Source organism: Rhea americana, unplaced genomic scaffold (assembly GCF_003343005.1).
Source record: "Rhea americana isolate MKP2758 unplaced genomic scaffold, rheAme1 scaffold_33, whole genome shotgun sequence".
Taxonomy (NCBI): Eukaryota; Metazoa; Chordata; class Aves; order Rheiformes; family Rheidae; genus Rhea; species Rhea americana.
The window spans coordinates 1148129-1220217 of NW_028186457.1; the positions used below are offsets into that span (position 1 = coordinate 1148129).

Below are 72089 nucleotides of genomic sequence, written 5' to 3' on the forward strand. Positions count from 1 at the left end.
GATAGAAAAACAAAGCGGGGAGAGGGGGTTATAGCCTCTCATTTAGAGGAACTAGAGGAAATAAAATTGAGATTTTGTGTTCTTGCTGGTGTGTTTTTGTATTTGTAACTGAGGACAGTATGCACATAGGTAACTCTGTGTCCTGCTACTCCACACAAGCTTCTTCCTCTGTTCCCCTTTCATTTCATAATAATCCCATTTCTTCACCATCCATTTGACTTTCCTCCTAAACGGGCAGAAGCTAAAAAAGCTGTAGGGAAGACATCCATGTTGCAAAAATCACCTTCATAATTAATATTGATTTATTCACTTTCTGATAGCCTCAGAAGAGAGACCAATCACAGGAAATCATTGTTTTTTAAAAATGGCTCCTCCAAGGTAAGTTAAGGGCRTATTATATAGCAGCATTATGGAGCTTTTCCAGAGTTCTGCTAGATCAGAAGAGTTAAGGCTTTGACAAGGAGTTTGGCAAAAAGTAATAATGTTACTTGACCAASGGTGGAAAAAAAATCACAAATGCTACATTCAAGCAGATCTGTGAGAAAGTGCCTTCTCAGCTGTATTTACCCTGAATGTATTGGGTGCTCAGATGGTACACAAATACATCATATGTCTCTCCATTCTACAGAAACCACTTGGATGAACCACAACCCAGAAATTAACTCTTAGCACCAGAAACTGTTATTAACTCCAGGTGTATGAGATCATTCTGTCCTTTCACCTTCAAACCACTCCATCTCCTTGTTCTTTTCTGGCACTTGTTTGTTTCTAAACCAGCAACCAAGAGATTAGAAACAAATGGTATGCAAAAGGTGACCTTTGGAAAGGAGGGACCTTTACGAAATGAATACCTCCAGTTCTCCTTTGACAAGGCACCTTCTCTCCAACATGTTTACAGAAGCTGTTGTCATACTCTAGCACAGAGGTTGACAGCAGTGGCACAGACCAATCCTCGGGGTCATATGCTCTGCAATAGCAAATACGTCATGCCTGAAACAAACCCTAGAAAAAACCTACAGTCAATTCTTATACTTTCATTGCTACATCCTGGTGACTAGGAAGGAGAAGCAGGAATTTGGGAAAGGGCAGCCTGCTGAGGCTGCAGCACCCTCTGAGGGTGGATATGCTGCAGTCTCTGAACTCTGACAAAATCTATAAGGGACGAGTGCTTAGGCCCATTTCTTCTGAAGCTGCCAACAGGACATTATCAACTCTTTTTTACAGAATATTTGAGTAATCAGAGATCAGCCGGCTAATCTGTGAGAGAATGAGGTTGTCAGTGCGTCACTTTTTTTTTTCAGTAAATAAAATACCTTTACTCTACTTGTAATATTTTGTAAGCCGTGGCGATCCATTACCTCTTCAGTTCAGCTGGTAACTTTGACCATCTTGGTTCTATGAAAAACTGCAGAAGAATACCAAGCTAAATTTGTTTATTCTTTTTGCAAAGAAATTCACTGCTACATGATGTCTCTGTTCCTTCTCCCTGAGATAGTCAGAAAACACTTTGTAGTGGTCATAAATAAAATGTATTGCTTTTAGGGCCAAAGTTGTTCCTCCTCATTCTCTAYGGAGGATGAAGGAAATCAGATAAATCAATTGAATCTCTAATCTTTCCTTCACACTATTGAGAGAGAGGCAAAGATGTCTGAAAGAATGGTTTTTTTAACGTCAAGGATTTATTGGTCATGCAGACCCAGGACACACACTAAAATTTTGAAGTAAGCTTTGATAAAGCATAATTTAAAGGCAATACTTTTTTTACCCTCTTTCAAGCAATGTCAAAAAATGAAAACATATATTTTATGGTCGTTTTCTGTTGCAAAAAATGACAAGATCAGAGACATTTGATCCTCATGTTTTTTCTCTACAGTTGCTGGAGAGAAGACAGGTCTCCAAATTGAACATGAATAAAATGCTTTTAGGTATATGTTCTGAGAAAACCAAATGCTAATACAACCTCATCCCTCCCCAGTCCAGTTTTATGCTCAGGGAACCAAATAGCATGACATTTGGGAGTTTTTGAGATTTTTCAGTCAGAAGGAGGAACAGTTTTCTCTGAGAAAACAAAGGTGGTTTGTTTGGGCTTTTAAAATCTATTTGCTGATCAGGAAGAACAGGCCCTTCGGGTACAATATTTAGAAGGTGTAACTCAAAGTAGTCCTGTTGGCTTAAGGAGAGGTGGCCCCTCCTGCACTAAATTGGGATTGGATCCAAAGGATCTAAAAACTCCATATAGAGCCTTCAACATCCACTTCTAATTTAGCCTGGATTGGTAATGACACAAAGTTACCACTTGATGGCTCTTTATTAGTTTTCATATAGATGAAATGAGTTAATGGATCCTGATCCGTCCTAGCAGCACATGCAGAACTCATAAGCAGGCTCACCAGTAGCATTAGGACTGTGAGGCTGTGAGAACAGAAACACCCAAAAGACTGATTTCTGATTTCTCCTCTTCCTCACTGGAGCAGAGTACCATGATACAATCTGCCACCACTTTCATATCCAATATGGAATTCCCTTTCTAAAGATGACTGCCCTAACTCTTTAAGATTAAAAACAAATGCGAACCAAACAGCAACAACAACTTAAGTTTGATAGCTTCTTTGACTTTTGTACACCAAATTCCAGAGGTGGGGGAGGAGTGAGAGGGAAAAGAGCACTGGAAATAAATACCCCTATGAAGAAATTACAACATCAGAATGCAATTCTCTTGTTCATGTTTTTCTTAGAAAGCAGTTCAGTTCCATCTGGCTGTGGGCCTGCAGCCAACTCTTACTTCAGAAGAACCAAGACATTCAAATAATAATAAATAAATAAATAAATACAGGAATAATGTACCAAATGTCTCCTGCACCCATCTCTAGAACAGGCACAAGGCAGGGCTCTCAAAGCTCATATTGTTCTGAGTCAGCTTTTCACCCCCGTGCAAACATTAATCTTGTTTAGGCTGATGAGGTTTCGAATAGAGCCATGTTACATACGCGTTCAAGGGAGATTGAGGCAAAGGGAGATGACTGGTCAGATGACACAGAACAAGGAGGGTTTTGTTCTCATCCAAGGGTTACTGGAGCAGCACAGATAGGAGGACACATGSTTGTTTTGGTGATAATTATTTACTTATTTTTCTTACTAACCAGGTCAAAACAATGGTGTATTATTCCATTGTAGGCTAGGAAAATGCCAAGAGCCCCTGAGAAGAAGATATGTGTTATTGACAAATTTTCCAAATATTATTTTATCTTAAAAAGAAAAAGAAGAATAAGAAATTGGGGAAAGAAGGAGTTCATTTAATTTTAGTAGAAATTACAAAGTTCCAAGTTGTAGAAGGAACGTCAAGTTCATGCAGAGCCAGTCACTGCTTCTGCTTCCTACTAATGAGTTCTGTCCATGGTCATCAACAGTCCTTAGAGATTTTAAATGCCTGTAGTCRGTGGATCATGACAAGGAACTCCTTAAATTGTCTTGCTATGCATGCTATGCTGTGATGCAGATGTTCATTATGTGCTGGGAGGGAAAATACCAGTGCGGAAGCCACTGGAGCCATCAACTCAACAGAGCTTAGAATTTTGTCCTGAAGTTTTCTGAAAGATGAAGGAGATTGAAAACCGCCTCCTCACATTTGTGATTTCAGCCAAGCTGAGTGGGAACTTTTTGTGGTTGTAGGACCATGGTTGGAGGAGCCAACATGGAGATTAGTTGGGAAAGAGGCCATAGAGAGTAATAATTCCAGGGAATAATTCTGAGGATATCCATAGGGTAACACATGTAGAAAGAGATGAGATTAAAAAAGATGGTCTGATGGTAGTCTAGTGGTTAAAACATAACCTCAGTAAGACTGGATTATGCCCCCAGCTTCCTGTGTGGGCTAGGGTGAGTCCAATTGCTCATTTTATCTGGGTTTTTACCTGTGTGAGTCAGCTGTCACGTCCTTCTGTAGTCCAGAGTCTAAGGTTTCTGAACTGTTCTAAGATCACAAAGGTGAGGCTCTGTTACCACTATAAGGAAATAGTGAGTTTCAAGTTCTAGTGCAGTACCTATCAGCTTTCTTTTTGAGTAAAACATGAGATTTGCTGTTTCTGCATCTGATCCAGCTTATCCATGTAGCATGACACAGTAACGATGCAATAGTTAATTACTCCTACTTCCGAAGAGTTTCCTGTCTCCCTATCTCCCCTCATGATTGGAGGCTTAGTTAGAAAGTACTGAAACTTTTTCCTTGTTCATTACCCCCAAAAGAAGGCAGAAATGAGAAGACTGAGAAAATTATGAAAAAGAGAGATAGATTTTGCAAGGCAGCTATATTGTATACCACTCCTGCTGTCTGGTGCCCAAAACTGGTYTAGTGTCAGCTGGAACTGAGAGGAATTCATCTCATTCTTGCCTGGAACAAATCTAGATCAGAGATTAATTTTCAGTTTGAGTTGGGGATCAGGAGAAAAGATGATGTGGGAAATGAGAAAGAACTGATCTGATAAGACATTACTGGCTTATCTGTCCTTAATCTCTGGCCCAATTGCTTGGACAGCAAATGTTTCTTCTTGAAAGTACTGCATGCCGTCTAAAGTTAGTTCTTTTGCTTCAAGGACTTGGGGTAACAAACTGAGATTAGAACAGTGTAAGATTATGTCATAGGTTTTAAATAATCTATAAAGATATACAGAGAGGGTTATATAGCTAGATGTGTTTCTCATGTATCCCTGGGAGTTTAACTTAATGTCCTAGAGCCAGGGTAAATTGAAATTTTGAGCATTGTCTCTCTTGCTTCAGTAGATGAAAAACAACCTTATTTAACATCTTCCTCTTAACACTTGTAATGTGATATGTCAGCATTGGCTAATTAAGGGATTTGTAAATGCATGCTTCACCAGTTTTGTTTTTTGGGGTCAGCAAAGTAAGAGGAGATTTAGCACCACCCCAGCTCTTACTGCCAAACCCATAAAATATCTCCATCATCCCCTGCTAGATCTATCATTGATAAAGATAGTTTAAGGAGCCATTCTGAACACAGCCAGATAAGTGCAGAATCAACTGATGATAAGAAGGAAGGGTGGGATCCCGAACTGTCACTAGTTATCAGAGCAGCAAAACCAAGTAAGGCACCAACTTCCCAGCTGCCAAGTACAAACTACGTCAGACTGGCCTGTTCATTTGTTGCCTTTGAGCACGTCCCTGCTGACAGCAAACCTTTCTTGCACTTGTTGGGGAAGAAAGGGGAAAGACTACAGCCATACTGGCACAGACAGGGCTCTCTAAGCTATTGAGCTCTGACCTTCCCTCCTCTGAGTAAATTATTTAGTTTGTTTTTTGAAGGAAAAARAAATGATGGACTTTTTTATGTGAGAAACACGTCTTGGGGTTGGGATTTCTGTCAAATTTCCAAAAAGATAAAAACGTAACATTTTTTGACCATCTCTAGATGCAACCCATGATGAATATTCCTCAAGGGTGAAGGGGGAGGAAGAGAGAAGGGATAGTTAAAGAGAACCCATTATTTCCATCTGAAAATAATTTTAGGGGGATTTTTATCCCACTAAGTAGAGCAGGTCTTAACTAAAGCAATGTGCCTGGCCAGTGAGGTACTATGAACAGGCAATGTACACCCCTGCACTCCACGAGACAAAACAGCGTGGAAATGTTGGAAAGTGCTTCCACAGGCAATCCTTTAACTGTAACGTATGTACTTTCCCTGGGGAAAAAGAACTGCATGTTTTGATTTTGACCTATCTTTATGTTTTTGCCCCAAAGAGAAGATACAGCCTGGAGGTATGAAGGAAGAAATGGAATTGATTGGAAGCTGCCTGTACCATGGTCTTTGAAAAAATCATGCTTTATAATACTGTCATTTAACCTTTCTGAGAATTAGTYATTTTGGTGAGAATTTGCCCGCACCGAAAAGACAGGTTTTTCTCTGAGGAAAACTGGACTATTTGGGGTAAGACCAACAGCATCTTGACTGCTACAGAAACAATCCTTGACTGACTTTGTCAGGAAGGAGACAGACAACGTATATCATCAGGTTCCTTTTCTAAATTTTTTGTTGCTTCTCCAAGAAGGCTTAGAAAGGAAGCAGGGGTGATACCTCAGGTGGGTTGCCAAGAGTCCCCATTACATCACTGTTCCTCATCCGTTCTTCTCCTGCATTATGACATTATATGCTCTGTGGCCAGGGACCAGCTTTCTCAGCTATGTTTATACAGCACTGAGCATAAGGAGTTTAGAACTGAGACCTGTAGATGTCATCACAGTGAAAATTATGTAGCAAGACTTTCCCACGGAAATTCATCTGGGGTAAAAAGACATTTGCTATGACTTAGATTTTCCTAAGTATTGTCAGAAATAAAGTGCTCCCTTTCCAGTTAATCTAACTCCGGAATACCAATAGTTTCTTTGTATACAATGGATTTTTTTTTTTTTTTAAAAAAAGCTCCTGTAACTCAATGGATTTTACTTTGTCTTTTGTGGCTCACTGATGTACCTGTCTGGGATATCTCTGACTCCTTCCTCACTGTAATGGAAGACACAAAAATAAGGGATCATAGGCAGAGAATTCGGGAGGAAGTGTTGGAGAGGGTGGAGGTGGTTTGGGGCTTTTCTCCAGAATGAAACATTTGCTCCAGGAAGGGCAGGGCCATTTCTGAGTGTGAACAGCGGAGTCAACTCCATTGGAATGCAGACAAAGCTTGCAGTCCATTTACTCCTAAATCCCTAGATCCCAGAGAAAGAGGCAACATATATTTTATTTATTAAAAAGCCTGTTTTATCTTACTTTCTCTCTCCTCATTACAAATAAACTGCAGTGACTCTTTGATTTTAATAAAGAAACAGCCTATATTTTTTCATGCATTGACCTTGAGCACCTGATGAAACACTCTCTTCCAGTTGACACAGGAGAGTCCGCTAAGCAGTTAGAGCTGGTACACTTCATTTGGATGGAGGCTATGAGGCTTACAAGAGAGCACAAGTATTTCCCCCAGGTCATGCAAGAAAAAACTCCTTCCGCAAAAGATAGCAGTTTGCTCCGTCTTTTTGTACCAGCCACAAACCAACCAGAGCTCATATACCTGGCGTCTCAAGAGGTTATATTGCTCCTGGTTTAGAGCCAATCTGTAACTCCTACTCAAAGCCCAGCCAAATTGATCTTGTGTCTGTCTGCAAAGTACCATGTAGCCATACCCATGATAACAGGCTTTGGAAAATAAAATCTGAGTACTGCTYTGCAATACTTTGAAGAAATGGCTTTGAATGCCAGGACCACTCTWGCTTAACAGCTTTCAGCCTAATCTGATTTATTTATTGTTTAACCTACCATGTGCCTGCAAACCAGCTGGAAGTCCAGCTGGCTAATTACTGGGCCATGCCAGCATAGGCYGCCTTTGATTGCTTGAGACAAGAAGCCTGTAAGATGGACAAGATTTAAGGCACACAGTTATTATCTYTGACCCTCTTTTAGATCCTAATGAGCTCTGAGAAGCTGAGATGTTCTGTTCGAGAGGCAGCAGGAAACTGGCTGCATCAGGGCAAGGGCTGTATCTGGAAACGATTTCATCTTGGGGCTTCCCTGTCTCTTTCCTATTCTTTCTCTGATGCATCTGTGAGGTGGAATCTATCCTGCTAACCCCTCTACATCTTCTTCTCCCCTGTTTTCATCTTTGAGGGGGTACCTGTGCTAACATGTTCCCCATCTTTSTTCTAGACAAATGATAAATTACTGTCTTTCTCAAAGGCTGCACAGAATAGTGGAGATATTTGCTTACTCTCTGATCATGTCTACAAGCTAAAATTCCCCTTACAGAAAAAACTGTTAGCTTCAGGAAGCAGACTTACCCTGAACAGGGACAAAGAGTCTTGAGGATTATCCCAGTCCTCATATTTCCTGCTTAGCTTAGAAGTGACTAGCAAAGTGAAGTCACCCTTGATTTTACCCTGTTCATAGACTGATCCTTCCAAGTGCTGCACATTCCTTTTTGAGATAAGGAGGCAAGAGGAATACAATAACAAACAAAATCAACACCTGAATAAGCTAGAGGGGCGACTTGCTTATCAGCCAGTGTTTGAACTCCTGTCCTTAAGGAGAGCATTAAATATGCATTGTTTCAAGGGCTATTGGTGGCCTCAGACATTTAGAGTTCACTGGTTCTTGTTATACCTCCTCCACTGAGAAGAAGACAAAAGTCTGGGCCAGAAACTGGGAAAGTACTAAGTATCTGACCGCATTAAAAACAAAACAAAACAAAAAAGAACCACAAAAGAAAAGATGATCTCAATAATTTAAAGTCTTTTTATTGGTCTGGAAAGGGTGGAGGAAGAAAGAGGACTGGAAGGGCAGGAAGCAATCTCTTTACTCCACAAGGGTTCTGGGAATGTGGCTGCCTTTAGGAGACTGGGAGAAATGGGGGGGGGGATCATGCTCAAAATGCCAAAAATGATAGGAAATGGTTATCAGCTTGAAAAGTTCCTCCAAGGGTTATTAATAGCTAACAGTGAGGAAATCATGACTCACTGGACAGATAAGTATATTCCAGGCCCTGAAATGTGAATTGGTTCATAGTTTCTTAACCCTGACTATTCTASCCTTACACATACAGGAAAAGGCTATCAACAAAGTATCACCACATGTACATAAGYCCACCTCTATCTTGCAAAGCACTTAAACATGTGCATAAGCCCTGTTACTTTCCAYGAACCACAAGCACATAGAAGTGTTAAATCTGGCCAAAATTCAGCACTAGATTTTGCTTGCATTTCAAAAAAGAGTTGGGATGTTAGTCTTTTTCAGATATTTAGAGCCTTTTGCACTTAAGTGACTAATTCTGACAATTAGTCTTAAGTGACTAATTGTTCTGTCTTGGGACTTGAAAGAACAAATGTTCCTACAAACTCACCTCACCCCTTGAATCATCGTCATTCTTCTTTCTTGTCCTGCATAAGAAAACTGAGGCACAAAGACATTATAGGGCACTCTTTCAAACTTTGATTACAGAGATGTAGGTACCAGTATCTCCACACATACAGGGGATGTTGTTAGCCAAAGAAGCAGCAGCGTATTCCAAGCAACAAMAAAGAATTATCTGTTTAGGAGCACTAACTAACTATCTGTTTAGGAGTTTAACTATTGATAACTTGCTACCTGAGTAGCTGATTTTCAGCCTAACAGMCGTTCCTAGAAAAAATATCCAGGAAGCCTGGGGCTGTGACAGAGCTTGAATGTAAGAACGATCTAATGGAGAACTGTTTTCCAATGGGATATTTGATCAACCAGTCAACTAGAGCCCCATTGTGCCAGCTGCTGCGCATCAGCATTGTAAAGAAAATTTCCGCTGCTTGATAGTTGAGCTAAGTAAAGGCTGGGAGCAGTGACACATGGGATCTCTGTTTTAAAAATCAAACAAGTAAGCAAGCAAGGAGTGATCAAATGAGTGTACTGGGTCGAGATCTCCTGAATTTTGGCCGAGTATACGAGCCATAAAATTGTCTTTTCTCTCAGCCAGAGTGGTTTATCTCCTCTTACAGCCTGCGCCATTTCTGGGTCATGCCTGGCTACAGCAGAAACGATAACRTGCCTATCCTGAAACTATGGCTATGTAAATGACCTTTGGCTTATCAAGCCGCCTAAGATATTCTCCTGACATAGAAATCATTGAATTTTGATAATGACTTTGTCACTGAATGGACTGGAAGGAGAGGAGGCTTCAATGATATCTCAGCCTATTCCCCTTCATCAGTCCAGCTGACAGATGGTCTTCTAACCGGCGTGTGAAAACTCCAACAAAAGAGGTACCACAAATCCCCAGGCAGTCTCTTCAAGAGCTTTGATATCCTGACTCCTGTAAGTTTTCCTAATATCTAGCTTATACCTTGTCTGTGGCAACGTAAGCTCCTGATTTCTCTTATCCTCAGTGGACGCAGAGAACATGCTGCTTCTTTCCTCTGATACAGCTTTTTCTTATGTCTGGAGCTGGTTCTCCTTGCTCCCCTCATACTGTACAGCACTGCAAGCCTAACAACATCAGGAGTTTTTTCAGTGCTTGTGCAATGGGGAATCATCCTGATTGGGCTGCTAGGAAAGAGAAGAAAAGGAAGCTAATAAATCTTTTCTGCCTCTCAATCTTATGGTTTTCTATTTTTGCTTTGGAATGGAACATAATATTCTAAGCTCTTCAGCACAACAATGTATCAGGCAATTGGTAACAATACCTTAGGTTTTGGGGAGAGGGGTGCTCTTTTGTGGCATTTGTGTGAAGGATGATTTTCATGAAGCAGTTTTATGGCTTCAGTGAAACATTTGTAAAGTGGCTGCTGCAAGTGTGACTGATTGTCTAATTTCATTCTATTTTCTGTTTTCATTAAGTTGTGTAAATCACTGGGTATTATGTACACTCCACATTTGATCACTTCAAACCAGTAACTGAATATTTTGTGTGCCAGGTCAAATTCATGGTTTCTATGAARCTCTTGTTTGCTATAAATAAAAGCTCGTTTACCTATATGTCAATGAATAGGAACATAAAAGGTATTAGGAATAACCAAGTCTTTTCTCTTTCATGAATGTATACTTATTTATTATATTTGCTCAGTTCAAGCAAAGGGAGAATTTTTGGTGCATTTTTTCATTTGCCATGTATTTCATAAAATGTATTACACAGACATTTAGAATATATCAGACAATGTGGAACACATTACAGCACATAGCAGCTGTCATGATATTTCAAATATATTACATGGAATGACATAAAATATTTTCAACATATTCTTATAATTTTAACATATATATTGTGGTATCCCATATTTTAAGAAGTAGAACAATGGATCAGTTCTTTTTTTTCTTCTTCTTTTAAAAATTGCATTTTATATAWTGTCAGATATATTTTTACCATGTGTGCAATAAATTATATGAAACACATAACACACATATGGGAAAGGTATGACTTTTTTTGAGGGGGGGAGGTAGTGGATTGTTTAGCAAGGAACTTAAATCCTTTGTGCATTGTTTAAGCAACAGTCAGTATCTCTGGCCTCATCTACAGGCAGTAGGGTTTGTTAAAACAAGCATTTGTGATTTGCAGTGACTGAAGCTTTTCCTGGTGAATTTAAGATGGGAGGATAGAGTCAAACACAAAAACTTGCAGTCTGGAACAAACATCAGGAATGCTTTGTAGTAGAGCAATCAATTTTCTGGAGATCATGAGAAACTAGGGAACACAGCCCTCTTACTCACTAGGGCCTGGAAAGAAGATGCATTGTTAGCAGCAGCTAGGCAGAGCCAGGTGATTGCAATCTGCCRGGGCAGTGGTATATACTCAGCAAACAGCCCAGCTTCTGGGATGCTTTGAGCTGTTTTCATTGCCTTCTTCCTAAAGATGATGGCAAACTCATAGTAATTTAGTTAAGCAAACGGAGATTTAGAGAAGCCAATGTTTACAGAGTCCAGCAATCAGAGTTTCAGCTAGTCATGTTGATGCACTGGGAATTGTAGTGTGCAGAAATATTCCAAAAATAGATTTAAATTAACCATAAAGATGGTTTTCTGTCTACAGGAGTTCAGATGCCTGTCAGTCCTATTTTAAAGGAATATCTGAAAATCTGAGCTAGTCTGAAGGTGTTTTTTGTTGAAGTAGCTGTTCTGGTCTACTTTCACTGTCCTGTGCTCTCCTGCACTACTGTTGAAGCAGCCCCGCTCCTGGATGCTGGTTTTGGTGAGTGACGTTCCTCTCTCTCCACTCTGTAGCTGCTCAAGTCTGAACAAATCTCTAAACTCAAGCAAGATGTGATCCAAGCCTTACATCCTAACACAGATGGTACTTTTACCTATGACTTTTTTGGGGGGAGAAAGCTTTATGACATCTGTTGACACCCGTGGAGTACATTTGATTTCATGTGAATGAGCAGGTGGATTTTCAGGCTTGGAATTTCAAACTTAGCTTGGGTGAAGATCTCAACTTGCCTTGGATTTTCCCTCCAGGTCACTAAGGCAAGAGTACACCTTCTCTGTGYGCTACTGGACCATTACACCTTTTCTTAAACCCTGTGTATGGTGGACTGCAGTCTTTCTGCCTCATCACTAAAAATGAAGAATGCTCACAGTGTGCGTTACCAAGGGAGATTTTAGGCCAAAAGGAAATAATCCAATATAGTATTTCAGTAGTGAATCTGGATTTTATAAGTATAAACCAGTGCTCTGAAAGACTAACCCAAGCTATTTAATAGCTGCTTAATTCGCCCACTATGACTACATTTTTTATTTCCAATAAGCTTAGAAGAGCTAAGATTTTACTACTTGAGGCTGGTAGAAATTAAACCAGAGGAATTGTTCTTAGATTCTACACTGGAAAAATGACAGCCCTTCTCTATGAACACATCAGCTGTAGTAAGAGGGGCCTTAAGAGTCACCTTAACATTTGAGGAATGGCCAGCCTGAAGGTACACCATGATAATATAAGAACAGCTCAATACCAGTAGTTATTCTTGTCCTTTTATCCTTTATTGGGCCTTATTGACTAGATGATAACCAAATCCTCTTTGCTTCATGGTATTTTCCATGGCACAATCATGTTTGAGTGCTGGTCTGCAGTGCATTCCCTGCAGACCAGCTGAGTCTGTATTGCATGAGTCTGTATTGCATCTCCCCGAAAAGATGGCACATGTGCGGTTCAGCTGTGGATAGGAATTGTAGGGGAGGGGAGTGAAACATTCCATCAGCTGGTGGTGATGGCACATGAAAAGTGTGGTGATCCTAGAAAATGTGAGAGACCTGACCTCAGGGAGGTCTCCATGGAGATTTTATGGCATAAAATCTAAAATCTTGACAGAGCATTCACAAAGTCCTGTTTTTCTGTTAAAATAATGTAACCAATTTGGGCAGCTATTCACAGGTATAGCAAATGACACGCTTTGACAAAATAGCTGTCTCAGCCCCTATGTCTCAAATGCCTGATGAGCAGCATGGAAAGTCAGGCCTTTGAAAAGGGCAGTTGCCACTGTGTCCTTGACACATTGCAAATCAGTGCAATGAGTGCATGCATTTATTCCATTGAGCTCCTGCCTTGCAAATAGCTAAGCTGTTTTGGCCAACACATGCACATATGTATGTATAAATATACATTTATGTTTGCACATACACAGATACACATGTGAGTAGGTAATAAGCCTGAAGCAAGACTTCCACAGGGAATTTCAATACCAGTGATGAAAACTGGGCAGTGTTGCAAGTAGATTTCCACAGAAGGAAGTGCTGAACAATCTTCCTGATGTCCATGGTCCTCTTCGGGATCAGTGACACAGACAGATAGACAGTCCTCCCTCCCTCACCTTGACCACATTTTCTCCCCACAGAATTCCTGCCAAAATAGTGTTTACTCTCTCCAGTCTGTCTGATTTCCATGCTGGCACTGCTGGGACTGCAGCAGGGGAAGAACCAAGGTGTGTTTCTGAGATACTCTGTTAGCTCTCCCACATGAGAGGCATGCAACGGGGAGGCAGAATCTGCTGATCGAAGCAGGTATGTGTGTGTCTTTGTGTGGGGTGACACATTTGTACATCAAATAGTAAGATCAGGAGAAAGCCCCCTCCTTTGCACTTAAAAAAAAATGGGAGTGCCTATGCCCCTTAGGAAGCAACCTCATAGGCTGAACAGCTCCAGCAGAGATTGTTAGACAGATAAAAGTGTTGTAGGAGCAGGATAGGAGAGAGAGGCTCCATCTTGTCCCAATTTCCTGACAGGATTAAGAGAAAGAGGGGGGAAAAAAAGAATTTTTTTTTTCCTTCAAGTTAGAAATGTGATTTTCTTTTTCTTTTTATTTGGTTTCTGGCTTTTGAGCCTGCACCATGCACTTGGATCAGATAAAATAACAACTTTTTTTCCTTCCTTTCCATGTATTTAGAAATATTAAGCTTTGAGTTTCATGATATCATCCCTTTTCTGTCCCTAAGTTGTACTTTTGGGTGGACAGCTGGAAGCAGAAAAACCTTAGTTTATTTCTCCTCATCATAAGAATTTTCCATTCTGCTTTGTAAGTCACCTAGGGCCAAGAAGCAAAAAAAGTATAGAGTAAAAGATTTCCTAGTGAAAAGTACATTAAAGACCAGTTCAGCAGAGGGCTGTTTGGCCATTGCTTCTTTATCCAATTGCTCAGGAGCTGTGTGAACTAAGTCGTGATTCTTTTACACTCTTCCTCTTGTTCRTGGATTAGAAATACACCAGCCCTAAGACTTTGAGTGTAGCCACTGTGTAAGCAAATGAGAGTTATCTTGACCATGCTTTTGGAGTAATGAGAGATTGTTCTGTAAGTTCATGGGTGTAAAGAGATTTCTCATTTTTAYGGCCATGACAGGTTGCTGTTGTCCTTTCCCATTTAACAGGTTATTTTAATTTGACACATTCTAATTTAAGACATAATTCTAAATTGAACTAAATAATGTCACTTGTTGTGTGGGGGGAGTGTTCATTCCTGATTTAGCTGTTTCTATGGATGGAGATGACACCATAGTCTTTAGTCACTACATGTCAATGGCAGATCACTGTGAAAAATGCAAGCATTATATTAGACTGGATAGACAGGATTATTACCTTCAAAATGTGTGGAATAAAAATTCTGCTCTGCTCAGCAGCAATAAGGCCTCACATAGAGAACTGTGTCCCCTATGGGGCACCACACTTCCAAGAAGTAGAAAATGTTTAGAGTCCAGAGATGAGCGGTGAGGACTGTCAGGACTTCAAAAYTAAGATTTATGGGGAAAAGAGTGAGCAAATAGAAATCTTTAGTCTAAAGAAGAGAAGTCTGAGGGCACACTGGATAGCTGTCTTCAAGCCATGATTTCTTGTTTTGCCTCAGCAACAAAGAGCACAGATTATTCCTATCTACAGTGCAGTTTCTTTTTATGTATTAATATCTAACATGAGGAATATCGGTTAGACATTCTGGGATTTCTAATAATAGGGAYWATTCATCCCTGGAAGAGATTGCCTAAATATCAACAATTTGTGATGTCTCCAGAAATAAAGGTTTTTTAAGAGTAGATGAGATAACATATGTCAGAAGTTATATGGCTAACATTGATCCCTCTGCGGGTGAGGAACAGGTGAGGATGACGCTGAGGGATGGTGCCACCTCTTCTTTAGGATTCTGAGATTCTCTTGATRCACTAATCTTAATTATTTCCTTCAGAGGGATGTTTTTCAGTAAACTAATCAAGCAGCTCTGCTGTGAACCCTCTGCAAGTTATCAATGTGCTGCTTGAATTGCTAGCGCCAAACATGAATGCTGCATTTCAGCAGTAGTCACACCAATGACGAATACAGTTGTCTATTACCATTCCAGCTTCTTTTCAGTATATCTTGTTTATACTTCCAGAAATAGCATTCACCCTTCTTAACACTGTATCCACTGAGACCTTAAATCATCTCCAAAATTGCAGCTGTTGTGTTCCCTATCCCGTGAATAAGCCCCATTGCATTCTTTGTTCCTAGATGGATGACTTTACAGCTGGATGCATTAAAATGCATCATGTTTTCTTGCACTGAGCTTACTGGCTGACCCAAGCCAATCTGAATCAATGACCAGGCTTCATTATTTACTATCTTCTGTTTCCCCAGTCACTTCCTTTTCCTATTAAATCTGTATGTATTATGAAAAAATTGTACTGATGCTACAATTCCTTCCAGGTCACTGAGATCGTTAAAGAGCAACAGTACAGGAATGGATGTCAGCTGGACTTTCCAGAAATGCTTTCTCTTCACAGAAATTCTCTGTTTTCTCGTTCAATTTGAGTTCCACAAGTCAGCCATTTCTGAACTGCTGAGTGCAGGCCAAATGCATTTTGTGTCTTTCTAGTTTCTTAATTAAAACATCCTGCAGGGCAAAGTCAGCTGCCTTTCTGTAGAAGGACTTCTGCCTTACAGAAGTGTGTTACATCACTAGAATTATCCTTGGCCACCAAACTGGTAATTTTATCAAATAAAGATATCTAGTCATTTTGACAGGAACTGTTTTCCATAAAACTGCATTAACTGGCTTAACTTATATTTCCTAATGTAACTGTTTATAAGCTGAGCCCATGTCATGTTATCATTTTACTTGGAGTATGTGTCAGGCTTGCAAACTTACAGCTATAATGAAAATTAAAGAATCATAAAATTTAGATTGGAAGGGACCTCTGGAGGTCATCTTGTCCAACATCCCTAACTCAAAGGATGCCCAACTTCAAAGTCTGTTCACAGCCTTGTCCAGTCTAATCTTCAGTGTCTCCAGGGATGGAGATCCCACAGCTTCTCTGGGAACCTCTCCCAGTACTTTGACACTTTTGTTGTATGGATTTTGTTCTTGGTTTACAGTCAGAATTTACCAAGAGGCAGAGTGGACCCATCGCTTCTTGTCCTTTTGCTATGCCTCTTTGAGGAGTGTCTGGCTCTGTCTTCTCTGTGATACTCCATTAGACATCTGAAAACATCATTTTGATTCCCTTCCCCTCTCCAGGCCAAACAAACCCAGCTTGCTGTGCTTTGTCTTGTACTTCATGTGCTTCAGCTCCCAACAATCTTAGTGTTTTTCTCTCCAGTTTCTCAATATTTCTCATGCACTGTGGACCCCAAAACTGAAGACAATACTACATAGAGGTGGGTAATCACATCCCTTGACCTACTAGCGTTCCTTCCCATGCAACCCAGTAGGCGGTTAGCTTTCATTGCTCAAGRACACATTGCTAGCTCCTGTTCAACTGCTTGTCCACCTGGAGCCTCAGATCCTTTTCTGCAGAGCTGCTCTAGCTCGTCAGCACCCAGCACCATTGTTGCACAGGGCTATTCTATCCCAGATGCAAGATTCGACTTCTTTTATTCTTGAATATCATGAGGTTTCCTTCAGTTCACTGAGCCTTGTAGATTATTGGTAGAATGTCAGATTTCTTACAGCTGTTGGGAAATCTTTGGTTGTACTTCCTTCCAGAAGCTGGATATAGTCAATCAAATAGTCCTTCCAATTCGAGATACTTGAGACACTTGCGTTTCTCTGAAAGAGGCACACAGAGGGCTGGAGGGGGTCTGATGAGAAAGAATTTTCTATTCACATAAACTTTGATAGAGCTCAGTCCACATCATGAGACTTTGGACATAGGTCAAACCCATCCCAAACTACGGGCTTTTTTTTTCAACTTTTTTCCTCTCAGTAGAATCACAAGAAGGTTGCCAGATTTTCTTCTTTCCTCTTGCTGCCCTCTGTTTTTCTGCTTTTGCAGAGTATGGAGACAGTCACCAGCACTGTTCTCTGTCAGTAATGCGTGTTGGTTTCACTAGCACAAATGACTGTCCAGAAAATGGATCAGTTAGAGCTGGAATAAAACAACTCTTGCTCTTTCTAAAGCTCATTGATGCTTTCTAAGGATTTATACTGGGTCTCTTCTGTTTCAGAGATGTTCTTTTTCCATATCTCACATTGGCCTTTGTGGTTTTTACCAAGACCTGGGAACTGGGCCGGGAGACAAGGAGGATRAGGAAGAGGAGTTTGATACTCTTGRTGTTGTAAATTTGGTCATTAAAATCTTGAGAACAGATTAAGCTGAAAYTGCAGTTTAGGAAATGTAACCTGATAAAATAGCACAGACTTCATTCCCTGCTGTGGGAATCACAGCCAGCAGCTATTTCCAATACATTATGAGCTGAGATTTTCTCCCCCACCCCCAGGTTTTAATCTTCCTTTGCTGTATTGTAACTTTCATATTCATTGTATGCCTCAGCCTTTAAACCTCACCGCTGCTAAAAAGCAGTCTTTACTGCAATTAGGGAAGCTGGATAAAAATGAAAAGAAAAATACGTGCAATCCAAAAAAATGAGGAAACCGAGTGTCATTGGCTTCTCCGAGCCGAAACGTCCACTCTGATTTCGATGGCTGACAGCTGGGATTTAGGAAGCACTTTTGTTTGTTTATTTGTTTTCATTACAGATAAATGAAACACTTGTAGGAAATAACCAACAAGATGTTGGGAGGCCACATTTAGATGATATTTCTTCTTGGCCTTCATGCCTGCCTGCCTCTGCACAAGACGCTGAATGAGACCCGACAGTAGATTTCCTTGAGGCCTGCTTCAATCAGAGGAGAATAAAAATACATATTTTTCGTGTTTGGAGCCTAACCAGTGAGAATGAATTCCAGATCTGATCTGGCAAACATAACTACTCCTCTGCTAAAAAGGCACCTGAATAGCTTTGGTGACAAAATGGTGACCAACCTCCATTTACTTGCCTGCAGGAATTTACCTTTGAGGTGGGGTCTCGACCCTGCTGATATTCCCAAAGGGAAACCTCAAGGGCAGGCAGTGCATAGCACACCCACCTCTTTCCCATCACATCTACTCAGGGATGACAGGACTTGTTTTTTGTGTGCAAACTCCAACTAGACCATCTACATATGATGACATTTATCAGAAAAGATGACCAGATTCCTTCGTATCAAGGCCCATATTCCTTTCTATGAAAGGCTTTGCAGCATCTACCATAGGAGCAAGCAGCTTTTGTGGCCTGTCTAAGAGCAAATGACTTGCAAGAGATTGTCAAGATGCCTTTTAATGWAGGACTCCTAGGATCCAACCAGCAGCAGGAATGGCTGAGATCATGATCTCATCACTATGCTTGCCTAAACTTCAGAGTTGCCCAGGGGACTACTCTGAGCTCCTGCTCTYTGACTGTTCAGCCTGCCTCTATGCTGTGATTCACCAGGGTCATGGCATTATCATTTCATAGAAAAGGGACCCTGGAGGTAAACTTCCCTGGAAACTGAGCTGGGTTTGTAGAACTCCTTGTTAGATAACTGAGAGCAGGAATTTTGCTGTACCATACATGAAAAGCATACACGGAGAGTGYGTAACTTGCCTTTCCTTTAATCAGCTGTTTGTCTGCACAGTGACACAGGCTTGTAGAATAGGTATTTCTCCTGTGCCATGAAAGGAAGGATGAGGTAGCTGGTAATGCTGTTCCTGCTTGGGAATGCCTGGGAGGCATGAGATTATCATGCTGAGGGCGAACTCTATATTTGTTAGAGAGAGGGGGAGAGAAGAGACAGGACTGTCATGATAACTCTGCAGAGGATATTTTGCAAGTCTGCAGGATGCAAGTACAGACTGTGCGGGTTGGTCTGATTACGTTATCTAGTTATGATCACACTCACTTCCAGCTGCACCAGGCAGGGTTTCTGCATGCATCACAACAYAGAGTTTTCTTTCAAAAGAAACTAAACTTTTCTAGACTCCCAGACTTACTGTGGCTGAGTACAGACCTTGGGATCTGGGTCAGGTCTTGTTTTATCCTTGTGGATTTTACCTAATCCTCACTGAGCACTGCCAGAGTTTCTCTAGCCTCATTTTTCTCTTTGTATCTCTCTGATAATATCATTTACCAATGGTAGTTGTATAGATATCTTAAGATTTTTTTTCCTTAAAACAATGTGTATATGAGAGGAAAGATGCCAAATACAAACCACCCCCAGCCCTTCCTCCCCCCCCCAAAAAAAAAAAAAAAAAAAAAAAAAAGAGGCAGGGGGAAATGGGCTACGGAATATTAAGAGGAACTCCTGCCTTTGATGGGTACATTTTCCAAAGAAAATAGAAGAAAATATAACAGACACCAAGAATAACATCCGATTTTCTGCTGCCAGCTCTTTTTAGGCCTTTAAAAACCAGTCAGTTTTATTCGACATACTTTCTGGGAAGGAAAAAAAAAGGGGGGGGAAGTGAAGAGCCACACACTTCTAATCACATTCAAGTAGGCACTGTACAAAACCTGCTGGAAGCCAGCAATGGTGATGACTGGCTCATTACCATTATATAAATAGTATTTAAAGTGCAGCTGGGCCCTCACATGAGCAGAGATCTAATTGATGCTGAAATATGTTCATTTCAAGTCCTGTGACTTCACGTGGAAAATATTACGCTGGCTAATTAATGGCAATGAGAAGAGATGATGCATTGCCTTATAAAACAAGCGACTGAGATGTAGAGCCTCTGTCCAAAAGGAAAATAGGAGTAGGGGAAGAGTTCTGGAAGTTTAAAGAGAAAAAAACCCAGCAAAATAAAATGCATGCTCACAAACTCACAGTGACACACACACATAAGCAAGAAATAGAGATATTCAGGAGGAAATGGCTTGCTATTTATCTAATGTCTCTCAAGCCAAATCTGAGTTTATTGCACGTCCTTGACAGAAAGACAGCACAAAGCCCAGCGTTTATATACAAGAGCTCAGGAAAATATTAATGCCCTGATTCTGGCGATTCTGAACACTACCTACCTAATAGCCTTTTCAGGCACTTTGCAAGGCTGCATCTACTATGTATTTATTTAACGCATAAAAATATGRGTTGGCTCAAACAGGGAATACAGGCTAAGATTAATGGGGGAAATGATTTGGCCTCTGTTCTGCAGTACAACAGACATGATTATCATGATGTCCTCTAGCCACAAATCATAYGAATGCATGAATTGAAACTTTGATGAGAGCTTTCAGTCTAGTATGTTGTTAGCCATACTAGAAGGTACAGTCAACCAGGTCAGAGGTGTGGCTAAAAAGGTTAATATTGTGGACAAGCCGTTGTTAGGTAAGGCCAATAGGAACTAGATTCATCACAGTGGGGGAGACGGCTGTGTGCGAATAGCTAGTTGTCCTTAGCAAGATACGGCCCTTCCTTACTGCAGAATGGAGTGAGAAGGAAAGATCTTCTGCAAGTTGTTCAAAGAAACAGACAGAGGCTGCCCCATACAGATAAGAAGTCACAGAAGTTAAAGATACAACACTGGGTATCTGTCAGCTTCTTTGCTCTTAGAGGACTATTTGGTGTGTTGATATGTGTCTCAGGATGGGGTCTGGCAGCCCCAAATGCTASGTTTCCCAGTACTCTATTAAAAGAATTCACAATAGTGCCACAGATCTTACTGTCAGGAAAAACTTGGCTCCAAATTTCTCCTTTGCTTATGTTTCCTTACATCATTCATAGCAAATCACTTCCAATTTTCTGCACTTTGGGTGTTTTATCTCTCTTCTCTGGTTACCCACAGACTTTTTTCTGTCTTTTCCATGGTTTTATCATACATTCGAGCTCTTTCATCATTTAAAGACTTTTTTCTGAATTCTGTGATCCTGCCCCTATCTTTCTTTCACAGACTTGATCACTTTTAACAGTCAGCCCATCATTCCCAGTGACCGATCTTGTTGCTAAATCATACCGTAAACCAACATTTTCCACCAGCCCTYGGCTGTTTTCCCTTTATCTGATTTCTAAATCTAAATGGGAAGCAAATCCCATCGATTCTTCATGTTACTTCCCTTTTGTATGGGTACCAATTAACAGAATTAGACTGCATCCTTCCTTTATACCATTTACTCAAAAATTATACTCCCCAAATTGCCTTTCTTCTACCTTTCTGTCATGGTTGTTTTGGGGACTCCTCCCAAATTATTGCTGTTTATACATTTAATCAAGTGCCTGCTTATTTCCATTTCCAGAGATTAACGAAGATGTTAAATGAGACTCTTGCGGCATCCAAGTAGGCGCATCTGTCTCCATGAGACAATGTTTATAGCTAAGCCAATAGCAATGATTTTTGGAGTAGAATCTCAGGAAATCATTTCTCAAAAGCCAAAAATGTATCATCTGCTGATAGTCATTTCTCAGTGATACTGCAAACACAGTCATCATGGAGTGTCAAAGGCCATACAAAACTAACGCTGTTTTTCCTTCCCCTGCTCCAGTCTTCTGTAAAACAAACGGGTGTTACTTGGATTTTGGATAGCTTCGGGTACCACTTATGGCCAGGACATCAMAGGAGGCATGTAGCCCTACTAGAGAATAGTCTGAATTAGGAGATCTCTTTAGAGATAGTTATTTGAGCTTTGCCTATCCACCTATTAATCATGATGAACATTGCTTGTGACATTCCCTTTTCAAACAACCAATGTACTCATCTCTCTCCCAAAAACAAAGACCCCCCCCCCAAAAAAAAAAAAAAACAAAGAAAAACAAAACCACTCAGACAAAACTTTGCACCATATGCACTAGGGGAAGGGATAAAGCACAAACATCAGAGAGATTCTAGTTATATTATATTATGCCCTATTGGCAAAGACTCAAAAACAATGGCAGTGAGAATGCATCAGACCCGGGACAGAAAMAAATAAAACAGTTTCTCATAATTTGGTTTTCAACATTTCAGTGTTTCATTTCAACAAATCAGAATGTCATCCTAGTAGCCATAGTGGTAGAAATTCCAAATACCTATTTTTGAAACAAGCCCCCTAAAAGACTTTTTTATAATCATTTATACATGTCTATTGTACACATATTTGCTATCTTTACTCCTGCACAAATCAGGACTAATACAGGACACCTGAGAGTGATGGGGGAGAGTGACCTTTATCCATAATTTCTTAAAATGATTTTAAAACTCCCCTACATTTTTTGCCATGCAGTCACACTTCCCAAATTCATGCCAACAGTTCCTTTAATCACACCCCCACATGTATTTGTTTGTTTATTAAGTGCCAACTGCATTGCCTGGGGCAGGCAAAGCAACTGAGACTTGCCACATTTCAGACTCACACCTGCATCCAGGATACAAGTGTGATCTTCCAAGAGTAGCATGTTTCAGTTAGTGGCTGTTAAAGGAGTGTTAATGGAGCGAAGGTGGCAGTGTTCAGATCACCTCATATAGGTGTTTATCTGAAGCACTACACTGGCCTGTGCCAGGTGACTGTGTAGAGATCTTGTCCATCAGTCCTGAACTCCAATTTCTGCTGCTCTGTTCTATACAAATACCATTTGTATCTACCCAGTCCTGCCATAATCACAGTGACGTAGAGCCTGGATGTTGTCCAAAGTGTTTTGCCTGAGGTTGCAAGGAAGATCRCCGAAGAAAGTTCTGATTTGAACCATTATCTCCCAAATCCTAATTAATTTCCCTGCTGGCAGGGACCTCTCTCCCTCCTCTTGTGGTTTAATTTGCACACCTGAAATAATGAATGAAAACAGAACAGGAGTGAGAAGCACAGAGGCTGCTGGGCTGGTTGAGGGCTTTGAACACACCCTCCAGAGGGGAGTTCGAGTGGGGAGGCTGGCTTGCTTGCTGCCACTGAGCTGTCTTTTGCAAATCCAGCTCCACCTGGAAGCCCAGGGTCTGAGATGTCCTTGAGGGATCTCTTCCCCTGACTCACCAAAGAGATGCCTCCATTTTGTGCCCTGTAAATCTGGACTCTATGCTTGTAGCTGTGCATTTACATCTATCGTGGACACACAAGAAACATACACCTATAGAAAATGTGTCAGTGAAGTCTTGCACAGGAGTGATGCCTGAGGACTTCAAAATTGGTCCTCTGACTGAAAGCCCTTTAATAGCACAGGAAGTTAACGAAATTTTGTGATGATGCAGCCTCAGGGAACTGACTAATTTCCCTGCAGGACAGAGGCTAGTATGAATAAATCCTTCTTCCTGTCTCTTGCTTCTCATGACATTGATGCCTTCTAAGTTTTGTCTTTCACTGTCATCAAAGCTGTTCTCCAAAGTTTGCTGGTTTCACATTGTCTTTTAATGTAATACCAACTATTAATTCAGCTGAAACAGCACATGAGCTTTCTCCCYGATGATCTATTGTTTTGTAAACTGGGCAAAAAATACCTACTTTAGCAGAAGTCAAACAGACAGGAGGCAAACTGCAGCTCAGTGCGAGCTTTTACACACCCGTCTACTGATTTTTGTCTGTGCTTTATTATAAATGGCTTGAATAAATATATTTTTTTAATTATTGCTAAGCGCAGGTGTTTCAGAGCTGTACTGTATCCTCCAAACAGCTTCAAACTAGTGATCTCAGAGAGGAARAAAAAAAAAAGTGGCTGAAACCACCAGCAATCTCCAGCTGCATCTACAGCTTTGGACAAGTTTGATCTGAACCCAAACGCTAACAGATCAGGACCTGTGCTCTGCAGTTTTTCATTTGAAACTCCCAGCTTTGATTTTTGAGGAGGGGAAAAGAAGGGATGGGTAGGGGATCAAAGGCACCAGCTACTTCCACACCCTCATGTTAAATCCAAACCTACTTGCTTTAGGATGTTAAAGAAGACATAGCAGGAAAAATAGAAGAAACAATGTTTGCAGAGAAAGAGGGAAAAAAAAGAGAGGATCTGAAGCTATATTCTACTTAAAGTTCAGCTGTGCAAATGTAAACTTTACACACAAACACTCATTGTTCTGCTTCAGTTTTAGCATATATATCTCCTCCTTGCCTGTCAGACCACCRTCCAGAATACAACAGCAAGGTCAATTGCCACTCTGCCAGAGTTGTAATGGATCATTTGACGATCAGCATGAGGCCCTCCCAGCTGGCAAAGAACAGAGGTATAATGGAGGAGGATCATAAGATGCCACTGGAAGAAGTGGAGTTGCATCAATACTTTCTCCAGGGAGCCTARGCCAAGGAGTGGGTTGAGCACTGGTGCTGTCTTCTGATCCACGTCTAGATATCCATGCTTTCATTGATAGATAGCCTATGACTGCAGAAGTGTAGCCTAAGCTCATATAGCCCAGAAATCCCATCTGCCTTTGGGGTACATGATCTCAGGCCACCTCTAGAGTGGATTCTGGGGTGGGCTTGTTTGTCCAACATCAGTTGCCAAAAGAGTAGTGAGAAATGCAGAGGCAGCTGGGCTGGGCATAGTGAATGTCCTTAAAGACTGATGTAGTGGCTGTAGACAGGAATTCAGACTGGAGGGATTTCTGGTCATTTGGTTGGCATCAGGCTGGGTGCCTGACCTGGAGGGCATGGCTTGAATTAGTGCCATGAGAACAGGCCCAAATAAGCCTGTACCCCAAAGTATGGGACTGAATGAGGGAGAAGGTCTAGAGTAGAGCTTATGGAGCTTGATGAGTGGCCATATCTAGACCAGCAGACTAACTTCGTCAAATAGAATTAATTACCTGTCCAGCAACCACTCCCATGGCATAAGGAACTCTTCATGGGGACCAAAAGCCTTCACGAGGTTGGGACAGTTTGGAATAGCCATTGGATTCAACAATATTTTATATATGTGAACACTAGGATCACAGACCACTCTGAAACAGTTAAGGGTGAGTATGTGCCTGCTGTTAAGGGCCTTGATCCACTCCTCACACTAACCTAGCGTTCAGACTCTGTCCAACTACTTCTTCTTTGCAGCACACTCTGGTTTCCTCTAACTAGCCAACTTGCTTCTCACTGGATTGTCCCCCTCAGAGTGAAAGATACCTCAGCATGAATTCACCCTTCCCATCAGCTGAAGCTACAAAAGAAAAAATGGGCCAAACTCCTTCCCTGGTGTACTGTCAATAGGGTTATACGTCAAATGAACTTGATCTAGTATGCCACTTTCCTTTGACACTTCTTTTCTACTGCTAAATTAGGTAGGTTATAGTCAGTCGTTTCTGGCAGAACCTTCATCAAGAAATTCTCCCCATGGGCAGATGGGAAGATGGATAGCCTTTTATCCATCTTAGTATCAGTATTTGTACAGATATGGGGCTTAGAGGCCTCTGTTATTCCTCACAGCAAGAACAGCAACAGTACTCAGTAAAACACACGCAGAGTCACTTAAATTTGTACTTATGCCTTGGTCTGAAGGGTCTAGTTCATTCTGATGGCATTGTTCATGCTTCACTCTCACTGAGGCACCAATTCTAAAGCCACTGAAAAACGCTTATCTGATTACATTTATTCATAACCGAGGCTGGATTTGAATGATTCATCAAGGAGGGAATGCAGCACACTGCAAAATCCAAGCACTAAGATATGCAACCCCTACTTTCATGAGGCAAAATATTCCAATGGATAAGAAAGAAACAGCATGAGGAAGGGAGAAATGAACTTAGAAACAATAAACTAGCTGATGTGTAGCATCCAAGCATGACTGATAAGAGAGACGCAGCTGCTAAACTACCAGCCAGTGCACACGTGAGAATGGCATAACTCCTATTGAGCCATGAGACACACTGCTCAGAGGATGGCCTGGAACACAGACGTGACTGCCTGGCATTGAGGTAATGGCACAGAGCCACTGGGCGTAAAGACCATGCGAGTTGCCCAGATGGCTTCTGCCCTATAACTAGTACAGTCATAAACAGCATGTGCTATTTCCTCACCATCTATCACAGAAGCTTCCCTTGGCCAAAGAGAGCAAAAGATTGATTATTCTTGGCTGATCTTTTCTTACTGGACAGAAGCTTCCTGGTTCATATTCAGATTTAGGAGAATTGGTCTTGTCGTTCTCAGATTACTAATTCAGCTGCTCCATTAGGGGAACTTCCAGGAATGGAGAAGAAGGGGAGTGGTTCCAAAACTCGAGACTGGAAAGTCTGAGACATGTGCGTTTCTCTGTTTCTCTGTCAATATGAGTTTGTACCATACTTAATGCAATGTCAGCTTTATGAGGTCATTGGCTCCAAAGYCTAGCTCCCAAACTGAAGGTTCCTCTGGTAACATTCATTGCATCTCCTGTTTCCTTTGCTGTTTCCATTTGCAAAAAAAAGGCAGTAGGTCAGAGAAAAGCACAATAAAATCATGATGCACATCCAGTCATGGAAAACACTGAACTGTCCCCTCAGTTGTCACCATTAAAAATCTGTGAGGCTTCCAAAGCCAAAAGCTCACCTCTAGCTTGCTAATTACATCAACAGCAGGGAAGCACCTCCAGCAATAAGGGAGATCACGTTCTTGATTGCTGGAATTCTAATTATTTGTTTTTAATTTTGTAGGTATTTAAGTAGATAAGAAGAAACAAAGATTCTTTGCTGAATCGTTGCCGTGGAACAACTATTCATCTTTCTCAGTTTTCCTGAGGCTAACAAGTTTCTTTCTTCACCTCTGTCTAGGTGGTATCTCTAGAGACTGAGATCTTGAACTAGCATGAGTGAGCAAAAGAACTTAATTCAAAGCATCATGCAGGCAAGGAAAATCTTTGCATAGATTTCCWGATTTCCTGGATTAGACCATAAGCAAGAAGAATTTTGCAGTTCCAACAGTGCTGACCRCCTTTCTCTGCAAAAGCATGAACCTGAAACATCCTGCAAGCTGGATGTGCGGCTTTAGATAGATATACATGTTCCCCAAGCATCCTTGTGACTGTGACTGCAAAACATATTCTACTGCACTGGTTCATTATTAATTCTTTTAATAGTAACAGATAGATTAGGTCAAAGACAGTTTTAAAAAATGGCCAGGATAAGCAAGGGAACCAGATTTTGAATGGTCATTTCACACCTAGCTTTCAGCACACAAAACAGAAGTGGACAATATAGCATCTTACATTCATTCTAGCTGTATGATCACAGGACTTTTACAATTGCATAGATTAGAAATAAAAACAATAACTTGTGTATTTAAAATTAGGGTAAATTTATTTTCATTACAYATTTCCAACTAGCTAGTACCTTCCAGAATGAGTGCTGGATAGGAAACATCAACTTAAAATTAAAGTGAGCTGTAAGCAAAAGTGGGTTTTAATTGAAAGCATTTCCATATCATACCATTTCCACATCTTCCACTGCTGACTAGCCACCATATTAACTCTAAGAGCCCACTTTCTGAAGCAAACTTCCTTTTGGATGCAAAATATAACTCCAAGAGGTCTCTGTTACACTATCAACAATTCTGGTTTCTGACAAAACGTAAAGCTAACTAATGGCAAGTTGATGAACTAAAAAAAAAAAAAAAAAAAAGAGAGAGAGAGAGTTTTTTTTCTTGGATAAGTAAATAATGCAAATGATGTGGGTCATGTGCATTAATACTTTTGTTCTGACATAACTTTGCATAGGCCTTGTGTTCTTGCCAAGGTGCCACCTGGAACCAACAGCATACATTTAACACAAAACAGAACAACCATCGTATAAAATCAAATCAGAGGACCACATCTAGCCCAGTACCCTGTGTCTGGCAATGGAATACAGGGGATGCCTGAGAAAGGAGTATAGRAGACAAAGTAGGTATAGGGTGTTCTTTCTTTTAGTGTCTTCTCACRGCCTACCTTGTGATTTACAGTTGTTCTGGACTAGAATTTATTCCCCAAGTTCTTGTACTTTACAGACACTAAAAGACATATCACTAATGGACTAATCACATTTTGAGCCGCTGTATAATTTTAGTTTCCACAATACTCCATGGCAATGACTTTTTATTTAAATATGGACTGTGCAAAAGGGTACTTTTGTGTTCAATTTTAATATTCTGCCTGTTAACTTCACTGGGGGTTCTGCTAACTTTATTATGAGAAGTAATTACTGTATGTTTCCTATTCACCTGCTTTGCATCATTCATAATCCTGTAGGGCTCTATCACATTTCCCTCAATTGTCTCTTTTTCAAGTCAAAGCTTTCTAGTATATTCAATGCCTCCTGGCAAAACTGTAGTACCATGGCTTTACCAGCTTTACAGTATCTTTTTTTTAGTCGGGTGGGACCAGAACTTCAGTTGATTTTCAAGAGGTGGGCACACCCTYATTTTATACTATGGTGAAACTACTTTCTCTGGTCTGTTGTCAGATGCATTCCTAATAATTAATGATGTTCTRCTGATCTCTCTTACTACCACTGAGCAATGAGCTGACATATGTAGAGAACCATCYGTCATGGTTCCAAGATCTCTTTGTGAGTGGAAATAGGTAAATTATAGCTCATCTGGATAGTAATTTCCCCCCCTATATGCATTATTTTGCATTTATCAAAACTGGATATATTAAAATCCCTGATCACTCAGTTTYATTAAAATCTCAACAGCACATAAGTTTTGAGCTCATCTGGTAATGGTGAACAATGCTAAACATAGCCAGGATTGCTGTCACCTACACTGATTTGTGGTCAACAGTTCACTGATACAGCAATGCACAGCTGTGTTTTTTACTCAGTGGAAGAAGCCCTGGCAATCCCCACAGTCTTCTCAAATAGGTGAAAGATTTGTGGCCAGCAGGATGCATCTTCTGGCCTTTTTCTTGGCAGTGGTACATTCCTTGGGCCCTTCAAGATTTATAAAATTTATCAGGTTTTCTAATTTGTTAATACATGGATGGAAGTCTTCGTTCTACCATTTCACAGTGTCTTCAAATCCTTTCTGCCTCCTTTTCTCTCCAGCCTCTTCAATTTTCTGATGGTTTCTGTGGYTGATGACTCAACCACATTCATGGTATCATCGTATCTTCTAAACTTTCTGATGAAGATATGGATCACTGTATGGTTGCATAACATTTCTCTGTATGACTGGGTATTAAATGGCATACAGATACATCTAATATACCCTTCATTGTATTACTTCCTTATTCTGAAATAATTTCTGCAGCATTTCTGGATCAGGGACTGCCTTGTCTGTTGTTGGTTTGCACAGAGCCTAGCACAACAGTACCTGATTCTAAAGTAAGAGAAAGAGGCGCTTTACCAGACAGCTTTATAGCTGTCATGTGCCCATGCCATTACGTTTCCTATCAATTTCTCAACCTTTCCCCACAAACTGTTTATAGTAACAACGGATTCATTTTCTGCTAATCTTGCCCCCCGCTCAGTAATTTTCCTATATTTCTGTTAGTCAGGGTTAGAAGTGGCAAACGTGACACTGTGTCCTGGCTCAGATGTGCCTTCAGACTTCAAAGATTATCGTTTTATTCCTATCTCTGCCACCAGGCTGGTGAGACTGTGCCAAGATGTTTCCTCCTCTGGAAAAAACAGTGTAATTATTTTGGAAGCTCCTTTGCAAGCCTGTTTTGTGATCTGCTGACACAACACACTGTATAAGAGCGGGACAATATTATGATTATTGTTGTTGCTATTCCTTCCAAAGTTTCAGAGTTGATTTGCAGTCCCTCCTCCTTCTCCTTTTTCTTTTAATGGAGGAAGCTACAAAGCAGGAATTGGCAGCTGATGGGATCTGCAAGATTTATTTTTTATTACTGACCTTTTCCAAAGCCTCAGCAATTGTCTCTCCCTTTCCAAAACACACATGCAGCTCTAAGGACAAGTCAAAAGCTGAAGTGCTATTTTTGAGTGGTTTTGAAGGATTATTTTTATTTTATTCTTTCTCTCCCTTTGTACCCTCCTCCTGATCAAAGACAGAAATGAATGGAATTCTATTTTGGAAAGGCATGAGAAACAGATGCAAACATACATGCATTGGGTAAGGCATTCTCTGAAACCTTGTCAACTGCAAGAGCAGACATTTGATGTTGGCAGTCTTTTGAATTGCTATCAACAAGCAAGGCAGGACAGCCGGCCATCTAACTATTTAAACAAACAAGTAAACATCATGTAAAATTAAATATGTAAATAAAAATATGTGTATATGTTCCTTGAAATGGAACTAGGTACTACAATGCTAGAACTAGGAAAAGCAGTCTGTATAGGTCCTTTTTTTCCATTTCTGATTATTTTGCTTCATACTATTTACAGAGATTTTTTTCAAAATAGTTTTTTGGTCCCAGCACCTCCTCTCTCTGCTCTTTCATAGAGTCCCAGTCCAGACTTAGATAAGGATGTCATAGGATGCTAGTTAAGCCTGGTGCAGGGCTCCTGAGATGGGTGAGGTCCCTGGAGGGTTTTCATCCTCTCAGGTTTCCAAATGTTAGCACGCAACCCACAATGACCCTGCCTAACCCCATAGTGTTCCAGCTTCTGGAAGCAGCTCCCTTTTTTACCTGAGGGATGCTAGAGCAAGGATGACTGTGGAAGCAGCAGATCTCCTTTACATGTGCACAAAAGGGCTGGCTAGAGCTTTGTGCGTTTTGTTGTTARGCACAGCACATTTGGTCTCTTGTGGAACTTACTCCCAAATCCTGCAGATTTTGCTGATTTTATTTGCAGAGCAAAACAATGGGAACTTTCTGCRTGTTTCAGGCTGAAAGCTGGGGAAATCAGCTTCCTTGGCCTGACAGTCTGCAGGCCATTTGAGGTAATGAATATCTGTCCTCTCAGAACTAGGCTGTGATTTCAGTTCATTTTCATTTTGGCTAGGAGAAGTTTGACTCACTCTGGCCTGGAGAAGAGCTGAACTGGTGGCCTAGCAGTGAACAGTACATTCAGAGGATCCAGGCAGCAGAGCTGTGACTGCATGAAGGATTATAAGTGCAATATTGTAGAGGGRCCCCTCTGGAGACCCTTCTAAATTTTCATACCAAGGGGGAAGTTGTTGAGATGGTGGGCCTCATAAGCACTCCAGTTTCTGATGTTTTATACACAGCCCKGTTGAATGGCAATTGTCCCTAGCAAAGAGAAGTTGTTTCTATGAGTGTCTCCTCTTTATTTGTTGTTAGCACATTGCTAGTTTACTGCAATGCAATAAGAGATTATGACATTGCAGTCAAACTCCATGCCCACTTTTGTAAATGCAGCTCTATGTGGCCCAATTTTTTAGGCTGTTACTCACCTCTTCCTTTGCTCATAGGAGATACCAACTTGCCAGTCTTCAGGCATTTCACCTSTGTGAGGACTTGGCTTACCAATAGAGGAAGGTTTGGCCTTGACAGTATCAGGGACTCCTATGGAGACTGGTACCACGAGATGCAGAAAAAAGCCAGATTAAGAGGTAACATAAAATAGCAGAGCTCTTTTCACTCTCTTTGGACATCCTGTGCCAAAAAGACACCATAGGGTTCAAGACTCAAGGCTGGGAAGGAAATAGGTCTTTTCTAGGTGTGCCAATAAAACACAGAGTTAGATCAGCAAAGAGCAAAATGACAATGTTTAGAAGAAAGTTTCTTCTTCACAGCTCAAGTCCATCATCTCTGAGGAGAGGCAACCAGGACTCATCTCCTGTAAGGCTCTTCCACCTCTGGTGAAAGGTGGACTGGCAGCAGGCTACAGTGGTCCTGGCAGGGTGGCCAGCCATCCGTTATCTTCATGAACTTTCCCAGCCTTGTGATATTTTGCCAGCTTCAAATTGAGCCCATCACCTTCTAGCTGATTTGGGGTGAGGAGAAACTCTTGGAAAGGCTTTCGTCACCTGCTGCTCAGCTTCTGCCCRTGCTTGTACAAGCTGTGAGGTGCTGGAAAGACAGTCCTTTTCTCTGTCTCATTTCCCTCACCCATAAAATGGCTACCTTTTAATTCTCCTATCAGTAGTCTACTAAAGACCCAGTATATTTTAATGATACTATAGTGATCACTCTGTAATGATGTGATTGTCTCCATTACTATAAAAGTTCACGTTACTGCTGGAGTCTATTTACAAAGCTCCAAGGAGCTTTGGTGTGGCATGTGTTTTCTTGCTTTGCCTAGATGATCATGTGCAGGAACACATTGGAAAAAGTTTGATTCTGAAACAGGAAGATGGTGTAGATTTTRTATTTAAACCTAGTTTTCAGTTATACTTCGGAAACATGTTATATATTTCAAGAGACAGCATTGCAATCTTCAGTCCTAACCCTAGATTCTTTTTTCCTGCCCAAAATTATCTTTAAATGTTACTGGCTAGCAATAACCACCAGGCGACGCTAAAGTAATCTGAGATTCYGGGGCATATGAGAGACCTGATCACACCCTCCGTGTCCTAGTCCTGCTCGCTATTCTAGCTGCAGGCTGGCAAGGACGTCAGMAAGGGGCAATCCTGTGCCATGGAGAGGTGGTGTGGTCATCTCTCCTCCAGCGATGTTGTTTCAATRTACTAGTCTGCACAACACAACCCCCTCAGCCCTCCCAGCCTAAGCACAGGGCCAGAGTGTAGGTGACAATGGTTTTACTGACATTCTTTTGCCTGTGTGGGCTTTACGGTTGGAAGGCTGTGAAAAGGAGAAGGAGCATGTGTCTGGCATGTTGAGCAAAGGAGGGAGCTCCAGGCACGGGTGTGATGACAGTAGATGGTGAATTCATTAGCCCAGGATTATAGCAAGAGATGGAGCCTGAAATACAAGAGCAGAATCTGTTTTCAGAGCTTGGGGGTGGTGGGGTTGGGCTTGGGCCCATCTAGAATTCAAACTTCAGTGCAGAACTCAGCAGAAAGACACACCAGGCCCAAGGGAGAAAAAGTAAGTTATTCACACACGCAGATCAGCAATAACAGTGAAGGGGATGCAGAGAAATACCTGCCAAGTACATTTTTTAAATATTAATGTTCTCTCTTTTTTCTTTACTTTTTTTTTTTCCAGTGGGAAAGCCCCTCCCCACTTAATATTAGATCTGGCGCCTTGATTTCCTTCTCACTGAGACATTCTATCCATCTCCAGCACAATGACTAACACTGCTTTGCTGCACAATAAACACGGTGACCCAGCTCTCTGGATTGTTCGCTTGGAGGACAAACGTTCAGCCCACCTTGGAAAGGACAAACTGCCTGTCAAGGCAAAGGAAGTAACAGGATGATTCAGAGCCAGGACACCCAGATCAAGCCACCTTTGCAAAAAAGTAAAAATAAAGGTCATCTTTAGATTTCARTCAAGATTAGAATTTCCCAGGTTTGGGCTTGTTTTAATAGGGGGGCTGAACCAGAATGCTAAACTGAAACTTCCTGGCCCACTGGGGATATTTTAGCTTTGGAGTAAAATCTTGTTTCAAGTTCTGCAGGTTCAGAGCCCTTTCTTGTAATAACTCCATATCACACTTGAATAAACTGATAGTGAATGTTAGCATTGTAGCTGGGTCTATGCTTTATAACAGTGTCATCTGCAATGTTTAGGGACGAGGATTTGGTCTGAAAGACTACTACTGTGAACACTACTGTCGCTCTGTCAAAGCATGAAAAAACCCTCTGCTCTGCCTTGCCTCATTTGTTCAAAATTAAGTTTTCTTTTTTCATTCTTCTAACCTAGAGTGCTTCTTGTTTTATGCCTTTACAATGATTGTTCAGGCAGAACTATCTAAAGAAAAAAAAGAGGTAGTAAACATTGTGCTCTGGAAACCGTTTCTGGAACATTCATGCTTGTACGCTTTAATGCATTTAACCATCCGCCTGAACAGAAGTTCACCCTCCTGCAGACAAAGGTCTGTGCCAGACAAGCTTTTCTCCTAGGTCACTGACGTGCAGCAGAAGCACTGCAGGGATGTTACTGCTACAGCTACTTCCACCTCCATCTTTGTCTGCTGGGTGRAAATTGATTAGAGGATTTGTGTTGTGCAGGGTTGGAATTGCTGCTGTTGATGTTTGGAGACAGGATCTGTCGTTCCAGTGAACACGTCGTGAACAGAAGAGCAATCATAGCCGCTCAGGCCAAACAACTTCTCAGAAAAACGACTGTCCCATCCACAGTAGGTCTACTCTAAGACTGGACATCAGAGGATGACTAGAGAAGAGTATGAGGAGAAGGCAACCCATTCCTCACTCTTTCCTCAGATGGATGACTTTGTATTTAATGGTTTTCCACAGTTCTTTTTTTTTCTCATAGACTGATCCAGTCACCTTTTCCTGAGACAAGGAGTCCCATAGCTAAATTACCTGCTATGAGAGGAACCACTTCTTTTTGTTTTGAATCAGTCTTCTATCAGTTTAATTTGATACCTGTCCAGTTTCCTGTTTCCCAGTATGAGCTACACACTTAAAAAAACAACACTGCTTGGGAACGGGGTCAATTAGACAGATGATCTCCYTTCATGAACTCGAGCGGAAAGTCTTCCTCAAAGTGCTCCTGAGCTGTGAAGCACTGACTTTACAGTCRTGTGGGCTTGGATGGGAGAGATGGCTCCACACAGAGGTTGACATATGCATTAATACAYGCACTGGGCATGGCTGGCACGGGAACATGGCTACTCACACTGCTTTCTGATAAATCTATTTTGAACTTGACCTCCAGGGCATTGGTTTGTATTCTCACCAGGAAGAACCATTTGTTGTTGTTTTTACTTTTCTAATAAATAAATCAAATTAGCCAAGATTTTGACCATTCACAAAGTTAAAATGTAAACAAAAAGCCAGAGAACCTAGAAGGGATGGAAGATGTGGGAAGACATCTTTGCAAAGTATGAAGGTGCTCATTTTCCAGCTGAACGAGCAAGCTTTCAGGTTTTGTGGGCTATATGACAGCACTAATTGGCAAGTGCTAATTGGCAAATTTAGAAACTAATCCAGCAATGCAGGAGTAAAATAGCCATTCAGTAATAATCCCTCTTGGAACAAAGACAGGAAATTCAATATCTTTGCAAAGTCTAAAGTTAGACTGAGGCCATGGGTTTAGTGAACAGCTTCTCCAGGGACTGCATTTGTAAACATAAACAGATTAAGAAAACCCACTCCTGCAAAACAGCCTCATCCTGCTGTCTTTTTCCCTTACTTAAAACCAATCTGCACTTGTGCTGTAAAATCTCCAAGAATCATGGCAGGAAGGAATCTTCTTGCAATGTAATGTTTTACTCTTTCATTGCAATCAAGCAAAGAAGGAAGAGAAAAAATAAAAGGGGAAAACAGGGAGAGATAGGTCACAATGTTTGATTTTGTTTTTTCCCAGGAGGCCTCTCAAGTGTTTCCTTGTCTCTGGGAGCTGTGGATTGTTTGTGCATTCATCTTCACTGTCAGAGATCCTTCCCCTATCATGCTGTTAGAAAATACAAGTGTATTGGATGTAAAGAAAAATGTTCCAGTGATAGGTTAGAAACCTGGATGAAGTAGAGAAAAGAAGAAGGAAGTACCTGTAGCTACATATGTTGCTTGGAATCAGTCACAGTAGCCAGGTGAATGGCATGTGAAGCTAAAAGGATCTTTCATGCACGGGTAGCATATGGCACTGTTACAAACATACTCCTTCCCCTGATATTTTGTCCATGAAGTTCAAAAACACAAGGATCTGACCTTCATAAATATGGTTCATGAAGGGGAAAGGTAAAAGCTGGGGAAGATTGTTGTACACCTGTTTTTCAGAAGGATGTCTGGATGGTAAGCCTACAACTGTAAGAAGAAAAAAGTTGACAGAACTGTGAAGGGTTGTCAGGCAAAGAGCCAAGATTGTATATGAAGGTTTACATAAAGAATTAGAAGAATTATACATATTATAGATAGAAGAAAAATGCTTTAATGTAAACCAAAAAACTAATCCTTACAGCGTGGCAGGAAGCTATGCAGAATGTTTCTCAACAATCAGCTCTTGAGAACACCCCTCTGCCCACAGAGCTGCTTTGGTCACAAAAAAACAGACTGAGGGCTGACTCGTAAGAATGTTTAAATGTTGTTGTTTTCAGTGGAATGGAGGAAACACTTTGTTAAAGAAATAATGYCTCTCTACTTCTGATGAAGATCGAAGAACTTAATGCTACCTAAGAGGTGGGAAAAATCAAGGAAGGTCGGATTTGATCTGGTTTTGTGTTTATGAAGTGATTTTCACCATCAAAAGGAAGCAAAAAGACAAAAAAAAGACAATAAAAAAAGAGAAAATTCCTTTGCCAGATCACTTTTTAGTTGCCCTGAAGGTCATTTTGTCTTAATGCAATGCCTTCTTATGTGGACACCTGTTCAGTGGGAACTGTGCTGAGCTCACTAATTCATTTCACAGTATCACTGGTGGTAGCTATGTTTAATGAAGTCCAGGCTATGTGAATGCACACTCCGAGTTCATCACTGACACAGCACTTGAGGGCTGTTCAGGTTCAAACATACAGAGCTGCTTTTCTTTATTTTGCTAAAAGCAGTTGCCACAGCAAAAGCACATGACTGATAGACTTCCTGATTTAGTCAGCAGAGGTATAGAGAATCATAGAAATGGTGACTCAGATTTTTGGAGATATTCAGCTGTATAAGTTGTTTTATTTTCAGAGAAAGTGAGACACACTGAAATATCCAAGCATTTTGCCATTTTTTCATCATATCTTAGCACATTCTCATTCTTCATGTGCTCACGTGGCTAACATCTTCACAGTATCCTTCCTGGATCCTCACTTTTGAGATTACTCATTATACTCTAACTCTGTGTTATATCTTGCCTTTCACTCAGGCTTATTGCTTTGTTATATCCCTGTGGCATCATCCTGCCATGTCCGCTGGAATTTTGTTCTCAACTCAGTATTAGTAACTCGCTTCTGATCCTGTCTTGTTTCTGAACTCTTCTTTCTGATGTGGTTCTATGACCTGAACGCAAGGAACTGCCTGCCTTCTTTTTCTTTTAAAGGCTAGCAGTCTTTCTGTTGACCTTTTTAAAGGGTCCCTCTCTTTGGCATGTAAGTAGGAAACATATAGGCATGGAAGTGCTGTTATACTCATTTGGGGAAACTGAGGCAGAGAGAGAATGAATGAGAGASAGAGCAACTGTCTATATGAAGAGAACAAGAAATTAACTCCAATCTCTAAAGTCATAAGAGACCCTAAACTTAACCACTGGCTCTTCCTTTTTTGCAGCATCATGAATGACAAATTTCTGGTATTACTAAAGCTTGATTTCATAGTTGAGGACTTCCTACGTTGTTCTACCCTTTCTTTCTCTGCTAATTTTTCAGGTGACATTAAATAATTGTTTGAGGGGAAACATGATGTTGAGACCTATTCACACACATAAATGTCTTGTATATTCCTAGCTCCGTTCATCCGAGTTTTGCTTCAAATATCAAATCAACCTTTTGAAAATGGAGCAACCAGTTAGTTGTGAATAAGCTCTAATCGTGGCATGTTGAAGGAGGACACAACAGCCACAGGTATCAGGGTGTTTCTCTCCTGGGTACAGCTCAAAGGATACAAGTTGCTAATGGTAAAACAAGGTCAGCGTCAACATTAGACACTCTCTGATCACCCTTGAATCCTTTGAGCTTCACAGCACCCTTGAGTCTTTCCACTGAACCATGCAGGCGAAGGAAAACTGCTGCAAGAAATTRTATTGCATTTTTTTTCCATTCATCGCAATACATTGCTTTAATGTCATTCCTCAAATGCATCTGAAGTAGAAAGAAATTTTTCCTGTGCATTTTTTTTGGAGTAGGCTTAACAGAAAGAGAGTAAAACAAAATCAGTAGTAAGCAGTTCTCAAATAAAATGGGTAATAGATTCCCTTTACCTTTAAAAATGAGTAGTTAGAAGCACAGAGGATTCAGTGATCTTCTCTGGGTAACACTGGGTTTCCCAGTCCCCAGATTTTGCTAGTAAAAGTGATCCTGAGAATCACTAGGACAGACTTGATCCACTGAGAATTGCATCCTGTCTGCCTGACATCATAAACTGGTCAAAAGTCTCTTAAAATTTGTCCAAAGCTCACCTGAAACATGAACTGAACTCATATGAAGCTGGCACCAGGCTCCCTAGAGGACATTCTGTTCATATTCCCTAGTATTAGGCATCTCTGAGGCTACTAAAACTTCATAGTCTCTGCCTGCAGTGATCCAGGAGGCCAGATATCACTTACGTTAAAAAGCAATGACACCCGTAGAAGATAGTCTGAATTCCTGCTCCCACTTCTCCTCTCTCCTCTCATGTACCTGCAAGTACTTCTGAAATGGAAATCTTTGGATATATCCCATGGGAGTCTGTGGGGAAAACATTGTCTCATGTGAGATTCAGGCGCCAACTCTTTGGGATGTTCAGATCGTATGTCTAGACAAGATAACATCCTTCTCCAAACCCAGGAGATAACCCCAGGGGGACCCATTATTCATGTATAAAACACCAAGAGAAACTTACACAGCATACAGCTTCCTTTTTCTTTCCCTCTCCCTGTGAGAATTCACTTTGTTTAACCCTTCCATCTCTATGAAGCACTTGTTTCCCTGCTCAAAACTGGCTGTTTACCCTTCCACCCTTCAGGGCTCCATACTCTGCACCTGCAAAAACAGTGCAGCTGGCTGAACAAAGCCAGGTGAGCCTTCAGCATCAGCTTTAATGTGAAGTCCAAACCCAGAGAGACYGCCTCCTTTCCCCATGGAGAATAACCAGCTTTTGGATGAGATCTTTAGCCCTGCCTATAGTGCTCAGACCGCACAAAACACCTGGCAGTTTGCCCTAAGAAAGCACCTGGAGTTTCTCCTGAGTTGGAGGAATCTCCAGAGACCATAAAGTAATAATAAGGATAGGCAAGGTCACAGGAGGAGTAAGAGATACTTTATTCTGATCTCCTTTCACTAACATCATGTCCTTCAAAAGTCTCATGAGCTAGTGAACTTCAAGAAGTTTAAGAAACAGCTTGCATACTAGGTGGTGGTAATTGAGGGCAGAACATCTCCCAATACTGGGAAAAGTGTAAAACCAATGAGTGTCATCCAGACAGGTATTTCTCCCATCCTAGACTAGTCAAAGTGCTACACTTCCCTATTTCTCATTTTCTACATCCATTGCCATGCACAAGCCATGTCCAGCCTGGACATATGGTAGTGATGTGATATGAGCTAGTCTGATTTTGCAAATTACTTAGCAAAACCCTTTTAGCTTTGTTTCATGACTATTTTTCACTTAAATCTCAACTTTGTATTATGATACCCACCAGGTTCTTGTCCTTAATGGCAAGGTCCTAAATGTGTGGAGTCCAGTTTAGTGTCTCTGCTTTCTTTTTCTCCTCAGCATATTGTCCGTTTTGCCTAAAGCCTAAGTTTGGCTCATAATGTTCATTGTAGGAAAACACAAGTCATCACAGAACAATATTCTTGAGAAGACCTGTTYTGCAGATCTTGCAACATGGAAAGAGCCATTCATCTGCAAAAATACTTGCATGAACAGTTCTGTCATTGAAAGATAGGAGGGATTTGCATTTCTTTATGAGGTCAGTTTGACTGAAGAGATGAAAATTTTAGCCCTTTCAGTAAATGTTATACCCACAAACAATCTGGAACTTGGGTATCAGTGGGAGTGCRTATCTATTAATGAGATGCAATTATAGACAACAATAGCCCAGTACTTCTCCACGTCACTGATCCCGGCTCTGATTTGAGGAAGTCACTTCTAAGCAAGTGGTGGTATGTTTAGACAGTATAGACAGTATGGACCCAATACCTTTCCATTTACAAATGCGCTTGAAGAAAATRCAGGAAGATGGGATCCAGCAGAAACAAATTATATTCAGTAATGAAAACAATTAACTTTTTTAAAAATTTTTCTTGTGCATTGAGAACTGCAGGGGTTTCACAACATCATAGCGCTGCCATCACAGAGATATAGGCCCATGACTAGATCAGAGTAAAATTTTTGCTAGCAACAGTGTAGAAAAAGCAAACATGTTTGATAAATATTTCTACATTTAGAAAGAAGTGGGATGTTGCACTCATATCACATGAGAATAATGAACTGAGTTCCCAGTCCATTAGTAACTAAGCATGATGTTAAACAACTTCAGTGAGGGATAAACATTTTGGATAGGTCTGGATAAGTTGTACCCGAGAGTCCTAAAAAGGTTGTTTGAAGAGATCTCTAGCCAACTCATGTTAGTTTCAAATAAATCTTGGCCTACCCAGGAAATTCCAGGAGATCAGAGGAGCTAATGTTGTGCCAGTATTCAGAAAGGGCAAGTAAAATGACCCAGTTAATGGTAGGTGGGTTAGTTTGACACCACACTGGGCAAAACAAAATAAAAGAAGCAGAACCAGCAGTCAAATAATTAAAAATTAGAGGAGGAAACCGATTTAATGTCAGTAAACATGGTTTAGCAGAAATGAGCCTTGCAGAACCAACACAATTGAGTTCGCTGATGAGATCGCAAATTTTGTTAGCAATTTGTTCATTGTTTGTTAGTAAATGCTACTGTGGAAAGATTGCAATTGCTTTTGTAATGACTTTAGCTTGTCCAACATGATCATTTCAAAAAAAAAAAATCTTCTATCTAATATGAATCAATTCAACACTAAATGAGAACTGATTAAACAGCTTTGTAAAGAACACTTACGAATTAGGATATTTTTACAAGTGAAGGATTTCTGGAAGAAGAAGAGGAAGGGGAGATGAAATCTTCTGGGAGGATCARATCTAATCCCAGTGTTATCCAGTATTTTCATCAGTGACCTGAAAGGGAAGATGAAACTTTCAGACAAAACTGCAAAGGACAATTATGATTTTGTTTTTCTTCAAGGAAAACAACCTTCCCACATACAAATATTCCTGTCATGCTAGAAAACAATGAAAAAGATGAAAAATAGCTGAAAATCTGAATCGTATCCTAATTTTAACTTGGTTGAGCATGAAAAACAGTATTCCAGCCCCTCRCAAGAAATTTGGTGGATATTTTTTCCCCTAAAAATGAAATCAGACTTTGATTTAAAAAGGTAGAGAAGTACTGATGGAGATGCTTGATAAACCGCAACTCTTAAAATAAAGCATGTTTTAATAAAAGACTATGTGGAAAAAACAAAAAATAGGGAGATACTCTCAGAGCAGAAGACTACTTTCTGGAAAATGGTGATTCTGAAAGTCAGAGTGGACAAGCAATTCAACATGTGAGAAAATTGTACTCAAAGAGCAGTTATCAATGGTTTACTGAGAAAATGGAAGGATATAGGAGTGAAGTTCTGTGGGTACCTGTTCCTGCTTCCTGTGCTGTTCAATGTTTTCATTAACGATTGGATGATGGAATACAGTTTATTTGTTAAGAGTGCAGATGACATTGAGCTGAGAGTATCTGTGAATGTTTGGGAAGGTAGAAGGGGAGTTTAAAATGATTTTGACAAGAGAAATGGTCTGGAAAAAAATAGGGTGCTATTCAGTAGGAATGAGTAAAATGATTAATTCCTTAGGCAGCAATGATCAGTTTCCCAAACATTAGGTAGGTAACGCTGGCAGGCTAGCAGGGATCTGGGATTGCAATGGAGCATAATATGAACATGAGTCAACAGTGTCATAATGTTGCAAAAAAAGGCGAACAGCATGGGGGATGTATAAAAACAAGCATTGCCTGTAAAATATGTGCAGTAATTCTTTCCCACAGCTCAACATTGATAAAGCCTCAGCTGGAGGCTTTTCCGCAGTCCTATGGGTTATTTTGGACATCCAATGCCAAACAAGATGTAGATCAACTTGAGGAAATTCAGAGACAAGAGATAASGTTAGAAGTCTAGAAAACATGACCATGGAGACAGAGGAGATGTTGTTTATCCTAGAGAAGAAAAGACTGAAGGTAAATAAAAGGATGATGCGGGAAGGAAGTGAATRATATGTTTCTCCATGTTCATGACAGACCAAAGTCATAGGCTTAAACAACAGGAGGAATGATCCCAGACAGCAGTGAGAAAAATCCTCTCTCGTCAGAAGGTAGCGAATCACTCGAGTGTATTGCTTGGGGTGGTGTTCTCCTTGGAGGATTGCTGAAGGTCTTAAAGAACAAATTAGAGAAACATCTGTAGGAATAAACCAGCTGGAATTGATCCTGAATTAGGCCAGGTAGATGGGGAGGAAAAAGATCTTAAAATCCTTGTCAGTCCTGTAATTTATTAACACTTTAATAAAAGAAACAATGCAATGAATGTTACAGTAGTACAGAGAGGAGTGGTGACGAAAAGTAAAGTGCTGACTATGCATAACAAAATGTGTACGCAAATGGCATCAACACTCTTGCTTTCTTCAGTAGAATGAGGTAAATTATGTAAGAAAAAAAAGGAAATTTCACTGAGACTTGAAGTTCACAGGGGAAATACAAGGTATCTTTGAACCTGAGTCCAATTTAGGTAATAGTGTCAGTCAAAGGAAGYGGTCATTTTTCAAATTTGATTAAAAAATGTGTTTTGACATCAGCAAATGAAAATATTTTATTTCTTATTTTGAAATAATATTTTATATTAAAGTCAACATGTAAAAAAAAGTTTAAAAGAAGATTTAGAAACTATTGGATCACTTCATAACAGAACCAAATATTTCTTATTGGTCTAAAATTTGTTTAGGGTTCCTCCCCTCTGCCAATTATTAGCTCAAACCGCCTAAAATATTTTTTCCAGCAATACTTTGTTTGGTGATGAAACAAAAAAAATCTGATTATTCCCCAGTTCTATTTGTCAAGCCTTGTGAGACCTGAGAGTGCCTTGATTTGCAGCAGCTGTGAACCAGTCCACTTCAAGTATCTCTTTCAGGGCAGCCCCCAGCCTTGATAAAAGTTATTCTTTCCACTTTGGACTACAGCTCTTTCTCTCTTGTCTATTAATTTGCAGGACCCAGCAGATACATTCCTCTCTGCCTTAAAGGCTACAATAGAGAGAGCCATAAGAAGTAATGAAAAATTAGCTAGGATGAAGACAAGGGTCTTGAAGGCTCCATAAATGAGCAAGCAGATGAAATGCGGTAGTCTCCCAATACCTAGGAAAGCRGAGCATTTGTTTCTTTTGGGCTTAAAACTAAATTAATCTATGATCTGTCAACATAGTGTTCCTTTTCTTTCCACATGGGWGTATTTAATAGCTCCTCTCAAGTGTACTTACTGTGTCTTGTGCTCCTCTAACCATTCACTGAGGAGCAAAATTGTTTCCTTTGCAGGTGTAGCTGCTTTGCCCATAAACAGGGCTATAAAAGCAGACTTACCCTGCCTCCTTCCATTTCATTCTTTGACCAGCTCTATCCTCACACTCCATAGCCTTGCTTCCTCTTCCTCTTCTCCCTTCCCCCCCCCCCCCAATCATCCTCTACCATATCCTTCTGCCTCACCTGTTTTTATTCAGCCCTCTCTCTCCCTCAGACTGACCTCTCAGGTCAAGCATTTCTATGAAGAGATATCAGTATTTTTCTTCTTCAGTAACTAGCTGCTGTTGTTCAGGTCAGAATCTCCTTTTGAAGTGAGAGTATCAGTATTTGTCCAACAGTTGCTGAGACTCTTGAAGGACACTTTCTGTYAAGAAGTCCTGTGGGATGTTGCCTCTGTATTTGGGGGCTTATTTTCTTTCTCCAATTGCTCAATTCTGCCTTAAACATGAGCCTTGAAGAGGGCTCCAGCTTGAGGCAACTTCTGTGTAGACAATTTATTTATTTTTATTTATTTTAATATTTTTTTTAAGTACAAGGTGCCTGTCTTCTCTCAGGCAACACATGTAAAGTCAAGTGTCTGAGTCACATCTTGCTTGTACGAGGACTTACTGACACCAGTTATGGAGCTCTAAGGATATTAAACTGAGGTAAACATGCTCAGAATCAGATGTTGTGCATTCCTAGGTATTTTATCAAGATGCAGAGAAAAAAGAACAAATTTGAAAGATTCCCTCCTTCCCAAACAAATACCCATGAAATTAGTAAAGCCTATGTTCCTCCTCCAATGTTTGTTGGACACAGCCTCTCTTATGTAAGCAACAGAAGTTAATTCAATGACTTGTCATTGAAGTACTTCACAATTGCTAGCTTGTTATGTAAGTCTGTGGCCTGRTAATTCAATGAACTCTGTTCCTATTAGCTGGTCCCAGCAAGTACTGGAGAGGGATATAGTTTTGAAGGTTTCTGGCAACAAGCCCATTTGGTGGTCCAGCCTCTGCAGTTTTCGCTAGCTGTAGTTTTTGAGCAATTCCTCCAGGTCCAAGGTGTAGAGGTACTCTGGTTTTGTGACCGATAGGGATCGGACTGCGCACTCCTCTCCAGGGGTCAGCAAGAACTTGCACTAGCAATGACTTGTGTTGTCATGTCTCTTCCCTAGACTCTACTCTTTCTTCCTACATCTGAGCACTCCTGCTCAGTTCCATCCCATGTAGAAGTTATGGAAGTGCTTGGCAGACACTTGTCTGCTCCTTACTGTCTGTTCTGCGTCCTTTCACCATGTACACCTGCTTATATCTCCTTATAGTGACTTTTGCTGTTAGAATTGTTTGGACTCCTGCTTAATATATTGGGCCCAGAAGCTTATATCTCTTCCAAACTGTATCCRTGCTAAGATAGGAGAACGAACAAATGCCTTTGAATGTCCAGAGCAGGAAAAACTAGTATTCGGCCATCAAGATTATTTCCTGCTATCAGTGTGTTCTTCCGGAAGACATGTCCCAGTCTTAGCCTTAAGAGAATATGCACTATCTTGGATGACAGAAGGGTCAGTGCTCCCACCTGTACTTCTACTTCTTGTTACATCCTCTAGGGACATTACAGACAAGCTGTGATAATGAAGTAAAATTCTGCTTGAGTAAAGTGGGGCATAAGTTCTCCTTCAGAATAGCTTCAAGAGAAAAGAACAAATTCACCCAGTACAGCAAAAGGATTCTAAACGATRTATCTAGCACTGCACAGTGTATATATGTTTCATTATAAAATCCATACAAATAAAATAGATGGCACTGAATGTGCTCCCCAACACAAATTGTATTTCCTATGGCATTGCATGTGCTCCTATTTCTCTCTGAATTAAAAAAGTAAGTAACTCAACCCACCCGAGAGCAAAAGCAAGATGCAAGGAATCTGTCTTTAAACAGTATGAGCAAGTGCTACTGAAAACCAAGAGCCCAGTGCGTGTGTGTTACAAAGAAAAACTTTGCCTCTGAAAAAGGTTTTATGTTTCCCTGAAGCCRGGAGTAGCTACACTTATATCAGTTCCACAGTCTGTCTGATACCGATATGTCCAAGCCTTCTTTGAAAGCCTGGCTCTTTCTTCTGATAGATAAATATAAACCCAGATGAATTTCACCCATCTGCAAGAGAAATCATTATGAAATTAACCAGTGATCAGCCAAATCACATGGGAAGCTCAGAAGGTTTTTTTAGGCTTTTTCAAATGGCTGACTGCTCTCTCCCCATCTGGTTGTATTTAGCTCTGAAATATAATTTTCAGTACTGATCACTTCTGGGTAGACCATACAATTAAGGTATTTGAAAAACAAACTTTTCTAAACCACTGATCGTTGGGGAAATGACTTAGAAATGACAGCCCATTTTCCAAGAAGATGGTTGGGAAAGGGAACCTGAAAGCTTAAGATAACATTGAAAAGGAAACAGAAGTTGTCCAGGGAGGACGAAAAAAAAGAAGAAGAAAAAAGAAATCCAACAAACAAAACCAGCTGCACAACAAGTTTTTAAACTATTTTTCTAGTGCTTTCAGACCAATATTTTCTGAATGCCTTAGGTGATTCAGCCTGGTTTCTATGTATCTCTGTGGATTCTATTCTAGGCGAAATATATTACTGAGAAATGGAATTTTGAACAGTTTGAGAAGGGGAGATATTTGCAGCCATGAAAAGAATTTCAGTTCTGTAACTCTGTTTTGGACTTTGCAATATCAGATTTCAAGTGGGGAGGATGGCAGGACTGAAGGCCTAGAAACAAATTTGGGCATGCCTTTCCCTTCTGGTACCCTGCTGATAATTTCTCTTTCCCACCTCAATGTAGCTCATGTTGGCTCACCTCCCACGATCCTCAGGCAGCTGCATTTTTCATCTTAAATAATTCTGAAGCTGTTCATTGCTGAAGATAAGGGCTGGGTGCATTCTCAACTGAAAGCTGATTTTTAATGAAGAAGTTTGGTAAAGTTCCATTTTGATTATTTTATCAGCTACTCAAGAAGATAGAGAAGGTAAAAAATAAAGACTGTATGATTCTGTGGCTGGTGCAGGAACATAGGATTTCAGAAGTGAGCCAGAAACCCAGGCTGGTAACTCCTCCAGAGTTCAGATTTAGTAGCAAATGCTGCTGAGACACCAACATGTAATCAATTTAAATCAAATTAAATCAAGGTCTACAGGAGAAATCTCAACATACAATCTAGCTGAAGAGATGAAGCCCATCTCTAATAATAGTACTGCTACTCTGATCAAAATTGCTTTAAAAATGACTGGGTAATATACAGATAGGATATCTCTGGATTTCCTCAAAGTCAGTGGCCACCATTCTGAGGAGAGAATAGATTTTGCATCCTGCAAAAGGAGGTGATGGAGAGGCCAGTGCAGAAGCCTCCAGAATTTTAGATAAGCTTTGGCTAAGCCATTTAATACTTGGATGCTTAAGCAAAGATAACCTCCAAGCTTTTGGCAGTCCTGCCCACAACTAGCTGAAACACAGAAGGACTCAGGTAATTATCTGATGTGGTAAGAGCAATTAAGGAAAGTGTGTGAAAGGTAAGAGAAATTCTACTTGACACCAAGGTTTGTTCTCACATCTGCACTTTTCTTATTTGATACAAATTCTTTCCTTACTCTTTTGATTTTAATGTCATCTGAAACGTGTCTATTGATGAACCTTAGCATGACTTTGCCTCCTCCCCAGGCAATTCTCCAAAGACCTGAAATGTCATGGGCTTGCTGAGAATGGGATTTAAACCCTGACTCTCTCTCCCAGTCTGTTACTAAAATGAGGATGTTGTAATAATTCATTTCCCAGTTTTGAAATATTATTACCCAGAACATTATAGTCAAGACCACAAAGCTAGACCTCCCCAGACTTTGGGAAGACTGCATCTCAACATGTCAGCTCTTCTAAGTAGTACACAGAAGTATCTGAATCCCTGGAAAGCACCTAAGGAGCTTTCATAAACAGCTTTTAAAATGATAATGACAGTTAATGACCTAATTTCCTAGCCAGCCAAAATACCTGCAGAATCAAAGTCGCACATCTGAATTAATCTAAACCCTTGGGAGGTTTTGTTCTGGACTTGATCTTCGTAATTACTGCTTTCTGTCTGCATTTCTTCAGCCAAAGCAAGACCTCAACGTAGATATCCGCAATGTAGTACACAGTCTTAGATTATTATTTATGCTCTGTAAAATGCTAGAGGACTGTTTAGCAGGAAGGGATGTCAAGAGAAACAAGCATGTTCACCCCTCTGCAATAGAATCAGATGTATATACAGAACACACTGTATAAATAGAAGTCAAATATCAAAAAAAAAAAAAAATCAGGAAAAAGATATAACATGCCCTCCTAAATTTCTTGTTCCCATTATAGCTAGGTTTTTCCTAATTTCCAAACTGAGTCTTCTTTGCTGTAAATAAGACTTCCTCCCACTCATCTTTTCACCAGTTGCTATGGTGAAAGAGTCACCACTGTCCTCTTTATAATTACTTTCCAAATATTGGAAGACATTTTATGTCCCTCCACCTTCCTTTCTTCTTTCTTTTCTATGCTGATTTGTAACATGCAGGCCAATCAATATTTCTGAATTTACTCTATAACTTCTCTCTATACTAGAAAGACATTCAAACTGCGCTGCATCTAGTTCAGAGTGAGAACTGAACTATATGGAACTCACTAGGCAGATCTGTGCAAACTACAAACTCACCATGCTTTGCCTGCTCTTTCAAGAGAGCCTTTTCTGGTGAATTCCTCAGAATTATCATTTAATTGTCATGGAGCCTATGCTGCCAAGAGTTTGACGATGTGAAGATTGGATACTGGTACAATTTCCAGCTCATGGGGTACTTAACTATTCCAGAAAAGACTCCAGCTTCTCCTAGAGCCACATGCCCACAAGCCTGTGTTCTGGCGAAAATGACATTTACAGAGTTTCTGGCTTGTGATATCATCTCCTTTTCCTAGTAACGCTGGATAGAGTTGGTTGGTTTGATTTAGCCTTCGTTTTCTTGGAAGTCCTCCACTGCATCAGGTTCTGTCTAGTTACAAAGTCCATAAAAGTGCACAAAATGTTCTCCACTAGCTTGAGAAATGGGAAGTTTTAATTCAAACCTACTAAGAGGAAATAGGTTTTCTCCTTCCTTGACATGAGTTTTCCGTGATTAGCAGAAGAATAGCTGCCCAGCTGTGCACGAAAGGTCCCCTTTGTGTAGACTCCTCCTATTTTGGTTGCCCAGTCCTTACCTACTAGTACTTAGGTTCATTTGGTGACAGGATCAGGATTTGGGAGCAGCCTTGGACATCAATCATTGGCTTAGTTATACTACAGCGTGGAGAACAGGCTACTCGTCTCCAAAACTGTCAAAACAGTGCCAGTAAGATATGGTGAAAGTGGCATGAAAGATGTCACACCATGCCCCGTGGGAACACATATTACACAGACACTTGAGCAAAATACAGTTGCGCAGCCTCCCTGGGAGCAAAACGGCCCCTCTTAGCCTCTTGCCAAATTCCATCTCTGCACCCAGAGAAATTTCCATTGTGGGACTTAAATGCACACCTGTCCTACTCACAGTCTAGTCACTAAAATATTGTGTGTATATTATGTGATATTATGTATATTGCTAGTTGTGGGCAGGGCTACCTATATACACACAGACACACACATATATATGTATAGACACTTAGAGAGAGAGAGAGATGTATAACAATAAAAACTGGGTGTATAAAACGTAGTGTGCATATATRTGTGTATATATATATATGTATATACAGTTTTATTTGTGTATGTAACATAATTAAAATGCTGTCATTATCCCTCTGTCTTTAGAAATTCTTATGTTTCCTATTACTATCCATGAAAAAGGAAACAAAAGTTTCTTTCACTGAATTGCTAAAAGTTCATGATGATATTCTTTATTTTACAGGTACTAATCATTTTCCAAATTACATTGAGGAGTATGTGCTTTTGCTTAGGAATGTATTTCTTAGAAAGGAAAATCACATAAACTAATATTCATGCTCCATTTGTATTTGCTTTTACTTCAAAATCCATACAAGTGCATACATTTCACCTAAAAAAACAATAAGGAAACAAAGATGGTCTGTAGACTGCTAGTATTTTGTATTACATAAATTAGATTCTTACAGCCATGTGTCATGCACTCAGATATACCATGCCATGGATTATACCTTATGCAATTATATTTACATTTATTTGGTAATGTTCAAAATGCAGGAGGATCCAAATGAATCTCTAAAATAGCAGGGCTATAGGAAACAGTCAGCTTGGACATCTAAGTCCAAGACTAGATTAGCCATCTGCTTTGGTACCATAYGAAATTAACTTTCCCCCCTGCTGCCATTGCACCTCTTTTTTCAGTAGAGCTCAGCTGTCCTGGCCTTGACCACAGTGAATCACCAGGAACTTAAAAAACAAGCCAGCATACACACTACTTTATGTGCACTGCTTTATGAGTTTGCAGGTGCCAGAACAAAGATCAAATGCTTCTTATCTTCAATTTCATAAATACATGTACATATAAACTTGGAGTGCTCTTTAGCTAATATATTTCCCATTTAATACGGAGGTTTTTATTCCACTTAGTTATACAAATCTTCTGACTCTTTCTAAAAAACGGTAGTTAACTTTATATTTTGCATGAACTGTATTTATGTAGTATGAGTGTTATTACAGCTATTTTTTGTTGAGTGGGGTTTTGAATTCACTTTTAAGCTAAATTCCCATTGGATTGCATGAGTTTTGTCTGAGTGAAAACATCTAATTTCCACCCTTCTGTAATTCCAATTTTTGTATCATTCATTGCAACTTACTTTAAAAACGTGTTATATACAGGTATTATGTATGTCATCATAGGTGAAATGCCATGATGAGTGGGACGAGCTACAGGTAGTCTGAAAGACTGCACAGCAGCATTTCACCATGAGATATGACAGGGAGCAAACCATATTACACCTCCAGAAGAAGCTTCGGGAAAAAGAATCAAGTTTCCATGCTGGAAAAAAATCTTGATGCAGAGTTTAATAACCTTTCACCTTGAAACCAACAGTCAATGAACCTGGCCTTGCAAAATATACCAAAGCTGCTTAGAGCAGGCTATTGAAAGAAAAGTGGAAGGATAAACTTTAGGCTGGAAATAACTGGACAGATTTCTGCTCTGCAGCATTYTGTTGGGTTGGATTGGTAACTACACTGACCCAAAGCATGCAGTGGGCTGAGTGGACCTATCCGTACACTGTGAACAAGACTATTTCTTGACAGTCTTGATGCAGATAAATATTCACCTTATTTTTTCCCAAGCTTTCATTCTTATTGCCATGTGAGTACAAGATTTACTTAACTGAAAAGCGTACCATCTATGAGCAGATTAGAATAATGGACATTGGCTATTAAATGTGATTTAGATCTGGTCTTGAAATACTGAGAATGGCTTTTTACGTGCAGCCGTATGCATCTGGCACTAAGTACCCACTCTGAAGGTGCAAGTCAGAGTTCCAGTCTTCCCTGCACTGTTGGGCAAGAAAGTGGCTTAGTAAGGGCTTGAAAGAGTTCAAAAAAAGCGGCCTGTGGCAGGCGGAGGTGATGAGACAGAGCCCTGTTACTGTTGGCAAAGATTTTGGTGTAGTTTTTAGAGAAATAATGACCTTTTGCATTGTGATTGGCTTGCTGAGCACCTCCCTGGTCATATAATTCCCATGAAATTGCAGCCCATACGGTTAAAATATTAAAGAGGATAACATTACACTTTTTAATCCACAGCTGAGACAAAGCAGAGATCAGGAATAATCCTGCTCAACGCCACCACGTTTACTGTCTGATGTGGGAGATGTTGATTAGGTTTTAAGTAGAAACATATTTTTTAAGGTTATATAATCTGATGCTCACATTTCCCCCTCCCCCTTGAAAAGAATTAAACTAAATATTATGAAAGATTAAGAAGCTCTTCAGTCCTTTGCTTCTTGTGGTGAGGGGGGAGGAGGTGCACCTGCAGCYGGGGTTTTCCTTTCCCTTGCTCCCAAACCCATTGCTCAGTGAAGCATATTTCTGCAGTGTGTCTGGTATAGAATCACTCCTCCAAATTGTCAGAACCTGAGTCAGCTGTTACTCAGTACTTCCTCTGGCAAAGGCAATGGCAATTTGCCTGAAGGAAGACTAAAGACTGAATGCCAATGGTCATTAGAAACTGAAACACAGGGACAGGACAAAGGAATGCTAAGGTCCCCTGGTTCGTGCCCCACAGCTACCTGTCCGGGCAGCTTTGCTCCTTGGGAAACCAGTCACCGCCTCTTTCTTTTACTTTTAATGTGATCTGGCTTCCATTCTACGGAGCTGTTTTCAGATAGAATCCTTGGACGCACACTAAATTCAATTTGTTGCCTGTTGCTCTTCGCAAAGGTACTGAGGGAATGAGTGGGAACCTTTTCAGTAAATGTTTTCYGGTTTTGCCTGCTATCTGTTTTCCTTGGAATCAGTCTTGAGTACTGGCAGGAGAAATGATTACAGAGGAAGATGCTCTCCATTCTTAGTCGTGTTTCTGTTTAGAGTACAATGCATAAAGCAGGTCCTGGGGCACAATTTTCCAAAATGTCTTTAAGGTAAGACACAGAAATCAACATAGCAAATCTCTGCTGAAAAAATACATTTTAGAAATGTTCTTAATTTAAGAACATTAAGAACATTTAAGCTCAAATTAGTCAACATCAGTCAGAATATTAATGTAGCCAAAGCAATTCAGAACGGTTTGGATAAGCCAATAAGGGATCCTAAAGCTGAATTTTAATCTCTAACATAAGTCGTCTCCAATCAARAATACTTCTTATTTTCCATTTTCTTCCTCTCTCTATTTTATTCTTTTAAGAGTAAACATCCCTGTCAAAAGGCACCTAAATAAAATTGGATGGATTTTTCAGAAGTGCTGAGTATAAACAAATCAAAATCAGCAAGAACAGTGGATATTCAGAAATTTTAGGTGCCCAAATAGGGATTTGGCTTCAGAGAAATATACGCCCTCGTTCGAGAACTTTTGGCTCCAAGGTATATTACCCAGCCCATTCTATGAGTGTAATGTTCAGTGAAATGTCAAGCTCTGTTTAAATCTTTGGGAAATTATTAATAATAAAGTCCATGTATGCTTCCACAGCATTTACCTGGGAAACTTCCCCTTTCTCATTTCTTGCAATTAGTTAGCAAACAAAACTCAATTCAAGGTTCAGAATGTTCTGCTTTTCTGTCCATCTCTCTCTCTTTTTTCTTTTTTCTTTTTTTTCTTTTTTCTTTTTTCTTCTTTACATTTAGATCTGTTTATTTCTTTTCCTTATTTTCACCATTTAGGAATTTCAAGCATATAAAAGATGCCAAAGTAATAGCCCTGAAAGCAATTTTCCAGGTTGAACTTGGAGGTGAAAGATTACATCACTCACCAAGCCTGGGCTCTGGGGCCTACTCAATCAACACTATGAAGAGTCTTCTGAGAAGCTACATCAGCTTTTCTTGTGAGAATGCTTTGTGTGGTAGGCATAACTGGCTTCTACAAGCTAGGCAGATGTTAGCATAAACCAGAAGCCACAAAAATGACTCTCATTTTACAGTGACTTTAGACATTCAACTTCTCATAGCAAGGCAAAGTCAAGCCTAAGGTGATCTAAACAAAGGTAGGTCCTATTCAGTTTAGAAGGAAACAATGTACAGAATAGTTTTTTTTGATTACGTGTAATGCCTCACTACTACAGGTTCAAAGCCCAGATCTTGTGGTCTCCCCATGGCCAYGGCATTTTATTTTTGTCAAGAAGAAAGTAAACTGAAAATGGGGGGAAAGAGAGGATAAAAAGAAAAGCTGCATCTCAGGCTCAGTCTAAAAGCCCAGGTGACTAGAAACAGGGTTTGGCTAAAAGAAAAAGGACAAACATTAATTAATCCAGATGTTATTTCCAAGCTTCCAAGAGGGTATTGCAATCCAGATTTCTGGCCTSGGAGTCAGACCCTTGCCCAGTAGCAGCTGTGTTTTATGTACCCGATCCCCCCTTAACATTCTCCATTTTAGCCAAGTCTCTGCATACTTCCGCTCTTGCTCTCTGAAATTCAGATGAAACAGCTGCAGGCTGCACCATGCCAGGCAACTCCTTCTTTATTTCTTCTCTCTCACTGCAGTAATAAAAAAATTAAGCTGGTTGACACTGCATGAATGAGAAGGTTAATCAARACCAGTCCCCGCTGGTGGCCCAATTCCAGTTCAGCTCAGATGGGTGGCAAGGGTAGAGCCAACTCCCTGTAAACTTCTGAATCATGATGCAGACTATTGGACAGGGCCTGGGATGTATCGGAGTGTGGAGGGAGGTCCTTCACCAAAGATGGGCCTTCATCCTGCTGGTGCTCAGCCCTCTGCTCAGAATATCTGGCACCTCTTCTCTCCTTCCTCGCTTCCAGACKGAGGTGATTGCTCATTGGAAAATCACCTATTGCTTGTCGTAGTCAAGTATGAACAAGCGTTTTCAGAAAAAAGGCATTGTGGGCCACAGGGAATATATGAATCTGTTTATTTTCTATTAGCATTAACTACATTTTAAAAAGCCAGCTCTTTCTTCCCTCCCTTTGATTGGAACTAACAGAAGCAGGTCCAATTCTGAGAAACACAGTTATTCCTCCTCAACTGGGCACAGACAAATGAGTGGGTTCAGARGAGAAAGTCCCAAGCCTGCAACCCMGGTGACCAAAAGTCACCAAACGGGACTAATTCTGAAATAAATTCMTTTTGCTGACAGAAACTCACTGGCAGAAGCCGTTGAAGATATGCTTTTGAACAGTGAGAGGTGCCTACATACCTAACTGAAGTCAACAAAAGTTGCAGATCCTTAGAGCATTCGATTCTTAGGCCCRTAAGTGTATTAAACATCAGACATCAAACTGAAATGTCTAAGTCAGCTGCTTAATAGCACAAAACTTCTACTGTAAAATAAGATGTTAAAAGTAGGGGAGTTCAAAGATTTAGTCTTCTAAATTGCCCTTCAATTTAGTTATTGATGAAACCTATTCCTTCTTAGCACTGCAGTTAGGAAAGTGATGGCCAAGGTCCCAAGGTCTTTATGCTTCAACCTGTACCTGCTKTTAATTCCTGTCTCCTAATCTTCATTTAGAAATGGCTATGAAATGCAAGGGCTACATCTTGCTATGTATCTCCATACAGAATCTATCACAGTAGTAAATATTGGTAGTAATTAGAAGTAATTAGGGCAGGAGAGAGGGGGGGCTTTTTTTTCTTTTTTTTCCTTGAGGTCTTACATGGTGTTAAAGGGTTAAAATAGTTTTTTTTTTTTAAATAGGTAATTTACACATTTCACTGCTGAATATTAAGGACGAGAGCTTAAACAACGAAAAGATACATTCCAAAGGTTGATAATATAAAAAAAATCCACCAACTTTGTTTTCAAACTACAGTGGAGATGTGTGGCCACAAAGGGCAGAGAGGTGTAGAGCAGAGCAGACCAAAGCAGAGAACAGAGAAGAGCAGAGAAGAAAAAAACAATTAATTTGGAAGCCCTTGAGGGTCACCTCCTAAGAAAGGAGTGTGAGGAAAGTAGAGTCTATCATACACATATGACCTGGAAAAAAGGGGATTTCCTCTTGCAGAACTGCTGAAGAATTACTCTGTGGGTATAGCCTATGAATGATCAAGGAGGAGAGGTCCTACCATTACTTGTAGATTTTTCTGGAATTGGCAGGCACCTTAATAATATGAGGACAATTCCCTTCTTCAGTATTTTGGGCAAATCTCTCAGCAAAAAAGTACAAATCATGGGATTTTGTACACGGTATCCCAGCAGCCTTCACTCAATGTATGTGCCCAGTAACAGAGTCATCTGCTTGGTCACAACCTTGGCAGCTGCGTTTGCSAGCTCAAGTCTCCTGTAAAGAGGAGGCCTCTCACAGTATTAATATTTTCTATACTTACCCTTTGGCAGCCCCTAGCTCCATCGTTAGATTGGTGTATTTCCTGCTCTGCCAGGCTCTTTGGCTACAGTAAACTCCCCCAACCTAGCTGTTCCTAAACCTAATTCCTGATACACTGGCAAAAAATAAAAAGCCAGTCCTGCTGTCCTGAAGAGGTTTTAGAGCCTTTTAAAAGCATTTGTGAAGTTCTACACCCATCCAATAGCTTCCTTCCTGCTCTGCCCAGGGGAAAGGGAATTCCAGCATATTTTATACAATTCAGAGTCTCTGAAGAGCTGTCCACATGCCACCATCTTCTGAGGCAAAGGACATTTCATGTGGTTTTGGCAAGGGAATGGCAGTGCAAACCTCTGTGCTACCTACTGTTACCCAATGGATGTGTTTGTTTTCCATTAGGAAACATTCTGTTGAGTAAAATCCTGGCAAGGAAAGCTCCCTGGCCATCCCATTTATATTATTTTTTGAGCAGAAGGAAATGGCTCATTATGTTCCTGTAGCATGGCACAATTGCAGAACCTGCCTCTGCCCACTTCCTCATTAATTCCCCGAGCAACCAGGCAGATGAGAACATTTTCATATTAAACCCCTCTAGAAACGATTTTTCTAGCTGAAGATTCCTTTTCCAAGAGAACTTACGTCCAGATTACTCAGAGGACAGTAGGATCTGGGCAGACAGCAGTATATTTCAACCTGGCTGCTGTGATTTCATCTTCAGTGTCATTTGACTTGTGTGAACTAGGACTGTCTTCACCAGGACTGCTGCATTAACACTGGACTTCATTTGCATTGCGAGAATGATTTGGAAATGCTTTCCTGAAAATTTGAATTGACTGAAAAGGAAGAGTGGGGTGAAGTCTGTACTTTGAGCCCTACGTTCCAGAAGTCTGGGCTTTATTTCTTGTACTACTCTGCCTCTCCCTAAAAGAGCTTTGGTGATAGTTGAGTGACAGGTTTAACTTCCTCATTCTTTGAGGATGTTTTATTTATCCTTCAGGACTCCAGCTGCAGCACAGGGGTAAACAGAGCTTTGTAGAGGGGCTCTGAAGAGACGTTCATAGAGCAGGACTCAGGCACTAAGGGAGAGGAAACTCACATATAATACATGTGACATACATGACAAGTTGCAGTTGGTAGCAATAAAGACTGCCTAGAGAAAAAGCAATCAATAAACCCTTGGTTGTTATTCAGAATTTTGTCCTTCAGAGAGACTAGTTCACATGTTTGGAAGCTGACATCTAATCTCTATATGTAGGTGCCAACAAGTGTTTATATCTCAACTATTTAAGATCCCCTTATAGCCAGTGAAAATCTAGTCAGTATAGTCACCAGAAGGGAGGGAGAAAATGTAGGGATGGATTTGTGCTGCCCACAGACACATTTCTATTTGTTCAGTTTGGGATTTGCTGACCTTCCAAGTAAAAAAATGATCACCCTCTTCTCTTTCCCYTTCTTGAATCTCAATTATTATCATTCACTCTATCAAGTCAGCTGTGGCTCTTCCACCTTCTGCTCATCCACAGAAATACATGGAATTCCTTCATGGATAAGTTTTAGCTGGGTTGATGGAATATGAAGTGATTCAGCCTTTACCTGAATGAGCCCAGTGGTCCCTTGTAATACTGAAGAAACTGGACATCAAGTACACATGTATTAACAGCAAAATATCAGTTCCAGTTCTAGCAGCACTAATGAGATTTACATTGCTAGATCAAAGAATAGAAGTTAACACATGTAATTCAGGCAAAACTTATTAGTGCTCCATTGCTGATTTCCTAGCTGAGGAAAATTTGCTGTTTGTTGGCTGTTTTTAAATGACAAATTTTCCCTAAAAGTAGAACTACCTCTTRAACTATAAACTAACTATATTGATTTTCCATCTATTATGTATCTGTTCTTGTTGATACCACTCTAGCATGATAAAAGAATGGAATATAATGAGATGAGTGTGACAGGAAAATGATTTTTAATTCATTTCAAATTTGGAATAAAAATCACAACTTCATGTCTGTTTTACATGGAAACAAAAGTTCAGATTATTTTTTTTTTGATTAATTGGATTTCTGGTCCATTTGAAATACTTTTTTTTTTCTTTTGAAAGAAATGGAAACATTTTGCCTCCATTTTAGCCTTCAGAAAATCTAAAAAAGAGATCATCTCAAACTGAAGATGTGGAAACTAGATGGCTAAAATTTCCCAGATAACGGCTTCTTAAGAGAAAGAAAAGAGTCAGCAAAATGTCAATCTTGAATCAGAGCTGCCTCTTTWTCCTGGAAAGAAGCTCCTCAAAAAAATTCTCCCTACTTCTCCCTTAAATCCTGCCCAGTCCCAGTGTTAGTAGAATAYGTAATATTTCCATCCCTATTTTTGTAAGCATGGGTCTTTCAGGAGCTTTTTAATGTATTCCCTTTTACAAGCCTACTTGAAGTAAGTGTCATCTTGTACTGTCCAATAAGAGAATGGATAAGAAAGCCAGTGACACTTAATGACAGAGCCTTGTGTTAGCAAGGTGAGGTAGCAGGGCTCATGTGTGCCATATTTATTTGATCACTATCTGTTGCTATCAGTTCCAGYATGGTACAGTGAGAATGTCTAAGTTTAATTACAAAGCAAAAAATGCAAACAAGGGAAATAACAAAAAACCCATAAAGCAATAACTACTAATAGTGGCAGCCTCACATCCTATTTATTTCCCCTGCAAGTTACTAACACCCACCAGCTTCAGTGGAATTATCTGTTTTTATCAGGCCTGAATTGGTGGCATTTCAAGTATTCCACACAAGCCATCTGTTTCGTRGAGGTTTTTGCAAAAAACCTGCCTCCCAGAATGACAAAAATGCAGAGAGGAGTTTCTGAAATCATCTGTCTGGCTACGATCCTGCTGGAATCACTCATTCAATGCTACTGGAATTTCCAAACAATGAATTAATTATTTGTGCAGTAAAGTTAATTAACTAATATGTAAGTGTTTTGGAAAAGTACATGCTGCCTATACATATAATATATATTTGTATCTATACATATATGTTTTTATAGACACATATATATCTATATCTYCTTGTAAATTGAAGTAAATGGCAGAACATACTTTAGAGAAGTTCAGGACTGAAGAAACTCTAAGTTCATGGGCAACTCAGATTRTGCATTAATGACCTTGAAAATTCAACCACAGAATGTCAGGGAGAGCTATAAGTGATGACAGGGGATCCTGAAGCGAAGGGCAGGTTATCACCGGTATACAATGCATTTTGTGGGTCAGGACTGAGTTACATTGGTAGAACTGGTTTTAGGGAGAAGTGCCCAGCTTTCTGTTAGGCCTGTCTTTGACAAATGTTGATGCTTCCTCATTTTCACGAGTGTCACATAATAATGTTTTCAGTAATGATGAAGTCTCAAAGGCAAATAATAAAGGAATATCACTCTACGAAAAGGACTGGAACAGAGGCTGAAATGTGGTAACAATTTCATTCTTGATATATCTCTGGGGAAAGGCTGAATGCATTCCAACACAAATAGAGCCGCTCACCTTTATTCCCAGTGTATTGCTATCGTATATCATGTAGCATTTTGTGCTAGGTCTTGCTGAAATACTCCTTTCTAAGCCTCTTATTTTTTTTTAATAGATATCATCCAACTTCCTGAAAATTAGTACATAATAATATGTTCTACTGTAAGTAATATTACAAAAACTGCCTTTCCATGCCACATGTATTTGCTTTTTCCACTAAATAAAATCATCACTCTTAATTCAGCATTTTTATTCACCCTTCACAGATGGGACAGCTGAGAAACAAAGAAACTCGTGTTTGGTTCAAAGCCACAAAATGAATCGACTATCCAGAGACTTCCTCTATGCATTTCTACAGTGTGTATTGAGTCTTGTTCCCCTTTGCCCCTCAGTCACTAGCCTAATAAATATTTAAGAGAGAATCTGAATCTGAGACTGTTAGTGTTTTCCCATGTTTTGCTTTCACAAGATGTAGAAGCAGTCTGCACGCCTTCCACTAGTTCAATCCAAGCACAAAATCTTGGAGGCTAGCTCTACATTTTCCATAGAAGTGCATGCCAAGCAGCTGTCTGAGACATGGCATGCTCTTCATCTGTGCTTTGTGCATGCAAATAACCATCAGCATGACTTCTGGGACTCCTTTGCCTCCATATCCCCTCTACCCTGCWCCACATGCTGTCAGATTCTCCTTGGAAGGAGCAATGCCAACCTTCATGCACAATTTTAGTTTCCCAAATTTGAAAGGAGGCAGGAGGGGRTATGTGAACATAGAAGCATGGTTGGGACCGGTGTAATAGATAACATGGGCCCAGGCTTTCTTGCCATCATACTCCAGAATATTCCTAAAATTTGTTTCCCAGCTGAGTTTTCTGTCCAGGATACATTCACAGGGTTGCACTATGGTGAACTGTTTGAGCTGAATCAAATGATTCAGTCTTTCTATTCAACTGCAGAGCAAGACAGGTACTTCCAAATACTCATCTTACAACTCTTAGGCATGATCTAAAGAAAGATTGAATATTTCTCTACCTTGATCTAATTACTGAGGTGAATCTTCTCTGTGGTGACACAGAGGCTGAGCAAATGCCCATTACCAAAATACAGGCCTCCTTTGGTGTGTGAAAGCTTGAGAGRAAAAAAGAACCACAGGAGTTTTCCTTCATCCAATAGCCTCATTTATTAATAAGCCTCAGGTTATATCAGTAAGCCTTTTCATTTTTGTGAAGAGTGAGAGAAAACTACAGGTGGTAGCAATCCTAGATGGGGTTTCAAGAGCRTATCTTCCATTTTTAAATGTCTGCTTTTGCTGACAAAACTGTCTCATACATCAATGAGTTGCCTTAAGTGTCTGCCTCTAAGTCCTGATATAACTGGGYCTGAGACAGGGACTCCTGAGAAGAAGGAGGTGGCTGCATGTGAGGGGAAGTGCAAGATAATTTTGTTCTCTGAAGTAAGTAAGTCTTACTCTCCAGATTCCAAGTAAGTCACCAGATTTACTTGGAGTAAGAGAGCTCCAAGTAAGTCCAGAATAGCTATCTGTTAAGAAAGCATTATCATGGTACTCAACTACAGAAAGAAGGGAGATGAGTCAAAGCTGGATCAAGCTGGTGGCAGCTGGCAGAGACTGGGGTTGTGACATGATACGATGAYACTCATGCCAACATTTTAGGCCCTCAAGCATGGCAGGAACCCAGCCTTGGACCTTCAGCATCAGAAGAGAGATGTTTGCAGAAAATCACTACAGAGAATCATGTCAGAACAGGGACCAAGCCTGAGTATTCCACTTTTGTCAGGAGAAAAACAAAGCAGATGAGGCCAGCACAGGCAGGCGTGTGAGCATTCCTGAAATATGGAGTACCCTCCAGGAACAGAGTATAGACTCAAAAGAGGGACTTGCCATGCTTTAACCCTGGATTCTGTGTCATGTCTATTTCCTACTATCAGTTYGAAAAGCTTCTCCTTGCATGTGACCTGCATTTAATCCTGGATGTATGCTTAAAAAACAGTAGTAATAGATTTCCAAAATAGGATTAAAATAAGGCTAAACAGTATTGGCCCCATAGCAGAGAGCTGTGGGAGGAAGGGAAAGCCTAGAGACTGGAAAGATTAGAGTTGCACCAACCGATCTGGTCATCATCTCACTGTTCTCCTTTGATGTGGTTCTCTAGAGAAGACTGTAAGAACAGGTTTCGAAGCTTTTGCTGGAAGTGAACCTCTGCACATGGAAGCACAATGTGAAGGAAGGACTAGGAACAAAACAACATGCAGTCTTTTAGAACTTTTTAGTGCATCTGTCTCCTATTTGGTTTTGGAGATGTCTGGGTACTGTAGCAATAGGCACATTCTTCTAGAGGCAGAATTTGCATGATAATAGTTAGAAAACGTGAGGCTTGAAATGCTAGTCACCAGTGCCAACTTCACTATTAGAGCTGGCAGTGTACCTCAACTAGCATGTTAGTATTATTTTCGTGGTTCCATCTTGTATTCTGTGCACAACTGTGTGTATACATTAGAAGTAAGTGTGTGCATGTGTGTGTGTGCACGCATGTAAATATACGTGAAAGAAACAATTTCTAAAGGTATATTTAGCTGTGTTTTGCAGTCTGCCTCATAGTTTTCCTCAAGACCAGCATTGTCACAYGTACAGTGAAGCTAGACACTCAGCTTGGAGAGTATCCTGTGAAGTATGCATTACAAAAAAAAGCCCAAACAGTCTTCAGGCTCTATGCAAGGCAGCTGTGCAGCCAGGAGCGAGATGGAGCATGCCATGCTCAGTCACTCGTTAAAAATGAAGCAGGCACAGGCTGAGGATGGGCCAACCTATTCAAAGATTTGAGCAAATTTCAGGACACCTGCGTATGCAGCAGGATGGGTGAAGTGCCCAAGTCCACTTGCTCTGAGAGGTAGGCCTGATTGGCCTACCACAGGGATGACAGGACATGCTGCAGAGGAGCCAATTCACTGCAGCATGTGAAAAGACCATCTCTGCATCCCCTCTGCTACTACTCCTTCCCTGCCCCGCCACCTGGTCCCACAACCCTGCAGAGGGATTGGCACCTGCTGCAGACAGGGCTGTCTGCTACATCTCTTGGTGTGGTCAAGGCCCTCCCTGCAATCCAGGCTTACGCCTCCTGTGCAGGCTGAGCAGATGGGGAAGTACCTGGAACAAGGTCATCACTAACTGGGCCRTGCAGACCACAATGCAGGAGTTTACTGTCTAACTAGACCAGGATGATGATGGGAGATTTCATTCAGCATTTTAGAGAAAGGGAGCACAACCATAGACTGTCAAAGGAGTTTAGACACCTAAATCCTAGGACTGGGACCAATAGCACTTGCTCAGGGACCCTGGGACTGAAAACAGGTTTGAATCTCTGCCTTAAATTCAGCAGCTCTACCCTAAATCTATCTCTTCTGATAGGCGCTGCATKAACCCCAAAGTTCCCAGTTTTTCGAGTACCTGGTGAAGGTAACAGCTGTTCTCAGAGCTAGGMGCATCCCTTTTTAATTCCCTTGTTACATCTGTTAACTCATTTGCCTCCTGTAAGAAGGAAAATGAATCATGGACGTCTTTTGTTTGCTAAATGTTAGCAGACCTGCAGAAAAACCCTCATAAAATATTCATATTATCCTGCTCTTCTAAATTAGACGGTTACAGTTCTAACAAGCCCCAGAGAAGAGTTCTTCATTCTCTCAAAGGTACAGTCAAACATTTCTACAGGTTTTTCTGCACCCTGCACAACCCCAAGCCAAAATCGTTGCTCCCTGAAGCTCTGTGCTGCTTTTATTGTTGCATGTCTTTGTGTATATGGCATTACAAATAGCAGAGGTAAAGACTTCCAAATGTACTCACCCATGTTCTTGTTTTAATGATGAAGAGGAATCTATTTGCTATTGCAAGGAAAATCAGCAGGCGAACACTTTCCACGTACTGAAAGGGAAGGAGGGGGTTTAAGATGTTTTCAGGACAATTGCTAGGCCTCTAAGGACATTACACCATTTGCTGCCTCTTTGGGTGAAGGTAAATGTTTCTACTCTTGGGATTGCTCCCCTCCTTCTTGGTGGTGTCAGCAAGATAGGCTGGAACAGAAACGCCTTTACGAGCATTGGTTCTCTGTTTCATGTCCATGCTTTCCACCCAGCCAGGTGCACAAGGAGGAGGATGGACACAAATGAGTGGGACCAGTGCTCCCCCTTTTCCCTGCCTCCTGCTAGCTTTTCCCTGCAGCTCCATCATGCCTTACTCTTGAGCTGGTTTCCGATGACTCACAACAGGAGAGAAACAATCCTCAGATACTCTTTGTTGCTTGAAAGCACCAGGGAGTGAAAGGAGAAGGGAGGGGGAGAGGTTTGGACTGGAGGAGAGGGAAGAGGGTTTTGGTGCCAACTCCTTTTCTGAATAATCRTTATGGATAATGACTTGCAGATCTTCAATGTGGTCTGTGTTACTTCAGGCTGATTTGTTCCATACAGTGACCTGCATGAGCCTGCAAGACTTGTGGCCTGTACCTCTCTGCGTTTCAGGCTTTCCTTGGAGTCTGAAGCAAGAAGTTGCTTTGCCTCAGCCAGTGAYGTCCTCCTGCCTGTGCTGCACAATCACTCCCACAAGCCAAAAAATCTTTTCAGTGAGCAGGGGTAAAACACCATGTGCAGGGCCAAGCTCTAAGCTATTCTCCTCTCCTGCAGTGCCTTTTAGCCCTGCAGTGATCAGAGGCAAAGCTGGCTTTCTGCACCTCAGTAGGACCACCCTGCATCCCTCAGTCCTTTCACAGCCTCAGCCAGGAAAGGAGGGAAGACTTCAGTATGATTTCTATCGGACAGGGGGATTTCAAAGAGTTGGCACTGGGTTTTCCTGGGCATTAGCTGTTGCAGGCCACAACCAGAAGTAGCCAAGACGCTGCTGGTAAACAGTTAGCATGCAGAAACACCTTCTAGTGCTATCTTCCTTCCTCACAAAGAGAGTATCATTGTCAAGGGAAACCTGTTGGCTGCCAAGGGCTGCCAGCTTCTGAGGGCTGAGGGGGCAGCTATAAGAAAGTGTGGGGACTCTATCCCAAAGACTAAACTAATTCACCTGGGAAACTTCTCACTCTAGAGAAATTAGCAAAAGAAGTAAGCATTTGTTGGAAAAGGGTGATGTTACCTCTTGGGACAGGAAAAGCGAGTTGGGTGTCTGCTGAAAACTACTGAGAGCTGTGACAGTCCATTGGGGGAGCTGCAGAGGCAGAGGAGGCTTTGCTGAAACAGCAGGAGAAATTAGGGAGTCAATATTAGAGAACAGCTTGCTTTTGGGGCCCTGAGGCAATCTTCTTAGTTCATAATTGGGTAAAATTCAGTTTTTCCTCCGTCATTTTTGCTGGCAGGATTTGATCTAATTTGGGAAAATGCACAAGCTGATGGGAGGGATGGAGTAAGCTAAGTTTCAAAGAGAAGGAAACAAGGCTTTTCCCTTCCATCTGAGCCAGTTGTTCCTGTGCGTGCCTTTCGTCAGCAAGTGACTTTCCAGACTGGCTGTAGGGCTGTACTGAAATTAGCCAACAATCCCGCTGAACTTTGCAGAAATGGGTTGGACTTTCAGACATGCCACAGCTTGAGAAACAACGCATGTATTAAAAAACAAAAAAACAAAAAAACAAACAAAAAAAAAAACTTAAATCTTCTAAGAAAAAAAAGAAAGTACTCTGGTTTCACAGGACATAAAGTGTTCTTGTTTCTCTAGCACATATTCTATATGTGGAAATCAAAAAAATAAAATAAAACTGCAGCTAATAAATTTTTAAGTGCRGAAAGGCTCCTTTTATATATATAGTGGTACCCAGTAGCACCACTAAAGTTAAAGGTCTGACAACATTTTCATTAATAAATCCCCAATTTTCATGAGTTTATTACTCAGGCATAAAAGTCTGCTTCTCAGTTCAACTTGGCATATGAGTTCGCAGCTCCTGGCCCCCCTCCCCATCCGAAGCTTGGGGACTACAAACAGAGGTGATTCAAATCTTTACTCCACACTGATTTTGCACCACTGAAACACCATTGGAAAGACTCCTTATTTGTGTCTCAAACAAATCGCAAAGGTGGAGGTCTTTATGTTTCTACCACAGAGGAACAATGTTAGAATTAGATCCTTTCTAACAATACGATGAAATCGATTTGGCTGTATTTAAAGCTGTAGGAATGTAAAATGGAACAGAAGGCAGATTTCCATGGTACTGTTTCCTGTCAAGCACAGACGGAGTTGTGGAAGAGAGTGGGAGACTCAACCTAACATTTTGGTGGCTAATGTTCTATTATTTCCCCTGCTGTGTGATGCTTTGAATTTTCTTTTCTGATAAAAAGTAAGAGTTATTAAGAGACAGGACTAATATTACAGCAAGCTTGACAGGATATTGAAAAAAATCAGCTCAGTTTTCCTAGTCCAGTGGTCATATGTATATTGAGACACAGTCCTTATAGCTGTATCAACAGATGAGGAAGACAAAAGGTGAAAGATGGGAAATAAAAGCAATATCATATCTTCAGAATCAAAACAATCAGTTCTCAGTAGAAATAGAAGCTAGTTTTCCTGCATCCCAGTCCAGTGTTGCAGTCCCTAGAGAGTGTTGCTTTGTCATTAGGAACAACAGATTGCTTCCTTTCGGCTTTCAGAAGACATCTCGTTGCTTTCTGTCTACACCTAGGAGAGAGCAAAGCACCAGGGCAGCCAGAGCAAAAGCACCTTGACCAATCCGAGCTGCTGCTTTTGGGTTCCTCTCAGAGACCAGCAGAAACCTCTGGGCTCAGGACTGAAACTCCTGATGTGCTCACCTTAGGAAGCCTGCCTCAGGTTACTGAGCATCTTATCCCTGCYTTTCTCTAGACAAGTTTACCTTTGAAATGATTTACACAGCCACATGATCTCACCTGCTGGGGGGGAGTTGGGCATCTGACCAGGTACCAAGGAAATGTCTTGTTCCATTTGGGGTGCACAGACATGAATGAGTCTTTGTACTAAGAGCCCTGGTAGCCTGTTTGCGTGAAAATCAATACTCTTTTCTCTAAGCCATTCACCGAAAAAATCAAACGCAGTTGCTCAATTCCTAGTTCATATGTAGCATCTTGAACCCACATGTCCTGAGAGACATCATATATCATCAGGTTTTAATTCAGTCCATTTTGTGTTTCTCAAGTTCTCCAGCTGAAGGTTGGGCCATAGGTCTCCAAGGGGTTTATTAGATACCTCCTACACGGTTATAGAGCAACCAGACAGCCAGAATGTCCAGAGAATCCCCAAAATTCATATTCAGCTGGTTCAACTTTATAGGAAAGAATTCAGCATCCTGGGAACAGATTTACCATCCCATAATCACTAGTCTGTATCTCAATGAATATCAGAGACATCTATGTACCATAGATCAGCTTCAGCACAAAAGACTGAGAAAGGCACCCCCTAAAAACACCTTCAATCCCAGTTCAGGCATGTTTCTGTTTCTAGGAAATATGTATGCAGGTTCCTTTAAATGTCAGGAACCTAGCTGTTTGCTTTCGCCACAGATTTAGTCAGGGGAAAATTCCTCTGTCGGCCTCTGGCCATATGGGATTATGGCCTGGAGGTCTTTTTGAAATCYAACCAAGTTAGAGAATATCCTGTGTGGGACCGGGTTTTGAGAGAGCAAGTACCTTGTACTGCTTTAGGGTTTAGGTATGGGTAGGATTTCTTTGTGCTCCTTTGAACCATTTACCTCTGCCAGGCTTAGCTACTCATCTCTGCTCCATTTTTTTGGCAACTTGCTGCAGACACACAAAAAGGTGGCTATTCATGGCCTGGCAGGTGGAAGACTAATCCTGATGGAGGAAGAATTTCCTGATGAAGTGACTTCAAAGGCAAAATACTGTGGATGGAGAGGGGGAGGGGGAAGCAAACAACACTTGCATGAAGGAAGAAGAAGGAGGCTGTGCCAGTTGGCATCAAGCACTGGGAGAATAACCTTCATCCTCAGGGCTGACACCGGTGGCTCAGCTAGTACATTGGCAGTTTGTATTGCAGTTTCAGCTTCCCTTCATCTCCTGGCTCATTTGCATTCAGGGGCACATAGGGCACCTGGCCCATGTCCAGTGACTATACCAGGTAGAGCAAAGGAAGCTTTGAAAGAAATGACAGAGGTATGTAACAAATCCCTCCTGGGAAAACTGAGCTCTTTATCCCTTCTTCCTGCTCAATCTATTGTAGCAGAACTGACTAAATCCCTGATGGTCTTGAGGTCTTTGTGTAAAATTTATCTCCCCCACCTCCACCCCAGGCTATGGGAGCCAGTAGGTTTTATTATTATTATTATTATTTAAATGCCATCACATGACCTTCTTGAGGCATACAAATGAGCTGATCTGCCTGCCTCCTGGAGTGCCATGGGAGAGGTTTGGCTGACGGCTGTCTTCCTCTCTGAATGGCCTTCCAATGGAAATTTCTCTCATGAGCTGGGTATCTCAAAAAAATTACGGTGGCAGTGGAAATGTGTGGAAATATGGAAGTGCCAGACTAACCACTATTAGCAGGAGCCAGTATCTCACCCAAAGGTAGAGTTTCTACAAAGCATTCTCGTGATCAAAATGAGCAGCRTGTGGGAGTGGAACAAAAGTTAGCCATAAGTTTTTGCAGATTTTCCACARAAGCAGTCTCATTCTCTATCATTGTTTTGTGTCTCAGGTGTCTTGAACATGGATGAAGATGAATGACACAGGCAGATACGCAATCCTGTGGAGGTAGCTCCATTTCATCTTAAAACATTAAATGCAAGGATCATGCGGCTACCTTCAGTGTGGGAAACAGCAGCTCTTTTGCAGCAGAGATAAATGCTCATCCTACTCCAGAGCAGGAAGTGAAGCAGAATGTTGTATCAAGATCAAACTATGTGGGAAATTGAAGGAGACAGAAGTTACCACATTAGCAAACTAGCCAGAGCTTTGAAGAACATCTTTAGCCCTTGTGAAAAGTGTGCTYTAGTTTCCAAATACATTTTACAGTGTGCTACACAAACACCAAGCTAGTACAGAAATCTCAGCACTGTTCTACTCAGAAGTCTTTCATCCAAATGTTAAGCAGGCTCATTCCAGCTTATTTTACAAGATTGTTAGACATATGCAAACTGAAGTCAGTTAAAGCTCATTGGCCAAAGAAGCCTTTGTCTTAGTTAACTTGTTAACACCACTTCAGCTGGCCTTCTTTCCCTCCTCCAGCTGGAAATAAAATGACTGACTGGTTTAGAACTGTAGAATGCCAAACAACAGATTTTGAAATAAAACAACTTCACAAATTTGCTGCATAGATTTGCTAACTTACGAAATCCAGTATTTGGGGTGTTTCAGAAAGTGGATTCCAGAGATGGCAAATTTCTCTAAGCTGGACTAAACCTGGGGAAAGATCAAGGCAAATCACATCAAAGATTCTTAATGCAAACCAGTAAGGACTATGTACATAGCCATCGACAGCCCTTTCATCACTTTCTTCAACCAGCAGGAACAACTCTGTTTGGCCTCAAAGATTATTAAGATTTTTAACCAGACTGGTCTTTTGGTTAAAGCCAAAAGACCATTGTGTTGTGTCTGATAATGCCCATGRCCACAGAAATAGAGAAGAAAAGCTCTGGTGGCTCTCAGCACAACACAGTTGTTCTGGGCCAAGGAAATCCTTAGACTAAACGAAATGGGTTTTACACCTCCTCCCTGATTTTATAGCTCTTCTTTTAACACTCTTTATCCAGCTACAAAGGGCAAGATGAACTATGAGGTAGAGAAGAACWAAGTTCAGAGGGTGCCAGCAGCTGAGCCTGTGGTTTCAGAAGGAAGACTGTATTGCATGCACTAGGAATAGGAGTTTCTGTGGCACACTGTCACCCTGACCCTGTGTCCCAGCCTCTGAACCACACCACATTGCTCCCTCTATGGAGATCACCACTGTTGCTGCAAGGCCATGGTCTGGGCCCTTCATGCTATTGTTCAGGCATGGACTTTTTTTTTTCTTTGCTGTTATGGGGGGATGGGAAACTCCTAGATTTAACAGAATGGTGGTTGGAAACATCCTTGGGATGCAAAGCAGCAAATGCTGCTTCTGACTTCTGTCCTTCACAGATGTCAGACAGGGAATTCATCTCCCAGAGTCATCCTAATGTGTTAGCAGCAGATCTGAAGCACTTGTAGCTCAAAGGAACTTGTTAAACTACTATAGCAACCTCTATAAACACACTATTACAGATATGAAGCTAACAGCCAAATTACCAGCTCACAGTCAGGGAAGCAGGAGCAATACCTCTTTTCTTTCTCCRGGAATGCACAAAGTCCTCACCAACTCCAGTTGCTTCCTTCAGCTCACACAACCTTCTGAACTGAGACAGTTTCTTCTGTCCATGAATTGACTTCACCTCCACACCTAGCAGCAGCTTGGGTTGGTGRTAGGGATGGTCCTCAGCTCTTAGATCTTCTCACTTCTCACTTCAAGAGGCAGAAAATGTCCCAAGAGTCAAAGATGAGCCACAGCCATGCATTCAGATATAATCTGCATCATAACCTGGCCTTTCTCAAGGATCAGAAACTCCCCTTTGGCTCATTACAGAGATGGTGGTTAGTATCAGCTTTCCCTGAAATTCAAAGATTTTAGAGGCCGTGACTTCTTGGAATAGACCCCAGCAGGAAAGACAGCTGTTGCGGATGTCTGATGAGTGATAGCTGCTTTTGGGAGCTTGCAGCTCTGGAGAGTAAAATGTGTTTGCTTCTACTTATGGTTATCAATAGGAAGAAGTCGTAGTTCCTATAGCATTATTTAGCACCAGTACCAGTAGTATAGACAGAGCTTTGTAGAGTAGAGCAAAGATGTGACTGTTTGCAGGGAAGCTGAATAGACCCACAGTTCCATACAAATTAGAGCATTGTTGCCAAGGAAAGGAAGGCCAAATGAGTTTTATGCAGATGGACTAAATAATCTCTAAAATATTTGCAGTCTGTGATGTACCTTATCAAACTTAAAGGGAAAACACTATTCACTATGTATCTTCAGTCTCATGTAGATCACAGTTTGAGGACCATGGGAACAGAAAGAAAAAGTCTAGGGTGTATCACAGATGGGTCAGTGGAAGCTGCTTTAAGCCCATCAGTGAAAGTTGTTGTTTTAAACATGTTAACGTATCACCCTGTTCTCTTCCCTGTACCCCATACTGCTCACTCTCTCCTTCATCTCAATCTACATCTTTCGCCCTTAACTCTGACCAATTTACTACAAACTCAAATGATAACTCAAAGGGAAAAAGGTTGTCCTGAGGCTGTTGTCCTACCTAAGGAGAAGCCCTCTCCCTCCTTCCTCAGTGAGTAACTAAAACATCTTTTTTTCTCAAGACACTCTCTTCTGCAAAGTAAGAAAGTAAAAAGATAACAAAACAAAACAAAACAAAACAAGCTCCAGCGTTTTGAAAGAGATGTAACAGTTTTAAAGAAACTGAGTAAATAGTTTATCCCACAAGGATAAACAATATTTTTGCTTCTCTAAACAAGTTCTCTGGGCACGTAGAATTACTGAAAAACCACAGGAATCTTGTTTCTGAGCTGAGGGATCCTTTGAGACTGGACTCTCATAGGACAATGCTTACAGTGCATGACCCTCTGGAAGCTAACTTACAGAAATAAGTGTGTAAAGTCCTGGGCTTACAACTTTTGATACTCTAATAGAACCCTATTCTATTCCTCTAGCGCTGAGGAATGGAGGGAGTAATAYCTTCACAGCTGGAGGCTTTCAAGTATGTATTTATCCAGCACCTGTCAGAACTGATTTATGCATTGTTGATCCTATCGTACGGATGAAGACTAGACTAGAGGACACCTTCGGCAGCCCTTCAAGTTATATTGCCTATGGTTCTGTGTCTTCTAAGGCATTAAGTACTGCAGGCTTGCTCTCACGTCATCTTGTCAACATCTGGGCTTGAGAAGACATTCCTCCACTTCAGGAGTCTAATAAGAGCTCTGACACCAGGATCAACACAGATCTTGGTTTGTCTTCAAAGACTACTAATGATTCTCCCCAGCTCATGCCATCAAAACCACTCAGGAGCTTTCAGTCCGTAGAAAGGCCTAGTTAGAAGGCTGTGGAATTTTTCCCTTTATTCCTCTCYCGTGTCTCCTTTCCTTAGTGTGTGATTGCCGATACGTTTATAGATGCAGTAAGATTCAAACGATTCTACACCGCCTTTTTAACCTTAGATCCTTGGACTAGCTCAGAAGAGATTGACAGTGCTTTGCTGTATACAGACATTCACTCAGTAATTCACCCAGAAGCAGTAATTCTTCTTACAATAAAGGAAAATTAACTTTGGTAGGGTCACACACTGATGTGGCAATAATGCTTCTATGGTTGGTGCTAATGATTTTAGAGTCAGCTCACATGTTTATCCRCAGGGATTCACTGCATAATGTAGACACATACTGAATGCTAGATTCAGAAATTCCTATTCCTTTCCATGAATTTTGGCAACAAGACAAAAAATGACCAAAACAAGGGTGAGAGGCCCTATTAAGAGAGGAGAGTRGAGGAAAGTGGAAACAGAAAAATGAAATAGAGGTTCACTGACTTCCCTAAGAGTAACTTGGCTTTACCCCCACCTTCCCTAAGATGAGACAAAASCTATTTGGGCATAAGGTTTCTGCTGCAGGCAGCAGAGAACAGCAATAAATAATGGGCACCTGGAAAGAAAACATTTTCTTTATGGCTATCTTAGGAGGAGGAACATATTTATCCAGATCTTGAAGCCAAAGTCTTTAGTAATGATGAACTGAATAATTTCCCCAATTAGCCTTCATCTTCGGCATTTCTTTCCACCATCCTTTCAATTTTAGTTTATTTTGTTTTTAATTTACTGTGTTTTATTGCTTGTTTGTGGGATGGTTACAACATCCCTGTCCTAGGTTTTCCTCTGCTCCACCCTTAAATTAAATATATATGCACTCAACATGAGTTTCAGGTTAGCATAATTTTTCTATATACAAATTTATGTTTACTGAACATCTTTTAAAAGTATTTGTGTGGAATTTCAGATAACACTGAAGTTCCTCATGTTGATTTATAAAGCTATTTCCCCCTGTCTAGATGCTTGTAGTATTTGCAATTAGCTGATGAGAAAATAATCCACGGATTATTCTCTCCATTGGAGAGAGAGAAAAAAAAAGGGTTCCATCATGTAAAGTAAATGTTCTTCTGTCATGTTAGCCAAGAAGAAGCTGCTAAGAGGCAAAAGACACAGAGGATGAGTCCAGCTAGTGCTCTATTCAGGTGTAGAACTTGGATAGAGAAGAGGAACAAAGTT

The 72089-nt window shown here is 40.8% G+C and overlaps 1 long non-coding RNA gene across 1 annotated transcript; it reads left to right on the top strand.

The window, feature by feature from the left end:
• Positions 1-9727: 9727 nt before the first annotated feature.
• Positions 9728-33689, top strand: LOC146592474 (uncharacterized). Its single transcript, XR_014896589.1, has 4 exons — positions 9728-9832; positions 11541-11699; positions 13336-13501; positions 33120-33689. It is a non-coding gene; the product is annotated as an uncharacterized LOC146592474 (long non-coding RNA).
• The last annotated feature ends 38400 nt before the right edge of the window (positions 33690-72089 follow it).